The sequence below is a fragment of the Papaver somniferum genome, chromosome 2 (genome assembly GCF_003573695.1).
Source record: "Papaver somniferum cultivar HN1 chromosome 2, ASM357369v1, whole genome shotgun sequence".
In the NCBI taxonomy this organism is placed as follows: domain Eukaryota; kingdom Viridiplantae; phylum Streptophyta; class Magnoliopsida; order Ranunculales; family Papaveraceae; genus Papaver; species Papaver somniferum.
Window position 1 is genome coordinate 121,560,426 of NC_039359.1, and position 58,925 is coordinate 121,619,350.

At 36.1% G+C, this 58,925-nt stretch overlaps 2 protein-coding genes across 2 annotated transcripts; one reads left to right on the forward strand and one right to left on the reverse strand.

The window, feature by feature from the left end:
- Positions 1 to 22,319: 22,319 nt before the first annotated feature.
- LOC113353874 (histone acetyltransferase of the MYST family 1-like) lies at positions 22,320 to 26,457 on the reverse strand. Its single transcript, XM_026597341.1, has 8 exons — positions 25,929 to 26,457; positions 25,485 to 25,682; positions 24,335 to 24,588; positions 24,150 to 24,218; positions 23,901 to 24,062; positions 23,724 to 23,817; positions 23,513 to 23,622; positions 22,320 to 22,787 (listed from the first exon to the last, which is right to left on the reverse strand). The coding sequence occupies exons 3-8, from the start codon at positions 24,542 to 24,544 to the stop codon at positions 22,479 to 22,481; spliced, it is 954 nt and encodes a 317-aa protein (XP_026453126.1). The 5' UTR covers positions 24,545 to 24,588; positions 25,485 to 25,682; positions 25,929 to 26,457; the 3' UTR covers positions 22,320 to 22,478.
- An 18,274-nt stretch (positions 26,458 to 44,731) lies between these two features.
- LOC113353875 (transcription factor MYB8-like) lies at positions 44,732 to 46,146 on the forward strand. Its single transcript, XM_026597342.1, has 3 exons — positions 44,732 to 45,023; positions 45,156 to 45,285; positions 45,439 to 46,146. The coding sequence occupies exons 1-3, from the start codon at positions 44,879 to 44,881 to the stop codon at positions 46,043 to 46,045; spliced, it is 882 nt and encodes a 293-aa protein (XP_026453127.1). The 5' UTR covers positions 44,732 to 44,878; the 3' UTR covers positions 46,046 to 46,146.
- Positions 46,147 to 58,925: the final 12,779 nt, after the last annotated feature.

Sequence of the window (58,925 nt, forward strand, 5' to 3'; positions counted from 1 at the left end):
ATATGTTAAGGCTAACACTCTTGATATTACGGGTTGTAAACGTCCAACCTTTAGGCAAAGGAATCAGTGCTGTAATAATCCTAGATTTTCCTATAAACGTCATACGAAGCCTATTCACAATCATAATGGTTATCAAAAGGATAACTTCGTAAAGACGAAGACAAGATCTGATGCTCCCAATTGGAGAAAGACTAACTTGCAAAAGAATAGTCAATCCAATTTTATTCCAAGAATTCTAGAAGAGAGTGAAGGGAAGAAGGTTCCGACTGTTCCTAAACGCACTTAGAAGTGGATACCGAAGAAAGACAACGATGTTTTGAGTGTGAAAAGGAATGATCTTCCAGAAAACTCCATGACTATGGAAAAGGCAGTATCCATGATGTTGGAACTTAACAAGTTTTTTGGAAAAATGGAATTGGATGTGAAAGGTTCTAAAAGTGATCTTTTTCATGATAATCCAAAGGTCACTTGTGGTGAGAAAGACTTTGTTCACCCCAACGCAACTTGATTGTGTTGTAAGTGCATCCTCACCAAGGAATGCCCTGCTTTGTATACGGTAAGGGAAGCACGAGAATTGGGGCACACATATATGTTCGGTAAGGCGGTAGAATTCGATTGGATTCATCTAAAAAGGTATGTCTATAAACTTGAGCAATATTTGTACTTTTATTTGCTTAGAATACTTATAATAATCTTGCTCATCGTTCATTTCTACCTAACTTGATCTGTGTTTAAGGTTCTTAAAAGTTTAGGTTTGAAATAATAATTCGGGATGTTTGGACTACATGGTACACATACAAATTATGCATAACAACATTCAAAATCAAAATCCATGGGTTTAAGTTCGCAAACCCGTATGCGTACTTGACGTCGATATTCGGTAAACTTGTTTTGGCCGTAACTTCTTCGTCCGAACTCGGATTTACCTCATTATTTTTGAATTCTCTTCCTTATTGAATTCCCTTCAAAATGAAGATGAGAATTTTTGAATTTGGATGAGTTAACATTGATCTTTTTCTTGTTTCTTGTTTTTTAGTGTTTGCTCAGTTTCGTTGCACTTGTTCTATTATCTTGGACTTGGGCACTGGGATTCTTGGAGAAATCGTATTCTAAGATATTTTGTGGTTGTTACAAGAGTGATGTTGGTGAATCACAAAGAAGGAAGTCCGAGAATGGTTAGTAGTTCACATTGCTATATATTCTTGAGTGTTCACAATCATCTCATGTGAACTATGGTGCATAGTCGTCAATGACTTTGTATGTTCTTCTTTGTTAAGAAAATCTTTTTATACGCTTTTGGTAACCACTCTTGGCATAAATCCGTGCGAAAAAGATTGATTCTACCTTCTAAGGGCAAAGATTCTTATTGCAGTATTAATCTTTATGATTTTGCGATATTGCAATTGTTTATGGGATACATATTGTTTGCATCCGTGAACTTGAAGGTACCATATGTTGTCAAAAGTAAAGTCGTTCATGAATTGGTATTCGTATTGATGAAAGGACGAATGGACTTTTGAAAATTACAAAATTTATGCCTATGCAGTCATTTATTTGATGGAAAATAGGATGAAATATTTTGTTTGACAAGGATAAAGTCTATTATATCGTTATGCAAATAGTGATGGAAAATAGAATAGATCCTTGTATGTTATCCACGGTATTGATCTTCATTGATCTATTTTGTTATGTTTTACCGTGAAGGCTCCATTGTGTATCTTATGTTGAGCACCTTACAATTATGTCGATTAATATTGGCCTTGTTGGTTGTTTCATGAGATGCTATCTGTTGAGCATTCTTGAACTAAATTAATCATCTTGATTGGTTATTTATTTATTTTCTCTGAAAGTCTTCTTTTGTCGAGCAAAATCTTTTGACAATTAAATTGATTGCTTCGTTGATTAGTTTGGTTGTATATTCCAATTAGATTAATTATAGGTTCTCCTGTAATTAATCTAGTTGAGTTTTTCATATATTCCACAAGTTCTTGTGTTGAGTATATGAACGACTATACTAATCATGTTCTACTGGTTGATGTTGTCGTATATTCCGTAAGGTTTTCCTTATGTTGAGTATTTGAACAATTAAGGTAGTCATCTCCGTGTGGTTATCTTAGTCGTAGCTCCGTGAGTTTTCTTATGTTGAGCACAATCAATTAAATTAATCACTTTTGTGGTTTGATTTAGTTGCGTATTCCGATTAAATTAACCATGAGTTTATTTGTGATTAATTTGGTTGAGTTTTGGATACAACAAATCATTTCCATGGTTTTTGGTGTCCAATTAAAAAATACTTCTTTTCTTTCGAAATTAAGGTCGCTCTTGTTGTTCTCTCGGGAATGACATCAAATGTGGGAGAGTTCTTTTGAACTTGTTCTTAATGGTAATATCTTACGAGGTGTGCCGATGTGGAATTTTATAGGGTTATCTTGTATCTTAAAACTCCTTGATGAATGCATTTAGCTTCGGATTTATGATTGCATCTAAATTAATTTGCTATGTATTTTTCTTTTAGTCTATGAAATGTCTGTTATGGAAATTTCATTATGATCCCGTTCTTTTACCTTTGCCAATTTTATTGACAAAAAGGGGGAGAAATAATGTAGTTTACACTACAAATACATATGGTTTTCAGATCATTGTGTTAGGGGGAGTGGTTTCCATGATCGAGATGGAGTATTGACTAAGGGGGAGTGATACATATCACCATAGTATTGTTATTAAAGTCGTGATGCAATTGGACTTTGATACTATGACACTGTATAATAATGATCGAGAATCTCGATTTCTCTCATTGTTATAGCTACGGATCTTCAACAACAGTGGTGCTAAACTTACAACCTTTGGGATCATTGGAGTACTTGGAAGGACGAAGATTTCAAGGAACATTGAAGATTAGACTATGGAATATTAGCCACTAAAGTTTATCTTTTTTGTATTCCATATGTATTAATATTTTTGTCACTAAAATTGACAAAGGGGGAGATTGTTAGAGCATAGCTCGGTCGACCTCGCATGCGTTGCTATATCAAGCATGTTTGTCAATGTTAGTGATCAAAACTTATGAGTCTTGATTTCTAGTCTATTATATCTAAGTCTCGGACTAGGATAGAAAAGTGTGGTTTAGCTCAAGGTGTTAGAGCATAGCTCGGTCAACCTCGCATGCGTTTCTATATCAAGCGTGTTTGTCAATGTTAGTGATCAAAACTATAAATTCTTGATTTCTAGCCTATTAGCTAAGTCTCAGACTAGGATAGGAAAAGTGTAGTTGAGATCAAGGACTTCATGGTGATTCAACGACAACGACGAAGATCTACACCAAGGAACCGTGGAACTTCATCAACAAAAAGGTATGTGAAGACTTGAACTTATCTATCACTCGAAAGTCTATCTATTCTTCTCCTACTTCTTATGAGACAAAAGTCCTATGCTATATAGACTAGATCATATACACTTGATATTTCAAGATGAGAATTCATTGCTTATCCTTTACTCGAAATCTTTTGTTGGTAAAGCGTTTCACTTTGATCAGGTTTATCTTCACCTAGTGACGAAAGTCATGAAAGTTTCAATCACTTTGGAAATTGCTCTGACGAGAAAGGTATGTTGTTCTTCACGACTGAATATCGCCCTCTGAGAATGTTTCAATGATTAAAATGAGAGTTTAGATTATATAAACATGTATTCCTTGAACCGAAGTTTTCGAACTTTGTTGATCAAGATAAATCGGTAGGATTGTGGAATTGGCTTGCAAGGTACGTAACCCAGTCCGCATACTCAGTCCGCGAACTGACGGAAGTTCTCGAACAAGAATTTCTGCTGGGATTTCCAAAACTCATCTGTGTGCTAAGTCCGCGAATTGGCGGAAGTTCTCGACCCGAGAATTTCTGTTGAGTTTGGAAAACTCAACCGATTAACTTAAGTCCGTGAACTTGTTTGTGAGATTAAGAGGTTATGATCTAAAGATGTGCTCTGAACATGAAAAATTAATTATTAAGGAATGATTTATGCAAACCGCGGCTATAATGTTCATGAGCCGATTCTAATCGAATCGAATCATCTTTGTTTCAATTGTGTCTTGTGTAGTTACGTAAGATCTCATAGCAATTGGACGACTCTTAACTAGTTCATTTGAGTCAATTGAACTAGTTATGGTGAAGAAGAACATGATTAATATGAGATGATCACATGGTTGACCTTTTTGGTTATCATGTTGAACCAACATACGTGTACTCGTTTGGGCATGGTTTTTCTCAAACCCAGTAAACGTGTACCAAAGTGTGTATGACAAGCTATGTCTTTCGATCTAACAGTTGAGAGATATTGGCTTGAATATAAATCAGGTTTTCATCTAACGGTGAATAGAGTTTGCTTTGTACCTAAGGCAAAACCCTGATTTGAAGGCTATATAAAGGAGACTTCTAGCATTGAGCAAACCTAATCCCCACACGTCTGTGTGCTACTAGTGCTCTCTCTAGAGTCGATCTCCATTAACTCTTGAGTTTCTTCTCTAAACTCGAGTTAACGACTTAAATACTTCATTGGGATTGTGAAGCCAGACCGATACTACTTTTATCGTAGTTGTGTGATCTGATCTTGCATCTTCTATCGTACGAGTACAATCGATCGATTGGCTTGAGATCGTGAGAGTTCTCCGATAGGCAAGATAAAGAAGTCACAAACATCTTCGTCTCACTGTTTGTTATTCCTTGACAATCCGCTTGTGTAGTCAGAAAGGATTGTAGAGAGGTGATTGATTAATCTAGGCTGTTTTTCGGGAATATAAGTCCGGATTATCAAATGGTTCCTGTTACCTTGATTTTATTTCTAAAGACAGAACAAAACCTAGGGTTTATCTGTGGGAAACAGATTTATCCTTTTGATAGACTTTTCTATGTGAGACAGATTCGTTTATTATCAAGTCTGTGATTTTGGGTTGCAGCAACTCTTTATTGTGGGTGAGATCAACAAAGAGAATCAAGTACGCAGTGTCCTACTGGGATTAGAGGCGTAGGAGTACAACTGTACCTTGTATCAATGGGGGATTGGTAGGGGTTCAACTATAAATCAGTCCGAAGTTAGCTTGGAGTAGGCTAGTGTCTGTAGCGGGTTAATACAGTGTGTATTCAATCTAGACTAGGTCCCGGGGTTTTTCTGCATTTGCGGTTTCCTCGTTAACAAAACTTATGGTGTCTGTGTTATTTCTTTTCCGCATTATATTTTATATAATATAAATAATACAGGTTGTGAATTCGTGATCATCAACTTCTCTAATCCAACTTTTGGTTGTTGATTGTAGTTGATTGATCCTTGGACATTGGTCTTTGGTACCGTCCAAGTTATCTCTCTTTGATAAAGACTCTGTATTGATTTTAGCTTGAGTAGAAATCAAATCGAGAGATTGAGATAATAACTCTTTGAGATACTTTTTATCTAGATTGAGTCTGACTATCTAGTTGATTCTCTAGCAAAGTATTTCGGAGTTAGTCCATACAAATTTGTAAGCGAAATATTGGGTGGTGTTGTGAGACCCCCTCTTTTTCAATTGGTATCAGAGCAGGCAAACACGTTAAAGACCTCATCGGTCTGTGTTTGTAGCAATCTGACTTTATGGACAGAAGTGGTATCTCTTTCAACGTACCACCAGTCTTCGATGGCTCAAATTACTTATGGTGGAAAATTTTTATGCGAGCTTTTGTTCAATCGCGTGATTTTCAATCGTGGGTATATGTAGTCAATGGCTATGATGCGCCACTTGTTGCAGCCGGAAACGGAACTGTTCCCAAGGATATTGGTGAATATAATGCTGCCGAGATTCTTGCTGCAAAGCAGAATTCTGAAAGGCTAAATGCTATCGTACATGCCATTGCCCAAAGTCTTCAACACCATGTGTATAATTGAACTAGGTCTAAAGATGTTTGGGATATCTTAGAATCCGTATTTGAAGGAAACTCCAGTGAAAAGGAAGCTACGCTTCAAAACCTTAATTCCGATTGGGAGATCCTTCGTATGGCAGATGGAGAAACATTTGATGAGTTTAATCACAAAGTGTCTGAAATTGTTAATGCATCTTTTGCATTGGGTAAGACTATTCCTGAAAAAGGACATTGTGATGAAAATTCTCAGATCGCTGCCATCCAGATACGAGTCTAAGAAGCATGCCATCGTTGAGGGGAATAACCTTAATAATCTCTCCAGAAACACCTTGATTGGGAAGCTAAAGATCTTTGATCATGAGCATACATCCAAATTCAGTAAGGATGTTGCCTTTAAAGCACAGAAGAGCACTAAATTACTTGCCAAAGGTAAAAGTGTTCATGTCTCGGAGAATGATCAGTCTGAGAATGATTTTTCGGATGAAGACCTTGACAAGTCGGTCTCCTTGATCACAAGACAGTTTAGGGATCTTCTGTTGAAGAGAAGTAAACTGTTTTCAAGAGACAAACCTAGGTCATCAGGAAAACCTCACGGTCGCATACCTCCTCAAAACAGGGATGCTGACGAGGACATTCCTCAGTGCTTTAAGTGTAAGGGGTTTGGCCATTTTGCAAACGAATGCCCTAATCGCAGAAAATACACTGGGAACAATGGTCTAGCTGTAACACTTGATGAAATTTCTGAAACCTATGATTCCGATGAAGATAGGAAATCAAGTGTAGGGCTTCTTGGTGAAAACATCCATTTTGATACTTGTAGCAATACATATATCAACCTTAATGGGTTCAGGGAAGAAGGAAACCCAATCAAACTGGAAGATTCGATTGATTTATCCTATGGAAACTCTGATCGTGATGTTTCGGGATCTACTATGTGTTTAGCCACCGTCGCACCGCGGATACCTGAATATTATCCAAGATTGATGTGCTCGTTCTGTTCGATGAAGGGTCACGAACTATCAAGATGTTACAAATACAAGCATCAAATGAGGCACCTCAACAAACTTCAACGAAGAGCAGATCGATTAGCAAGAAAGTTAGAACTTGCTCAGAAGACCCCCAAGGTATGTAGGATCTTATCTTCTTCAAAGAAGTTGGTTCCCAGGGATATAATTAGACCATTTGAAAAGAACGTATGGTCAAATCGTTTTGATAGACAGAAGCCTGAAGATTCCTCTCTTGAGGAAAGTGGTGGAAAAATTGTTGTTCACCACAGCACAAATTAATTGTATTGTTATGCAAATCTTGTCTCATGTGCCTGATCAAAAGAGACAAGATAGCAAACGTGCAGGCTTGTGGAAAAGCGTTTCTTTAGGATTGTTTTTTTATGTCTATCAAACAAAAGAAAGGGTTATTATCGACAATTCTAGTCTTTATAAGGTTTAGAGTTGGACGACCACGAACCTGTTTTTAGGTTTCAAACCCTACATTCCTTTTTCCTTCTTGATATCCTTTTTTATCTCTAGACCAGATGAGATTGTGAATTCCATCCACAAAAATCAGTTGGTTATAACTGTTGTCAAAGCATCTATGCAGATAAGTGATGTCAACATGATTGTTAAGCCATCAATCAAGGAAAAAGAAAAATCTCCTGTAACTCCGTCCCGAAAAAGAAAAAGGAGGAATACAAGAAAACCAAAGGCAGTGTCTCCTAGCTCTCAGAAGTTTTCCGATATTCTTGATGAGTTGAAGGAAGTAAGAAAGGAGATTCGTGAAATAAAGGCTTTTGTTTCAAAGTCCTTAGAAATTCATAGAGCCCTGGTACGACATAGTCAGCCAAGACAGTTCGTTGATATAAACTCCTATCTTCGTGAACCGTATATTCCAATGGTTGTTGACAACAAGGAGTTTGTGAATGATGATGAATTTCTCAAAGGCATTGTCGCCTAGGATGTATTCTTTTTGGATTAGTTGGAAGAATAACTAGTGCTTTGAATAGCAATGATTGTGACTACACATAGCTATTTTTGTTTCATTCTCTTATGTTATTTTTTAGGTTTATTGGTATTAAAATCTAAAAATATTTGGAGGATGATGATTATTGCAGTATTTTCTTGGTTTGTTATATTGCAATATTTTTATGGGATATGTATTGTTTGCGTCCGTGAACTTGAAGGTCCCATATTGCGGTCAAAAGTAAAGTCGTTCATGAATTGATCTTCGTATTGATGAAAGGACGAATGGACTTTTGACATATACAAAAATTATGCATATGCAATCATGTATTTGATGGAAAATAGGATTAAATATTTTGTATGACAAGGATAAAGTCTATTATGTTGTTATGCATATAATGATGCAAAGATAGAATAGATCCTTGTATGTTATCCACGGTATTGATCTTCATTGATCCATTTTATTATGTTTTACCGTGAAGGCTCCATTATGTGTCTTATATTGAGCACCTTACAACTAAGTCGATTAACCTTGGCTTTGTTGGTTGTTCCATAAGATGTTATATGTTGAGTGTTATGAACTAAATTAATCATCCTTGGTTATTTAGTTTTGTACTCCATAAGTCTTCCTTCTTATGTTGAGTACATGTGCGGTTAAGATGGTCATGTTTCATGATAATCTTAGTCGGGGTTCCATAATCTCTTATGTTGAGCCCAAAATAATTAAATTGATTACCTCGGTGATTAGTTTGGTTATTTGTACTCCGATTAGATTAATTTTAGGTTCTCTTGTAATTAATCTAATTGAGTATTCATATATTACACAAGTTCTTGTGTTGAGTATATGAACGGCTAAACTATCATGTTCACTTGGTTAATGTAGTCACGTATTCCGTAAGGTTTTCCTTATGTTGAGTACTTGAACGGTTAAGTTAGTCACTTCCATATGATTAATTTAATCGTAGCCTGTTGCTCCGTGAGTTTACTTATGTTGAGAACTTTCAATTAAATTGATCACTTTTGTGGTTTTGATTTAATTGCGTATTCCATTTAGAATATTCATGGGTTTACTTGTGAGTATTTTGGTTGAGTTTTGGATATAAAAAATCATTCACATGGTTTTTGGTGTCCAAATAAAAATCCTACTTTTCTTTCGAAATTAAGGTCGCTCTTGTTGTTCCTTTGGGAATGACATCAAATGGAGGAGATTTCTTTTGAACTTGTGCTTAATGGTAATATCTTGCGGGGAGTGCGGCTGTGGAATTTTATAGGGGTTATCTTGTGTCTTAAAACTGCTTGATGAATGTTGTTAGCATCGGCTATATGATTGCATCTAAATTAAGATGATAAGTTGTCTTTCTTTTGGTCATGAAATGTCTCTTGTGGAAATTTCATTATGAACCCGTTCTTGTACCTTTTCCAATTTTATTGACAAAAAGGGGGAGAAATATTGCAGGTCACACTACAAATACATATGGTTTCCAGATCATTGTGTAAGGGGGAGTGGTTTCCATGATCGAGATGGAGTATTGACTAAGGGGGAGTAATACATATCACCATAGTATTATTATTATAGTCGTGATGCAATTGGACTTTAATGTTCATAATAATACTATGACACTGTATAATAATGATCGAGAATCTCGATTTCTCTCATTGTTATAGCTATGGATCTTCAACAACGGTGATACTAAACTTACAACCTTTGGGATCATTGGAGTACTTGGAAGGACGAAGATTTCAAGGAACATTGAAGATTGGACTATGGAATAGAAGCCACTAAAGTTTAGTTTTTTTGTATTCCATATGTATTAATAGTTATGTCACTAAAATTGACAAAGGGGGAAATTGTTAGAGCATAGCTCGGAGATCCTCGCATGAGTTGCTATATCAAGCATGTTTGTCAATGTTAGTGATCAAAACTATAAAGTCTTGATTTCTAGCCTATTAGCTAAGTCTCAGACTAGGATAGGAAAAGTGTAGTTGAGCTCAAGGACTTTATGGTGATTAAACGACAATGACGAAGATCTACACCAAAGAACCGTGGAACTTCATCAACAAAAAGGTATGTGAAGACTTGAACTTATCTATCACTCGAAAGTCTATCTATTCTTCTCATACTTCTTATGAGACAAAAGTCGTATGCTATATAGACTAGATTATATACACTTGATATTTCGAGCTGAGTATTCATTGCTTATCTTTTACTCGAAATCTTGTGTTGGTAAAGCGTTTCGCTTTGATCAGGTTTATCTTCACCTAGTGACGAAAGTCATGAAAGTTTCAATCACTTTGGAAATTTCTCTGACGAGAAAGGTTTGTTTTTCTTCACGACTGAATATCGACCTCTGAGAATGTTTCAATGATTGAAATGAGAGTTTAGATTATATAACCATGTATTCCTTGAACCGAAGTTTTCGAACTTTGTTGATCAAGAGAAATCGGTAGGATTGTGGAATTGGCTTGCCAAGTCCGCTAACCCAGTCCGCAGACTCAGTCCGCGAACTGACGGAAGTTCTCGACCGAGAATTTCTGCTGGGATTTCCAAAACTCATTTGTGTGCTAAGTCCACGAACTGGCGGAAGTTCTCGACCCGAGAATTTCTGCTGAGTTTGGAAAACTCAACCGATTAACTTAAGTCCGCGAACTTGTTTGTGATCTTAAGAGGTTATGATCTAAATACGTGCTCTGAACATGAAACATTAATTATTAAGGAATGATTTATGCAAACCGCGGCTATAATGTTCATGAGCCGATTCTAATCGAATCGAATCATCTTTGTTTCAATTGTGTCTTGTGTAGTTACGTAAGATCTCATAGCAATTGGACGACTCTTAACTAGTTCATTTGAGTCAATTGAACTAGTTATGGTGAAGAAGAACATGATTAATATGAGATGATCATATGGTTGATTTGGGTTATCATGTTGAACCAACATACATGTACTCGTTTGGGCATGGTTTTTCTCAAACCCAGTAAACGTGTACCCAAGTGTGTATGACAAGCTATGTCTTTCGATCTAACGGTTGAGAGATATTAGCTTGAATCTAAATCAGGTTTTCATCTAACGGTGAATAAAGTTTGCTTTGTGCCTAAGGCAAAACCCTGATTTGAAGGCTATATAAAGGAGACTTCTAGCATTGATCAAACCTAATCCCCACACGTCTGTGTGCTACTAGTGCTCTCGCTAGAGTCGATCTCCATTAACTCTTGAGTTTCTTCTCTAAACTCGAGTTAACGACTTAAAGACTTCATTGGGATTGTGAAGCCATACCGATACTACTTTTATCGTAGTTGTATGATCTGATCTTGCATCTTCTATAGTACGAGTACAATATATTGATTGGCTTGAGATCGTGAGAGTTCTCTGATAGGCAAGATAAAGAAGTCACAAACATCTTCTTCTCACTGTTTGTGATTCCTCAACAATCCGCTTGTGTAGTCAGGAAGGATTTTAGAGAGGTGATTGATTAATCTAGGCTGTTCTTCGGGAATATAAGTTCGGATTATTAATTGGTTCCTGTTACCTTGATTTTATATCTAAAGACGTAACAAAACCTAGGGTTTATCTGTGGGAGACAGATTTATCCTTTTGATAGACTTTTCTGTGTAAGACAGATTCATTTATTATCAAGTTTGTGATTTTGGGTTGCAGCAACTCTTTGTTGTGGGTGAGATCAGCAAAGGTAATCAAGTATGCAATGTTCTGCTGGGATCAGAGGCGTAGGAGTACAACTGTACCTTGTATCAGTGGGAGATTGGTAGGGGTTCAACTATAGATCAGTCTGTAGTTAGCTTGGAGTAGGATAGTTTCTGTAGCGGTTTAATACAATGTGTATTCAATCTGTACTAGGTCCCGGGGTTTGTCTGCATTTGCGGTTTCCTCGTTAACAAAACTTCTGGTGTCTGTGTTATTTCTTTTCCGCAAATATAAATAATACAGGTTGTGCGTTCGTGATCATCAACTTCTCTAATCCAACTTTTGGTTGTTGATTGTAGTTTATTGATCCTTGGACATTGGTCTTTGGTACCGTCCAAGTTATCTCTCTTTGATAAAGACTCCCTATTGATTTTAGCTTGAGTAGAAATCAAATCGAGAGATTGAGATAATAACTCTTTGAGATACTTTTTATATCTAGATTGAGTCTGACTGTCTAGTTGATTCTCTAGCAAAGTATTTCAGAGTTAGTCCATACAGATTGTTAAGCGAAATATTGGGTGGTGTTGTTAGACCCCCGCTTTTTCATAAGGACTTCATGGCGATTCATCATACAGCAACGAAGATCTACACAAGGAACCGTGGAACTTCATCAACAAAAAGGTATGTGGAGACTTGAACTTATCTATCACTCAAAAGTCTATCTATTATATCTCCTACTTCTTATGAGACAAAAAGTCGTATGCTATATAGACTGGATCATACACATTTGACATTTCGAGCTGAGTATTCACTACTTATCTTTTTCTCGAAATCGTGTGTTGGTAAAGCGTTTCTCTTTGATCAAGTTTATCTTCACCTAGTGACGAAAGTCATGAAAAGTTTCAATTACTTTGAGAATTGCTCTGACGTGAAACGGACTGTGAATAACGGCTATATAACGTCCTCTGAGAATGTCTCAATGATTGGAATGAGAGTTTAGATTACATAACCATGTATTCCTTAATCCGAAGTTTTCGAACTTTGTTGATTGAGAGAAACCGGAGGAATTGGATTTTCCAAGTCCGCGAACTGACGGAAGTTCTCTTACCGAGAATTTTTGCTGGGATTTTCCAAAAACTCGTTTGCGTGTTTAGTCCGCGAACTGGCGGAAGTCTGTTTGCCGAGATTTTCTGCTGAGTTTGGAAAACTCTGCCGGTTTCCTTAAGTCCGCGAACTTGTTTGTGAGCTTAAGTGGTTATGATCTAAAGATGTGCTCTGAACATGAAACTTAAATTACCAAGGAATGCTTTATGCAAACCGTGGCTATAAAGTTCATGAGCTGATTCATTGAATCGAATCATTTTTGTTTCAATTGTGTCTTGTGTAGTTACATAAGATCTCATAGCAATTGAACAACTCTCTAAGTTCATTTGAGTCAATTGAACTAGTTATGGTGAAGAAGAACTAGGTTGATATGAATTGCTCATATGGTTAACCTTTTGGGTTACTATGTTGAACCAACATACACGTACACGTTTGGGCATGGTTTTCACAAACCCAGTAAACGTCTACCCAACTGTGTGTGACAATCTAAGTTTTCGATCTAACGGTTGTAAAATATTAGCTTGAATCTAAATCAGGTTTTCATCTCACAGTGAATATGGATTGATTTGTAACTAAGGAAAAACCATGATTTGAAGGCTATATAAAGGAGAAATCTAGCATTGTGCAAAACTAATGCCCATACGTCTGTGTGATACTAGTGCGCTCGCTAGAGTCGATTCTCCTTTAACCTTTGGTTTTCTTCTCTAAAACCAGGTTAACGACTTAGAGACTTCATTGGGATTGTGAATCTAGACCGATACTACTTTTATCGTAGTTGTGTTATCTTATCTTGCATCTTCTATCGTACGAGTACAATCTTTGATTGGCTTGAGATCGTGAGAGTTCTCCGATAGGCTAGATAAAGAAGTCACAAACATCTTCGTCTCACTGTTGTGATTCCTCGACAAACCGCTTGTATAGTCAAGAAGGATTGTTGAGAGGTGACTGATTAATCTAGGTTGTTCTTCGGGAATATAAGACCACATTATCAATTGGTTCCTGTTCACCTTGATTTCATATCTTAGGACGGAACAAAAACCTAGGGTTTTTCTGTGGGAGACAGATTTATCCTTTGATAGACTTTTCTGTGTGAGACAGATTTGTTTATTATCAAGTCTGCGATTTTGGGTTGCAACAACTCTTGGTTGTGGGTGAGATCAGTTAAGGGAATCAAGTGCGCAGTATCCTGCTGGGATCAGAGGCGTATGAGTACAACTGTACCTTGAATTAGTGGGAGACTGATTGGGGTTCAACTATAGTCCAGTCCGAAGTTAGCTTGGAGTAGGCTAGTGTCTGTAGCGGATTAATACAGTGCGTATTCAATCTGGACTAGGTCCCGGGGTTTTTATGCATTTGCGGTTTCCTCGTTAACAAAATTTCTGGTGTCTGTGTTATTTCATTTTCCGCATTATATTGTTTATCTTTGTAATTGAAATGATACAGGTTGTGCGTTAAAGTTTAATCGATTAGAGATCCGACCTTGTGGTTGTTGATTTCATTGATTAACACTTGGACATTGGTCTTTGGTACCGTCCAAGTTATTCCTTGTATTTGATAAAGACTCCCTATTGTTTTTAGCTTGAGTAATAATCAAATCAAGAGAGAGATATTAACTCCTTGAGTTACTTTTATCTAGATTGAGTCTGACTGTCTAGTTGATTCTCTAGCAAAGTATTTCGGAGTTAGTCCATACAGATTGCTAAGCGAAATATTGGGTGGTGTTGTTAGACCCCCGCTTTTCAGAAAGAATGTGTAGTTGAGTTTTAGACTTCACTGGTTCATCGATTAAATACGGAGAACTACTAAGGGGAGCATGTAAAACTTCATCAACAAAAGGTGTGGAGACCGAAACTCATCTACCACTCAGAAGTCTAAATCTACTTTATCTTCTATTGAGACAAAAGTCGTATAGCTATATAGACTTCAATTCATACACAATTGATAATTGGAGCTGAGTTTAACTCGCTTACATATTTCTCGAAATATGTGTTGGTAAGCTTTCGCTTTAACCAAGATCATCTTATATTCTTGACGAAACTCAAAAGATGATCATGTGAAAATCTCATGGTAATATCTTATATGATTTGTGTAAGACAGTCATTTGATGTAGATTCAGAATGTTTCGTATTGATCATTCGATCACTTGAAAATTGCTTTAAATCTAATAGTTTGTGTGAGACAGCTATTGTCGTCTTCTAAAAATGTTTCAATGATTGAAATGGGAGTTTATAACGATTAACCATGATTGGATATAAGCACAATATGCTTACTTGCATATGTGTAGTCCAAGACCGGCAATCTAATATGCATACCCCGTATGCGTACTGGCGAAGTCAGTTGAAGCCAGGCAACTTTAGTATGCGTACCCGTACTTGCACTATATTCACCTGAGTTAGGATGTGAACTAAAGTATGCACACCCGTTTGCATACTAGCGAACACAGTCCACGTCCGTCTATTTAAGTATGCGTACCCGTTTGCATACTTGAGTGGGTTATGTTCTATAATCGGTTATGTCATGAACTAATACATTTATATATTAAGGAATGTAATATTTTGCAAACCGTGGCTATAATGTTCATGAATTGATTCGAGTGAATCAAACCGATTTTGCTTCAATTGTGTCTTGTATACTTCTATGAGAATATAAACAATTGAAAAACTATATAACTAGTTTCATTTGAGTCATTTGAACTAGTTGTGATTAAGATGAATAAGGTTGATATGAAAGTGTTCATATGGCTAACTTCTGTTAACTATTGTTGGGACAACTAGGTGTACACGTTTAGGTACAGTTACCCATATCAAAATAAAGGTATATTTCATTTGTGTGTAACAAGCTAAGTTCAATCTAACGGTTGAAAGATATTAGCTTGAATCTAGTCAGGAGTTCATCTAACAATGAATACTGATAGATTTGTTTCAAAGCTATCAAACCCTGATTTGAAGACTATATAAGTGAAAACTCTAGCAACTGGGAAACCTAATCCCCGCACCTCATATGTGATACTAGTTGCGAACAGAGTCGATTCTACTTTAACCTAGGTTTTTCCTAAAACCCTAATAGGTTAATGACTTGAATACTTCATTGGGATTGTGAAGCCAGACCCAACTATTTTCTCTGTAGTTGCGTATTTTGATCTTACTGGATACTATCGTATTGAGTACTATCTTCTCTAAGATTTGATCGAGATTTATCTCCGATAGGTAAGATAAAAATTAGTCACAAACATCTTCGTCTCATCGTTTGTGATTCCACAATATCTTGTTTTGCTTCCATACGATTATGGTTATTGTGAGTTGATTGATATTTCTAGGCTGTTCTTCGGGATTATCAGTCCGGTATATCAATTGGTTCATGTGCACCTTGATTTATCAAAAGAAGGAACAAAACTCGTAGGTATTTCTTTGGGAGACAGATTTATCTATCACAATAGACTTTTCTTCGTGAGACAGATTTGTATATCAAGTCTTCGACTTTGGGTCGTAACAACTCTTAGTGTTGAGTGAGATCAGCTAATGGAATCAAGTGCGTACAATCCTGTTGGGATTCAGAGACGTAAGGATCTCAACTGTACCTTGATCAGTGTGTGATTGGTTAGGGCTCAACTACATTCCAGTCCGAAGTTAACCTGTAGTAGGCTAGTGTCTGTAACTGCTTAATACAATGTGGTGTTCAAAGATGGACTAGGTCCCGAGGTTTTTCTGCATTTGCGTCTTCCTCGTTAACAAAATTCTGGTGTCCGTGTTATTTCTTTTCCGCATTATATTTTCTATATAATTGAAATATCACAAGTTGTGCATAAGTTCAATCAATTCTTGAATCCGACCTTTAGGTTGTTGATTGAATTGATTGATACTTGGATATTGGTTTTTGATACCGTCCAAGTTATATCTTATATTCGATCGGGCTCGCAAATTCTTATTTGTTTGATTGCAGATTGAATTGAGAAATTGAGATATAAACTCTTTAATATACTTTTCTAAAGATTGAGTCTGACTGTCTAGTTGATTCTCTTGAAAGTATATTGGAGTTTGTCATATATATTGCTAAATGAAATATTGGATGAGGTTGTTAGGCCCCGCTTTTTCACATTCGGCTAACCATTGGCGAAGATCAACTGAAGATTTTGGAGAACTTCATCAACAAAAAGTAAGTGAAGACTGAACCACCTATTTCTCAAGTTATATTCACTTTCTATCTTTGAGACGATTATTGCATAACTAATTAGACTAGCTTGCATAAACAAGCGAGTCGAGAACTATTTATTTAGTTCACGAATTTCTCGAAATTATAATGACTAAGTTTAATTAAAAATTTGTTCATACTTGATCAAATTCGGTGGAGAACAATTTATTATTCGGAAGTAAATTATGATTCAAGTTTATCAATAGAAAATAGCCTAGAAAAGTGATATATGTCATTGATGTTATTCATAAATGTTTCAAATTGATTTAGCGAAATATTGAACTACTATAAAAGATATTGTTATCAGTCTTACAAACTGGGGAAACTGTTATATATGTCTGAAGCCATATTACATGTATTCGTACACGTAGAGGAGTTGTTATATATCGACTTTCAGATTTGTGTGATATACATATTCGTATGTACATCATGGGAAAATAAGTTTGTTTCGTGATCCGGATAGGTATGTATTTTATAAAAACCATTTTGGAATTGTAGTAAGGGAGCTGGGTTAAAATAATCAAACCGGTATGCGAGCCAAAATAGTTCAACGTTCTAAAACCATTTTAGTACCCAAACCGGTACACAAACTGAATATTTTTTGTGAACTCCGGAACCGGTGAAGGTCTTAAGTTTGCAAACTGGTACGTGAACTAAAAAAGTTCTATGGACTCCAGAGCTTTGAGTTGCACCAAAGTTTTCAAACAAGTACATGAACTGAAAAATTATGTCGACTCGAGAACTGGTAATTCAAAAAAAAGTTTGCAAGTCGGTTTATGAACTGAATTTTTTTTGTCAACTCCGTAACTCGGTAATTGCTTTTAAGTTTGCAAACCGGCCCGCATACTGTGACTCAGCCAACTCACAAACGATTCAAGTAATTGTACTTTGTGCATTTACAAAAACTGTTGATTTTGGTTCAATTGCGGTTAAATTATTTCTGTGAAGTAATTTGCATTTGATCAATTCTCAAATTAACACTAGACTCATTTTATCACATAATTGTGACTCAATATCAATATCTAAGTGAACATGAAAATGAGAGTTAAGCTTTTAAAGTTCAAATCGGCTGGTGTCGGCTAACCATGTTGAACATAGTATTTATACACGGTTCGATTACGGTTCTACATAACCATATTGTATATCTTGTATATGTGAATAAGATTCAAAGCTTTCATATAATGTTGAATATTGATTGCTTGGTTCCAAAGCTATCTTAGCTTAAACCTAAAGCAACCTAGGCTTTGAAGTCTGTATAAGGGGAACTCTTGGCAACTGGGATCTTTTAATCCAGACACTATTTTCTGGCGTGTCCTAGTTGTATCTAGAGTCATCCTCTCCATAAACCCTTTTATGGTTTAGCGACTATAAAGACTTCACTGGGATTCGTGAAGTCAGGTCCAGTTTATATTTTTATCTTGATAACTCGAGTATCCTGATCTTGATTGTTTGTTGAGTTTGCTCCAGCGATCAAGATTATTAATCAACAAAGTCTCTTCATCTCATACTTTGTTGATTTCACAAGTTTTATACTTGTGAGGTGAGCAATAATCTAGGCTGCACTTCGGGTTGCATAAGTCCTGTTCGGGTTGCATAAGTATTGATTTTGATGATAGGCAGACTTCAATCAAGTTGTTATAAATTTCTATCACCTGGATCTTTCGTTTGATCTGATCATCCATTTAGATCGTAAATCAGGAGATCAATCATAGGCTTAATCTGTGGGAGCAATATTTGGTTTAAAGTCTTCAATTGAGGTTGAAGAAACTCTTAGTCGTAGGTGAGATCATCTAAGGGGAATCAATTGCGCAGAGTCCTGCTGGGATCTAAGAGGCATAAGGAGCGCGACTGTACCTTAATCGGTGGTAACCAAATTTCTGATGTATGTGTTATTTCTTTTTCCGCATTATATTATTTATCTTTATAATTGAAATATCACAGGTTGTGCGTTAATCAATCAAAGTAGATACGTCCGACCTAGTTTGTTGGATAATTCTTGATTGATACTTGAACATTGGTCTTAATTTGGTACCCTTCAAGTACTCTCTGTGTTGATTAGGTTCATTGACTTGTTTCTGTAAACGTTCTAATCTCAAGAGAGGGAGATATAACTTTAGACACTTTTCTTGATTGAGTTTTTACTCACGGAGTTGTGCTGAGTTTGTCCATACATATTGCTTACGAAAAAGTTGGTGGTGTATTTTGGTACCCTTAGTGTTTTCAATTGGTATTAGAGCAGGCAAACACGCCAAGACCTAATAAGTCTATATTTGAAGCAGTCTGACTATATACTCTTCATCGTATAATTTCTTTGTCAGTCAGGTTTTGATTTGATAATAAAGTTGAGAAACCAGATCTAATTAAAATGAAATTACAAAGAAAATCGTAAAATCACAAAGAAACGATGAAACCTAAAATCCTAAATAGATTCTTCCGCTGAAAAAATCCCCATGCCACCTACTCCTTGTTGAGAATCAGTTGTTCCTAAAAAATCAAATGAACAGAAAAGAAAGGAGAATATATACAGAAGGTTATTAAGAAAAAAAAACGAAAACAGTTTGCTTCTAAATATGGGTGTGTGAGAAATTTGCCTACCAAAAATGGTTGCGCGCATGAAGTTTTACGCTAGTGGGTTTGAGGGTGAAAAATGGGTCTCACAACAGTTCTCACTTAAAGTCAAAAAAAAAGAAAGTTTCCGCTAGTCCACTATGTTTTTGCTCGTGAGACCAAGGAGAGCAATGTTGGAAAATTGATACTAAAACAGGGTGAAGAAAAGAATGTTGTCTCTGGGTTCAAGGCTCTAATAATAGATTCTTTTCGATAATTATTCGACCCTTCCCAATTGAATTGGCGAGCACAAATAGGTCAATGAATATTGCCGTCAGGATACTTGAAGCCCTACAACAATGTTGGATTCAAAGATTGTACAACCTTGACCCAACCAAGAACACACAGGTTTTGATTCCGATGATGCTTGTTAGAGAGAAAACAAAGAGAGTTTTTGATATGTTTCGAATGGAAAACAAGGACGCAATTTATAGAGAGTTTATCATCTGTTGAAGACGACTCTTCATCTCCAACATGCATCTTTTCAGTGCGAATAGACATCTCTTCCAACAATGGTGTTTGTTTGGAAAAACGATGTTTTTGTTCAGTTTTTCTAACTGTCATTAGAAACCCTAAAACAAAAAAAAATCCTACGACACGTTGTCTCGTACTCTGTATATCACCTACGGGTTTGTTGAAAATATCCAACAAGCAATTCTAAGCAATTGATAGAAATATTTTAGCTGCAAGGTTTGGATGTTCAAGGGTGAGTGGTTTTGCAGAGATCAGACATTTTATCAAGTAAAGATCGAGTTTTGTCATTCTCAACTTCAATGCGACCAATATAGGGCGATTAGCAGCTTGAGTTTTCTTTCGACTTGTTGTTAACTTCATCATCAACATCAGCAAAGAATGATCAGTAAGTAATTAGGAGTCCGTCATCTAGATTAGCTACAAATATCCTTTAACTAATCTCAAAGAGATGTAAGCTTGCTCAGTTTGTTGTTCTCTACTTGTGATGGAGGATGATTTTTGTTTCACGCTCGATAAATGATTGATCGCTGAGACGATGGAGACGCGATGAAAATATAAAAATGAATAATTCAAAGGTAAAAGTGAAAAGTTCATTAATTTTTATTTTAGTGATAAAACATTATAATTACAAAAGAGAAAAGAAAAAAGCAACAACTAGGCTGGACCAAGTACTGGGCACTATAGCCTGGCCATTGCTTGCAGAGTGCACACTCACACTTTACCAATAACCATGGTATTTATGGCCGCAAAGAAGAACCGAAATCTTTTCTTGGCCCTCATATTCAGCCTGTTGAATAAACAGCAAACATTCACATTATAACTCATGCTCCGATTCTTTCTTTACAGTGTAAAACTCAAAAAAAAAGTTAGGTGTTCAATTTTGAACGTTGTTGCTCTAGAATAAATTGTAACGAATAATCTCAACATATTACCTGACAAATAATGCACATCTCAGTTTCCCCGTTCGTAAACGTTAATTCAATATCGCGTACCGTTTTGTCTTTGAACCAGGCAATTCATTAATTTTCTGGCTCTTTCCAGTACTTTTAATGTTCCTACAATTTCATAATTGTAGTCGTTATTAAGACAAAACTAACGGTACATGCATCAATCAGCCTTCTAGTTTAAAATATACTAGGTTTTAAAGAAGCTCCTCCCAAGGGCATGGCATGAGAAGTTGCTGATGTGTTGACGCTACTTGGTTTCAAAATTCAAATCTTGTTTATTTGTTATGGATCTGGTAGTAATCTTCATATTGCTATGTGGATGACACTACCATTATTAGTGTACTAGAATTTCAAAATGATCTTACCTCTTTTTTCCTCTGTTCAAACTCCATGTGCGCTCTCCTCGTAGCTTGGATACTGGAATCCGTGAGGCTATTCAGCAGAATCCCCATTAGCCTGTCATAAGCTTCCTGCATAACACAATCTTTTTATTGCAGGAGAGAAAAAAGACACGGGAATTAAAAGAAAAGAGAGTATCTGAATAAGTACATCGTCCAAAAGGCTGTTCAGTAGAGCTGATGAGTTGTGCACTCTTTGAGCTCCACGAAGGCCACCTTTATTAACTAGGTTGGACTGCCTAGTACTCGCCATACCCGGGCTTCTTGTCTCCGGATGAGTTGGATTAGATGTATGATCTATGTTTAAAGCATGATGTACATGGTAATTCGGGTTCAATCTCAGCAGAAGAAAACGAAAAAAGTTGACCACCATCTCCCTCATCCGTATAAAAATGTCCTGCATTAATTAGTTAATATTAGCTCAGAGTTTTGTCGATTTGATGGATAGGCAGATTCTTCTTCTTCTCCTGTGTTTTTGTAGCAGAAGGATCGATGCAGAGGAAACTTAATGAGGATCGAAATACCAAGCTGCACAAGAGAAACCCAAACTAGAAACCTTCGCTTTTATCTGATCACTCAATTGACCCTGGATGAATATATTACCCACAGAATCATCAGATAATTGCATAGAAAACATAGAGACATGAAGTGCTCCTTAAATACTAAAACCCTATCCTAGTTGCCAATAGATACTACACCTCCAAGTATTTCTAAACTTGGTATGCGCAGAATTTCTAAACCCATTATAATTAAGACGCTTTTTTCTTCTTCCAAATCCAGTATCTTATCCATAATGCTCTGTACTGTCTCCCAATAGCTGATGTCCTGTATCTTTTTAAGACGAATCCCAATAGCTGGTACTGGGACAATGCCATGATGTATTGCTTTTGGGAGGCTTTTTTGTTCGCACATTTTGAGTTACTGTGATGAATTCTCATATAAGGAATTTGGCTTCAACTACATAAGTTTTGTTTTAACTATTCAATACATACTCTATTGTATGCATCGAGTAGCAGGACTAGCCAGGAACGTTATTACTAGTTTTAGATAATAACTTAGACTATACGAATCACATTTAAACTACACAAATAACACCAAATAACAAGAAAAAGCAAACAGTTACATACATGTTTTGAAAAACCAGAACCAAAAGGTAAATTTTTTTATTATAGTCTGACAAAGCATACATCACTCTATATAAAATTCAGAGAATGCTTTCAGTCAAACAGAAAACTGAGGCATTGCTCTACAGCTCTGTTCTAGTTCTCAAGAGTCATGATATAAAGTTTTTACAAAAAGCGAGGAATAAATGTTACTAAACAGAACGAGAAAGACAGAAACAGTAACAAAAGAGCTTTCGTCCTTCCTTGATGATGAGGCCACATCACCCTATCCACATCAAACTCAGGACATCCATCAACTCCAGTATCGAGGTTCTCGGTATTGCGAAGTTCAATGCCTGTCTGCAAAACATCCTGGTTCCCAGTGAGTAGACTGAAATGATAGGTGAACTTAAGTTGTTCTCTCTCAAGTCTCTTCAGCTCTTGTACTGTGGTTTGATTATCTTCAGATGGTATTTTCATCTGTCTACAGAGGTCCTGCTCAAAAACGATATGCAAAATCAAACCCACTACATAAAACACCACATAAAATGATATGAGAAAAAACATGAGTATAACTCAGTTGGTCAAAGAATGCAACAGATTTTCAAGAGACTATGGAAGCTCCCAATCCTGCCAAGAATCAGGCAATTCTTATGGAAGTATATCGAGAACATTTTACCAACAAGAAATAAACTAGCTGACTTTATTCCTAATCTGGATGCTTCCTGTCCTTTCTGCTCTCAACATCCAGAAACAGCTTCACATGTCATCTTACAGCATAATTTCTCAACAACGGTTTGGAGTGCAACTATTGGTTGGCAGCCATCATGCAGTCTTAATCTTAAAGACTCTATCTGTGGCTGGTTTGATAATCTGAAGTTGAATCTGCTTACTGAAGAGACTCTAATTAAAACAGTCATAGTGGCTTGGTGCATCTGGTCAAGCAGATGTGATACCATCTAACAAATTGTCAAATCACAATCTGTGATCACTCACAATTGCAGGAAGTACATATAACTGACTGTTTCTATTCCTAGGCCAGTAGCTAGACAAAATTGGAATAATATTCATTGCCACCCTCCACCTAGGGGTGCTTTTACTATAAATTATCCTACGTAATTTTGCAGGGACTCACAAAGGATCAAAATGCATCTACCTAACAGAAGCAGACAGTGCTGAGCAAGCTGAGTGCAAAGGGCTAAAAAAAAAGGGATCAATACCTCATAAGATTGTCCAGGGAGGGGTTTCGCTGCTCTCCAGTGAATCCATTTCAAGAACTTGCTATAATATGAAAGTGCACCCGCATCTTCCCCCCTTTTGAGCTCACATGCTAGAATAACAAAATAAATAATAATAATAATTACGAGCCAGATGGAACCAAGAGAGGAACATTGAGGAACCAGACAAACTACCCAAATAACAACACATTACCGAGTCTAACAAGTAAAGTTGCATAACCGCGTCTTTGATGAGGTGGAAGACATAAAAACCTAGAACTACCGTAAGGTTCCATCATTTGTTTTACCTGCATTGATAATGAATGGTGGGGTTTATATCCACATCACGGTAATTATATTTTCATATAAACTGGAGGACTGGAAGATTCACCTCAGAAAAATATGCTATCAGATCGTAGCCTAAATCATCGCGGACAACTAGGACATAGAACATGGAGCTTTCAATTATTTCAGAACTAATCCCAATATCAAGGAACATGCTACCCAGATGGCAAAGATTATCACAGTAACCCTTATTTTCAGCTCCATCTATCTGCAAATGTTTCTATATTATAAGTTCTCAAATGTAATTTAGGTAACATTCAACCCCTACAACTAAAGCAAACGTATCAACACTTGCCTGAAAAACTGATAACCGTCCATCTATATAAATCTCGTGGCCAGGGGGGTCTCTACCTTGACATTCTTTCTGCAAAACCATAGAGTTTCAGAAAGCATAGTTAGGAGTCATCTAATATGGCTTTGTATATTTACATACACAATTTTAATACAGAACATAAACAATTATTTTAAGTGTTAGCTTACCTTATGCGTTTTGAGCTGAGTTTTAGAGTTCGTAAACGCAAGGCAACACTCACAAACATGGAGCTTTATACAATCGTTGAATTCAGACATGACTGGTGAGGGATACCATGTCTTAATCTCATATCCACGCAGCTGTATGAAATCCACTGTTCTTACTCGAGATAGCTCTTCAGGTGTAACATCTTCAACATTTGGCATTAAAGACTCCATGTTTAGTTGTGCAAGCTGAACCCACTCATCGTTCCTCCTATGAGCTGTAACAGACGGTATGCAAAACAGATGCAAATAGACGTCATAGTAAGCAACAATCATAGTTTTTGCTGAAAAGAACAAAAACAGCATAAACGTAGCAAAAGCACATGCATCAGTAAGATTATTTTCTTGGCAAGAACCCTAAAATCACGACTCTTGAATATCATCAAATATGTAGGAAAGAACATGTTCCTTGGTACAAGCATATCATAATCTGGAATGCTCGATATCAAAGTTTGCAGTGTGCGTATCAAGCTTGGGAGAGTCTATTACTACAGAAAATGCAGGCATCACGAACATAGGCTTATACGAAACTGATAACTGGTATGCCTATAATCATATCTCCCCCACATTTTGTTTCTTGTAGGCATTATATTACAACAGAGCAGAAGAAAGCTGATAAAGGAAACAAACTCATAATCGCACCAACTAAAAAGATTTGTTTCCAGATGTATACCATTTTAATTTTACAACCAAACTCAAACAAAAAAACTCCCAATCATACCAGCTAACAGCCTTTCAAGAACCCCCCTAATTCCCAACATCAAAATCCATTTCCTTGAAACCCAACTGTACAACCCTCCCAATCATAAGCTTATACAGAAACTTAACTATAAACACATAAAGAGTGTTTGAAGAGCCCCATCCCAATTATCAATACCCATTAAAATTCTAAAATTCAAGAACCGCATCACAATTATCATTATCCATTAAAACTCTAAAATTCAAGAAGTGGAGAAGGAGTAAATCAACTCAAGAACCCCATCACAATTATCAATACCCATTAAAACTCTACAATTCATGAAGTGGAGAAGAAGTAAATCCTTTCAAGAACCCCATCACAACTATCAATACCCATTAAAATTCTAAAATTCAAGAAGTGGAGAAGGAGTCTTACCATTGGGATTGACGTAAATTACAAAGTACTCAAAAGACCCATCTTCAAGAACAACACTACTTATGATCTTAACTGGTCGAGGAGCTCCATATTTTCTGCAATTTAGCTTACTTCCAGGTTGTAAAGGGGCTTGTAATGGAGGTATGGGCAATGGAGGAGGAGTTTTCTTCTTAGAACTTCTTTTTGATTTCTTCTTTCCTAATAATAATGAAATCATTAAACCCATTTCAGAAGTAACTCTTCAACGAAAAATAGAGAAAGAATGTGAGAGTAGTATTGATCAAGATTCTTGATCACAGACAGAGGAGGAAGGAAGAACAGAACAAACACAGCAGGAGGGAAAAATTTAAGTTTATAAGGGCTGCCCCATAACATAAAAAAAAGTTGATAATAATGCTGACGTAACAAGTTGTCACGTGGACAACTAGCCAGCTGGAATCTTACCTGGACTGAGTCATCCGGGTTAGCTTAACGATCCACCGAGTCATCCCTGACTGCAGCGAACAACCTTGATAATTCCGCCTCACAGATTTGATTTGATAGACGGAAACTGCATCTCAATTTCATTTTCTTTTGTGTTGATCGAAAGTTTTGAGTCTTCAATTGAGTCCACATTAAGGACTGAAACTCGATTCAAAATTTGAGCGCTGGACGAGATATGACCGGAATTAGATTCTGATGCTTGTTGTGATCAGAAAGCATAGAATCATTAATCTCCATTAAATCTTCTTCGTAGTTGAAATTAACCCCATCAGAATCCCCAATTGAAGCAACTGCATCTTCAAGGAACATCTGAATTAGAAGAAGTGAACCTAGAATCATCGTCGTTGATGTCGGTGTTGATGCATCCATCGTCCCTAACCTTGTTGATTTCCTCCTGTGTTTTTGTAGAAGCCGAAATGAACCTTGCTTGGAGAAAACTTAAGGAAAGATCGAACTCGCCAAAGGGAAAAGAGAAAAACCCTTGCTTAGATAAAACAAACGAAACTAAGGGTTTAATGGACGGCTGGCAAAGTTGAGGATAATAACTTTTGGTTAAGTCAACGGGTCAATTAATAGTCAGACTTATATACTTTGGGCTTATTTTTTTCTCCCTTGGAAACTTACCATGAAATTTAGATAACTTATACTCCCTCTTTTACTTTTTAATATGTCAGTTTCTATAAATAAATATTTCGAAAAAATAGGTCAGTTTCCTAACTGGGAAAGTAAAATGTTACTTTAATTTTTTGGGACCACTTTTTTTTTTAACTTCTTTTGATGACAAGTGTTATGTGAACCATTTCACTTATTTCTTTGGCTGACAAGTGTCATGGGGACCATTTCGCTTCACTTCTTTTATTGACAAGTGTTTAGAGGACCACTTTCAATAATTAGTTCCTTTAATTTCCTTAATTTTCTCAAAAAAAAAGAAACTGGTCTATTAAAAAGTAACGGAGGGAGTACTAATTTTGAGGCTGCAAAAACGCAGGTTCAATTTAGAGAAGTATTAATTTATAAGAAACATATTTTGAGGCATACTAGATTTTTTTGAGGCATACTAGATAATGCCAAAATAGGGTCACTAAATGCAAAACAACATCACCCCTCATCCACCATTTTTGATAATGGCATAACTACCCTTATATAATTAGTGTAAATGATTATGATTAGAATTGATTAATTATGAATTTTAAGGATTGATTAAACATTAAATTATTAGTGGTGAATTAGTAGAAAAATAAATTTTATGTGAGAGAGTTGGGATTTTTGAGAGGAAGAAGAAGAAGTGAAGAAAAAAAGCTTGGGTTTTGACTTTTGAGATTTTAGTGATTAGAAGTGACCAAAATGTGTGATTCAAATCAGAGGTAAACTTCTATCGAGGTTTAATTTCCTTTTATAAGTTGAATCTGCCAAAAAATTGAATTTTTAACACCCAGATCTGCTGACCAGATGAACAGCTCGACTGATAACTTTTGAGCCGAACTTCACTCAGAAACTGAATCATCCACTAGGTTCGGCTTGAAAAATTGAGGTTCGGCTGGAAAATTGAGGTTCGGCTGAAAATATTGTAAAGTCGCATTAGCCGGACATAGTGTTTCTCTAAATCATACACTAAGTTCGGCTCAAACTTGATACTGCAAGATCAGCCGAACTGATCTTCCGAAAACCCTAATTTCATCTTTGAAATCATATTCTACCGATCAAACAAAATAAAATCAATCAAAATCAAGATGGGTTTGTTACGCATACATTCTAAAATACATCTAAGAGCAATTGAGATTTGGATTTCGCATTCCAACATCGCTCACTTCGATTCGTGTTTCCTTTGTTTGATTAATTTATTTATTGAATTGGAGTCCTAGATGTTTAAGTTTAAAGTTTATTTTGATTTTTAATTTTAGATTTTTGAGGATAAGGGAACTATGACAAATTGAAATTATTTAGGGATACATAGGTAATTACACTACCTTTATACACCCCTTATAAACCCACCCTAGATAATATAATGGATGAGTATGCCTCAAAAAAAATGAGGATGCCTCAAAATAGGTTTCATTTATAACGCGCGCGTTATATGTAAGAAAACTCCAACAAAACAAATGATGTAAAAAAACCCCAAAATTCCTAAACTGTCTGAAATACCCTTTATTGTTATTCGGCCAACAAAACTAGTCATAAAAACCCAAGGTGACCAAACTTGTGGTACAAAAACCCCACTCAAATGTTGGGTTTCATTAAAACTCCATCTTAAACTAAATTATACAAAAACCCCAAAATTTTAAAAACTTGATACAAAAACCCCAAATTTCAAAATTGGTTTCATCAAATTTTATGATGAAACCAAAAATTGGTTTCGTCAAATTCTACGAGGTTTCATCAAATTTTATGATGAAAATTTTTGTTTTTTGGAGTTTTTGTGTTACTTTTGTTTTGGCGGGTTTTTTGTGAATGGATAGTGACTCCTTTGGGGTTATAACTCGCGGACCGTTCGACCAAAGCTAATAGAGCAAATAAACCCTACTCATTTTTCGATACCGTCATTATCTTCTTCTAACTCTCTTTCCTAGTCTCTGAAACATAAGAAGAAATCAGATCTACTTTATCCGTCGCGAAAATCATCCTCCGATTTTTGATTTTCCCTTCTTCTCTTCTTCAATGGTTACTTACTTCAATGGATGAAACCAATTCTGACCTAAATCAGATCTACGAATTTTTCCTGTCTTCATTCGTAGCGAAAATCATCTTGAGATTTTCGATTTCCCCTTCTTTTGTTCTTCAATGATTACTTACTTCAACCAATGAAATCAATTCTGACCTAATCGTCTCAATTTTCTGACCTAAATCCTCTCAAACAACAAAATAGTGAAGAAGCAAACTAAACAAGAGAAAAGGAGAGATGAAAAGTTAACGAAAACAGTGAAAAAAACTCCAAAGGTAAGAATCGTATAAAATCTATGGTGATGGTGTTAGTTTTTTTTTTGTCTTTTTTGATGAAATCACGTAGCCATTAATTCTGGTAGTTTCGATGAAACCAAAAATGGTTTCATCATTTTTCCCTTGTCGAACTTGGTTCCACCTGAATTGTTGGTGTTTTGATTAATTCTGGTGGTTTTGATGAAACCAAAAATGGTTTCATCATTTTTCTCTTGTCGAACTTGATTCCACCTGAAATTGTTGGTGTGTTGATTAATTCTGGTGGTTTTGATGAAACCAAAAATGGTTTCATCATTTTTCTCTTGTCGAACTTGATTTCACCCGAACTGTTGGTGTGTTGATTAATTCTGGTGGTTTTTATGAAACAAATTTTGGTTCCATTATTTTCACTTTGTAAAATTTGGTTCCACCAACACTCTGTTGGTATGTTGATTAATTCTGGTTGTTTTGATGAAACCAAAAATGGTTTCATCATTGTTCCCCTATCGAATTTGGTTCCACCAATACTGGTTTGGTGTTGTTGGTTAACTCTGGTAGTTTTGATGAAACCAAAAATGGTTTCATCATTCTTCCCCTTTTGGTTCTACCAAAATTGGTTCGGCAGTGTTAGTTTATTCTTGTTTTGGCTACTAAAATCATTTTTGTTTTGCATGGAAAAGACGTGAAGATTCACTGAGAAATTTGTTTTGTAATTTCAGGGTAGATTGTAGCCTTCACGTTTGCTATTACATGAAGAGCCTCTTGAAGGGAAACATGAAGTCTCATGAATATAATATTTTAGAAAAGGTGGAGAACAGGGGAGCAAGGTTGTGTTACAATATCCTGATGGACAAGACACTAAAAGAATTATAAATGAAGACATAAAAATTAGTGTACTGTCAACTAGTTGTAAACTTAAACGCTTATAATAGTTTAGAAAAGGTTTAAATGTTTTATGAATGGTTTCAGGTGGTGTACTGTCAACCAGTTGTAAACAATGTTTGTAATGGTTTCAATTATGTTTAACCCAAACCATATTGTCGCGGAATGTTATGTCTGTTTTTTAATGAAACCAAAAAGGTTTCCAGCATATTTTGATTCCACTGTAGCAGTAAAATGATGAAACCAGAAAGGGTTCCAATATTGCAGGTGAATCACGGCTTGGTTTAAACTCAAAATTTTGATATATTTCAAGGCATGGAACATTTTCATGTTCTAGGGAAGAAATATAATTACAACAAAAAGTATTAGACAATAGAAAGAAACACACCAAGGATCGCTTTTTGGGGATCAACATTCGACACAATGGTTACAAGTCATGGAAATAATTCATAACACCCCCATCAACTGCACCACCCCCATCGCCGCCACAACCACCACTACCATTACCTCCTCAACTAAAACTAGTTTCAACAAAAAACAATCCACCTGTGTCTCGCCATCAAAAATTGGTTTCATAGAGATCAATATTCGACAAAATGAAAAAAATACGATGAAACCTAATTAGGTTTCATCATTTTTCCACATATTTCCATTTCACCAACACAACTTCAATGATGAAACCAATACCGATAACTTCCAAGTTAGGCCAAAATAAACTAGGCAAAAATCAGGTGAAACCAAATTTTGGTTTCATCATAAACTTAATTTTCATCATTAAAATCTTTGGTTTCATGATAGAAAATAGGCAAGTTTATGATGAAACCAAATTTGGTTTCATCATTAGTTTACTGTTTTCACCAACCAAAACTGTCAGAATACGATGAAACCAATTTTGATTTCATCATAAATATGTCATTTCCCCAACATAATATTGATTTCGACGACGAAGATGTAACATTATTTGTTGGTGATGAAACATCGGAAGGTAGTGATGGTGGTGGTGACTGTAGAGGAATGAATGAGGAGACGGAGGTGTTGTTGGTAGCAGATCTGCAAGTACTGGTGTTGATTTTAGATGATAAAATGAGGAGGAGGTGTTGTTGGTGGCCGATTTGAAGGTATTGGTGGTGGTTTTAGATGATAGAAGGAGGAGGCAGAAATAGTGTTGGTGGAGGATCTGACATGTGGTGGTGGGAAAAAACAAAAGTAAGAGGAGCGATGTTGTTGATGAAAAATCATGACGTAGAAAGAGAAGAAGGTGATGATGGTGTTAATGGAGGAGACGGTGGTGATGTTGGTGGCGGATCTGGACATAGCAACTGTTTTAATGGTGGCGAAGCTACTGTTGGTGATAAATCTGAACATACAAGTAGAAAAAAGAATAAGGAGGTGCTCGTGGAAGAGATGGAGGTGTTGTTGGTGACGGATATGGACATAACAACTGGTTTGGTGGTGGCGGAGCTACTGTTGGTGATAGATTTGAACATAAAAGTAGCAGAAAAATAAATGGAGGCTTCATGGAGGAGATGGAGGTGCTGCTGCTGGTGGTGACGGAGGTGTTGCTGTTGGTGTTCATGGGGATCTATCTTTGTTGTTGTTGGTGATGATGGTGGTGGAGATAAGGAGGCGGAAGAAAGAAGAAAGGAGAGAAGAAGAAGAAGAAATAAAGATAAAAAAGGTATGTTTGAGCTTTTGAAAAATAATAAAAACTAAATTTATTCATTATTATTTGATTTAGGGTTTTTGTGCCACTTTTTAATCAAATTGTTTTTATTCATTAAAAATAATATGGATGGATTTTTTGTATCACCAATTTGGTCACCTTGGTTTTTAGAGCTGATTATGATTAATTTATCGATATGCACTTGTTGTACACGTTTAAATCATATTAAAGATGTCATTAGCTACACATCAATTGTAGATAAATATTTTGACATCGTCAATCAATCAGTTTCTCCAAATTTTGATATTTGTTATTGAAAATCCTTTAAATTCTCTCAATTTAGATAGCTCACCAAATGGTAAATGAGGTGATATCCCAAATTCTTCTTTCGATGTGTGAATTAGCTTTTTTATTTCATCTCCACTTCCAAATTCTACTTTTAACATGCTTTTGAAAAACCATTAAAGCTTATAACTATCCAGGAAAAGATTTCATATATCTCTTGATGTTTCACAACGTAAGAAAATATGGTGATTTGATTCAGCTACCTTCTTACAAAATAACCACCCGTTAACTATAAGGGAATTCTTATATGTGTCTAAGGTTTGTGCAGCATTATAACATAAAGGCCATATAAAAAAGATTATTGATAGAGCATCGTTCGGTTAAACTCACATGTTTTGGTATATATCAAGATTGTTGTCAATTTTAGTTGATTAAGCCTATGTTTTTATTTCTAGTTTACTAAAATTTATTTCGAACTAAGAACATGGTAGTTGATTATCAGAATTTATTAATCGACACTGAAGAACGACGACGTCAACGAAAACTTCACCAACAAAGATACGTGGAGACTGACTATCTTATTCGCTCATATTATCTACCATTCTATCTACTGAAACATTTCGTATGACTTTAGTATTATGATGAACATTGCAAAATATAATTCAAGCAATAAGGAGTAGTCAATTTAGTTCTTATATTCACAAACTAACTAACTCAGTTCACGAGCTTGAACTTATAAAAATAAAAACTTAATGAATATATCTCGAATATCTCGAATAACTCGAATACACGAACTGATTTGCTCAGTTCGCAGACTTGTCAATTTTGAGATAGTCTTGGATATTGTTTCTTTCAATAATACACGAACTGATTTATGAAATTCGCGAACTGGTTGATTTTGAATATTTCCTGGATACCTTTTTGTATTCAATTACACAAACTGTTTTGGAAAGTTCACGCAGTTGTCCAATACAAAAGATTTCTGAGTTACGAGGCGACTATTTGTTTCCAGACTGTTTTGGACAGTTCATGAACTGATTTTGGACTTGTAATATTGTGCTCTAATTCAATATTGTCGGTTCCGGAACTACTTAACCATTGTTCCTTGGCAAACTATTTGGTGCATAACGTATACTTATGGTTGCACATATCTTCTTTGTTATTCAAGGCAAACTTATCACATGCTTACATGTACAATCTATGTGGATAAGTTAAGCTTGCTTGGCTATAAATAAATTCGTAAACATAGAGACTAGTTCACGAATATAACTTTGATTGTAAGCTACCAAGCCTTGTTCATCAATATAAATAGAGGACTCTGTGGACATAAGAATCTCAATCCTGGCACTTCCGTATGTTAGTTTCCGAAATAGTCGTCCTGACAAATAAGTCGACACAAGCCGCAAGCGGATGAAGTTTCGTCGCGCAGTGATGGTGCGACCGCCAAAGGCTAGTTTTCCAACAACTACCTCCAGTGACTATTTATTTTTCTCCTTATAAATTAGCGACCATTCTCTTTCATAAAATCACAATTCTCTTTATGTGTATCAATTTTCTCTAGATTTCAGTCAATTTAATTTATTTTCTACCATGATCGATTTGATTCTTATGAAGAGGATGCAAAAATTGATGAAACTCTGTACGAAGAAAAGAAGGAAATGTATTTAAAGATTTGCGTCAATCGGATGAAGTGTCAAATGAGGATAAAAGGCGGCAAAGACTTATGATGCAATTACATTTAGGAATGATACCTAAGCCTTTAGAGTCAAAATAAGTTTTCACTAGAAATATGGACGTGGCGAGAGCGACATATTTACCATGACAAGATGATGCATAACTATTTTAATGACGGATACGTATGTATTCTGATCAAGATTTTCAGTGTTGGATCCTCATGGGTCGTAATTTGACTCAATTGATTATTGTTGAGCTTTGTTAGGTACAACCTTTATTTAGTTATCAGTATATGATACATGACATGTACGAGATTTTAGTCCCGACCAAAGATCATTGCATCCGTTCGAATATTATTTTATGGGGTACCAACAGACTCCACAGACGAGTGCATATGTATGGGAAAAACAACAACATTTAGGTATCTCAATTTTTTTACGACACGGTAGCCGACCATTTTGTTCCAAATTTCCTACGAAAACCTACTCAGATAGATGAAGATAAAATTGTTTCCCAAAACACAACTAGGGGTTTCCGAGGAATGCTAAGTAGTCTTGATTGTATGCATTGGATGTGGCAGATATGTCTTGCTAAATGAGGAAGTCAGTATAAGAGTCATTACCCAAGACCATCGATTATTTTGGAAGCTTCGACTACTTATGATTTTTGGATTTGACATGTTTGTTTTGGACTTCCAGGTTCACAAATGACATCAATACTTTGCATAAATCACCATTTTCTAAAAATCTTAAGTTGGGCTTGTGCCACACTGTAATTCTTCCATCATCGGTCATAACTACACTCAGAGGTATTATCTGTCATATGTGATCTATCCACAATGGTATGCTTTAATTTAAATCTACAATTAGACCGGCTTGGGTCCGGCATCAAAGGATAAGAATTATTTTAAAACACAACAAATGGTTCTGACGAAGGACGTTGAACGCGTTTTTGGAATTTTGAAAAACAGGTTCGCCATCATTTGGGACCGTGTCGTTTTTTCGATATTCAATAAATGAACAAAATTATGTGCACATGCATAATTCTGCAGAACATCTTCATTGAGAAAACCCCGCGTGATCCCACATGGACTAGTTAACCAGATGAAGATTTGAACCTTGCTCTTCAACTGTTCCATGACCATCCTGCAAGAAAATATAGGCATGAAACTGATATAATTCAAAATCTGGACCTCTATAGACAACTCATAGAGGATCTGACTGTGCACCTTTGGTCTAGAAAAAGAGTTGCGCATCCTAGTCAAAACCGAGCCAATTGAATTTTGTTAGACTAGATGTTGTTATGTTTAAAGTATTTCAATGAGTTAATGTAATTTGGAAGAAAATTTATTGAAGTGGGACTACTTAAATGAAGTGATACACTAAAAGCTAATACATTATTTTGCATAAGGATTACATTAAGCTTACCTATTACATTTAAAACGAAAACTAAACTAGTAAATTTTAAATTAAAATAAAATTAGTGTATTCGACTTTATTTAAATTTCAACTAGCTAGTACATTCAGTTTTCAAACTTAAATAGAACGTAACTACTGCATTGAAGCAGAGTCATTTAATCAACATGGTATTCTTCTTTTTCTGATTCTCTAGAGACATCGTCATCCTCATACTAAGAAGTTCGTGAGATTTGTTGTTCATTCAATTGTTCTTTCATCTTGTCCGCTTCCCTTTCCCATGACATATGTTGTCGCGAAATTCATTATTGAAGTGTTCATGAAAAGAATTTTGCTCTTGTTAAAATTCTTGTAATGTAGTTCTCGTGAAAGAAGACTTTTTCGAAATTGCCTTATCACCAAGCCCAGCTTTGCATTTATTCCTGATAGTCATTTTCCATGTACTCAGCATAATCAAACTCAGTTGTTGAACTAAATGCTGCTTTTTGTGTTTTTTTTTTATTTTGCTACTTTTACACTTTTTTGCCTCTTCCTTATTTTTCTTTTGGTATTGTTATAACATGGAGATTAGAATTGTGAAATTCCTGATTACTTAGAGATCCATTATTTGGTGGTGTTGAAGTTGTTTCTGGAGAGGAAAGTGGTATACCATTATGAAATTCCTGCAAAATAGGACCGTATGGGCATCTTGTTGACACTTGATTACCTTATAATATGTATGAGTTAAATTTGTTTAGCACTCTCAGAATGTTGAAAAAGTTCTCGTACTGGAATCCACTTTTTGGGTCCTTTGCCACTCTGCTCGACATTTTCATTCATGCAATTTGGGAAAAGTAATTTAACTAAAAGAGTAAAAAAACTAAAATATTCATCAAAGTGAAATACAAATTTATTCTTAGAACATGTGGTTCATCATCACCACTTCTTTTGCATCAGTGCATTGATCAAAGCTAAATATTCACCAACTTACTTCGCTGATAGAATGAAAGCAACGAGACAACCCGTCCCCATAATGATGAAGGATGTTACCGGTTTCTTCTTTAAATTTGTCAAAAAGTTTCTGATAAAATGTGGCTTGTTGAAAACTATTGATAATATCTTTTGTTAAGTATATATAATTCCTACAAATAAATTCATCTTCATCCACCGGAAACTTCATACCACGATCCCTATTGGATATTTGTTGCGAAGCGCTACCGTTTTACACAATAGTTAGGATTTTAGGAAAGTTTTGGGAGAGATTAGAGAAATTTTGGAAAACTTATGATTTGGATTGGATAAAAAATGAAATATTTATAGGGAATTCAAATACAATCGTTGAATTAGTTCTTGGGCGACCTACCTAGAGTCACCCAAAAATATTATGTCGCCCATGTCTTTACTATGTCTTTACTTCAACCGTGTGCGCAACTTATGTCGCTGTTCGCGTCTTTACTTCAACCGCTCAACACAACTTATGTGCGATTTAAGAATGTGCATCTCTTCTTCTATAGCAAAGTGCAAATTCTTAATCGTTTTTCATATTTGTTGAGTTCATATAGAAGAAAAATTGACGCATAGGAACTTCCCTGGAGGTACAAAAAATTTGTTCGAATACAGGTATGTTAAATGTGAAAACTACAGACAAACCCATTTTTTAGATTTTTTCCACGGTGAAACCCATGCCCAAAATAACTCAGGCACGCACTCATTTTCTGTAAGAAAATTTCTCACACACCCAGAATTTATAGAATTATGTTCCGGCCTTTTTCTTCTTTTGATATTATATTTTTCTCATCTCTTCTTTGTCTCGTTTTCTACTGTTCTTCTTGTCTCTTTGTCGACCTCAATTCAAAGGAATTGAGCTTGATTTTGTGTGAGTAATCTCTAGGAAGTTTAGTAGCTTGATGAATTGAGGGAGAAGGTGATGGTGATGAAGTCGATTGAGCTCTGGAAGAAGAAGAAAAGGGTAAGCTAATTTAGGGTTTCGTTAATGATTGATATTTATGAAATCGATTTAAATCGATCAATTGTCGGTGGGTTTATTTTTAATTGGAGTAAAAATGGTTGTGAGAGGTTTAATTTTGATTTTTTTAGGAAGTTGAATTTCACAGATAGGGTTTCAATGAATGGAAGATGAATATTAGGGTTACATGTGTATCGCCCCTATATCTAACAGAAAGGTCTGTTCAACCTGTTCATACATTCACAAAAAGAACACTTAATTGTGAAGAAAAAACAATACGGAGTACTGAAACTGTATGACTGTGTTTGATAACCTTTTAATTCATTCTTTGGATTGGATATTGCTAACAAAGCAGTTTAATTACAATGTCTAAATTCATCTCTAAAGAAGTCATCAGGGAACAACATCAAGTTGCGTCAAGGAAGAAATGGCAAACCTTAGCTGCAGATTTTCTTACAACTTCATTGTCCTGTTACACCTTCTATGTCTTCATGGAATTCTTGTTTGGTCTATCTATCTCAAGTTGCTTGTGCTTTAGCTGAGAAGGATGGGTTTGCTGATTCCGAGAAGAACCAGAAGTTGTTGCTGCTAGTTGTTGTGATTACAGAGAGGATGCAAGGTCCAGGAAATGAGATTTGGTGACCAGTTATGAGTTTAACGGAATCCGAGATGGTGATTAGTGAATTGAAGAATGGTGGTGATTCTGTAGTGGTCTTGGCTGTGGCAGTAGTGCCAGGGATAGAATCAAGCAGAGGAGTTGTTGTTTCTCTGAGCTGAATGAGGAACAATTGATGGTTTATAGTGGTTATGATGTTGTGCAAGGGAGAGTTGCAGGTGTGAATGCCATGAGGAGGATGATGAGTTAGCTGGAGGTAGATGTGTTTGTTAGTTGTTGTTCTTGGTGGTCAAGAAGAACATGGAGAAATTGGTGCTCAAGATGTGACAGAGAGGACGGTGTTTGATGCAATGATGCTGTTGGAACTGAGTTACAGATGATCATGGTGGTGGTTACAGCTGAGATGCAGGCAGGGAGCAGTAGAATTAGCCATGATGAAAGAATGGTGAATGTACAAATGTCAAGAATTGGTTACAATGATGGGATTGAAGTGGCATTGATATAGGCAGTTGGCTTAAAGGTTGCTGTGTAGTTGCAGACTAGTGGTGGTGGTTGCGAGGAGAGCAATGACTATGATGCAGTTGAATGTATGAAGCAATTGTAGCAACTCATCCATCTATTGTTGGTGGATTGCATGGAAGATTTTCGAGTTGGGTTCGTAATATTCTCCCCAACAGGAAGAAGTAGATCAATGTCATTTTCATATGCCTTATAAGTAGATCAGAGGTCATGCAGACTCGATTGCATAACATGTAATGCAGCTGTGAAAATGGATGCATAGCCTGTTATGCATTTATAAAATTTGTTGGATAACTTGTTATGCACTCCAGAAAACGGTTGGATAACATGTTATGCAACAAATTTTTTGTTATTATTGAAACCAACAAAAACAAAGACTGCATAACTTGTCATGCACCTACAATAATATTTGCATAACATGTTATGCAGTCGTGAAAATAGATGTATAACCTGTTATGCATCCGAAAATATGATTGCATAATGCATTATGCATCGAGAAAATTGTTGCACAATCTTTTATGCATCGAGAAAATAGATGCATAACCTGACATGCATCCGTAAATATGGATGCATAATGCATTATGCATCAATTTTTTATGTACGCACTAAAATCAACCAAAACAATGGCTTATAGATGCATAACTTTTTTATGTAGTCGAGAAAATGGTCGCATAATTCGTTATGCGTCTGTAGAATGTGTTATGCATCTTTTTTGGTGGCTATATAATAGATATGTATCAAGTTTTCGAAATTTTTTCTTAAAATGATTGATCACCTCCGATTTTTTTGTGGAAAACAAAAATTTGATATTCTTGTTTGTACTCATTGCGTAGATCTCTTAATATCCAAGTTGCGTTGTCAATTATACCTCTGATGCATAACCCGTCATGCGGATGCATAATCCGCCATGCAGACATTCTTAATAATTTCATATAATTATGCGTGTCACGGAAATAATTATGGGTGTCACGGTACCTAAAATTAATTGTGGGCCTGACAATAAGAATATTATTTTTTTTTGGCCTGAACGATTTTTTGGGGACTACTCAAAAAAGGTGGGGGACTACTTTGTGATAGAAATGTTCACCCTATACTTATAAGGGGTGTCCTAAAGTGTGGAACCAACCTACCCTTCACCTATATATATAATAACCTCCTCCCATCACCACCTATATATATAACCACCTCCTCCCATCACCACCGCCGCTCAGCACCACCAACCACCACCGACCACCACCGGCCACCACCACCACCACCACCGACCACCTCTATATATAGCTTAGTTTAAATCATTAACAAAATAAAAATCAAAATCAAAATTATAACAAACCCATTACTTTTCATTCGTTTTCCGTTGAAATAATGAGAAGTAATCATCAAAATGAGTTGAAAATGGAAGTTACAGAGAAAAGTTCGGCTAGGAATTATGTGAAACAGTTTTTCGAGCTAGCCGAACTCAGCTTTAATGGAGTTTTTTCTTTCAGAGAAAAGTTCGGTTACCTCGCAAAAAAAAATTTCCAACCGAACTTTACGTCGCAACTTTTTTTCCTTTTTCTCCTAGCCGAACTTTTAGTTCGGTTATGTCGCAATTTTTTTCTCCTAACCGAACTTTTCTCTGAAAACCTATATATTTGAGTTCGGTAACGTCAATTTTTTTCCCCAGCCGAACATTTGGTTCAGTTGCGTCGCCATTTTTTTTCTTTGCCGAACTTTTCTTTGAAAGCAAAAACTCCATTAAAGCTGAGTTCGGCTACATGTGTTTTCAGAACCATTAACCGAACTACACTTGCAGATGAGTTCGGTTACCTGTTCTTCAGATGTCCTAACCGAACTCTATTTCCATGGTCGAAATCAGTTTATAAATTTTTCATTTTTTCGAAAGATTTTGCCAATTCGAGCAACATTAACTAAATTTGAAGTATACCTAAGTACCCAAAACCCTCATTTCAAAATCAATCATATTATAAAAAAAAAAAAAAAACCAAAACCCCCCTTCTTATCACAAAATTATTCTTTTAAAAACACCAACTAATCAACTTAACCCCACTGATTAATCATTATACTAACACTAATCAATCATTACACTAACTAATTTAATTGTCAAGGGCAAATTTGGTATTCAAAAAAACTTAGATAAGAGGTGACTCATTTTTACTTCTAATATCCACCCCAAAAAGTGGAGAATAGTCCCCCACCATTTTTGAGTAGTCCCCAAAAAATGGTTCTTAAATTTGTTATCAGCTCTGTGATTTATAGGCCCAACCAAGCTACAACCTCCATGACTCCATCTAAGGCCTAACATAAGGCTCTATGTTCATTCAACCTCGGCCTCATGGGTGCACGAGAGGTAAGAAAAGTTAAAAAATAGCCTGTCAAGCCACTATGTTTTTGCTAGGGGTGACCGGAGAAAGCAATTCCAAACTCTTGATTGATATACTGTAATCTCGAACCACGCGGCCCAACATATGCTGCACAGCTAATCTTCTGTCACTAGTTAACTATTCCGATAGTGGCAAAACAAGTTTGTTCATGCACGTGGCTCGACAAATTTATTTATTTTTTCATAAAAATTGCCCATACGAGAAATTGTGGTTGTACAAACTTCTTCTGAAGCTGTTGACCATAATAAGGTCGACCAAGTGGTAGAACTTCCTTCTTGATGAATAAAACTTCTGTTCAACAGTTGACTACAGGTCAGTGAAGACTTGAAAACAACACTGATATTCCACATTAAAATGATCCATTGTTATTAACATTCAAATGCATTTGGATAATTAAAGATATGAAAAGGTTTTGTTTAAATACAGGATTTGTAATCAATAATTTTTTTTGCTTGCACGAATCAGCTTTCTGTGACTATTTAGGCCCAACGATACAACCTCTATGACCTTCTAGGACTAACATAAGGCTCTCTGTCTGTTCATTCAACTTAGTCTTCATGGGTGCATCGTGCATGAGAGGTAAAGTTAAAAAGTAGCCAGTCAAGACACTATGTTTTTGCTGGGGTGACCGGAGAAAGTAATTCCAAGCACTTGATTGAAGTACTGTAGTGGCTTGGTTTGAAAGTTTCCTATACAATCAAGTACCATGTACTAGCTATTATCACTCCTACAAATTCAGAGCACTAGGTCTTTGAATTCCAAACATAGTTTGAACGCAATCATTGTTATGAAAACAATCAGGGATCATCTGTTTACATTGCAACTCTTGCAATTATTGCTCAAAAAAGGAATCACTCATCACCGCCGGCAATCTGCATGATTTGCAAGTTAACGAACAAACATAATATACAACAACGACCCATCTTATAAGTGTTTCCTTATGAACTCACTGTGTACTTAACGTCATGATGATGTCTTCCACTCTTTGATAGTATATAATTTCATAATTATAAGAAGGGTTCTTGATATCTGTTCTGTCCAATTTTTATTTGATTGTAAACCAAAAAAAAAATCCACGTTCTGATCGAGAACTGCCATTTAGTAGAATCAGTGATGCTCAAACAAAAGCTAAACACACACTGATCAACATTAGCGATCTCGGCTGGTAACCCACTTGCGTTTTTTTTTTTTTTGTTATTCTGCTAAAAGTAATCGAAATTACAGTCTGGTGGAACTAAGATAAATTCGCACATGTTAATACTGGCTTGGCCCTTTTGGACCTTGTTTGAACTTGTGAACCAACGTTGAACACTCGATGTTAAAGATGATGACTTTCATAATTATGTCGAATCATTTTTAACAAAAAGGGCTAAATTTCTTTGTGAAAGTAGTTTTTCCGAGCAAAAGATTTCTTTGTAATTGTGCATGATCGCTCATATATTTACGCTAACAATCATATATATATTCACTAGTTCGATATTAAGTACAAATTTGGCTAATCTCGTGCATTTCTAACACAAGTAAAAACAATAAAGCCCTTAAACACACTGCACTTTTTGTTTCACCTCGATAACCGCGCTCGATATCATCAGTACGGTGAATCGTTCTTTATCTGAAGCAAAGAACGAATCAGTTGGAATGACAGATAGGGAGTAGTCAATTACTGTCCTAACTTCTTGATCCTTCAAATCATCAATATGCTTTAAGAGACGCACACACTCACACACCCATACCTTGAAGACGGGGACCGGCGACAAGATTTAGTGACGCGTTCTCCACAAAGGACTAAATGATTAGCTACGACTAAGACCCAAAAGTACATCCCGCGGGAGAAAAGAGGTGCCTCTCATCGGATGAACAGAATCCAAAGGTGAGAGCTAGCATGATCGTGCTGCTTTCAAAAAGAGTAGCTTAGTAGCAATTATCATGTTGATTTAGGCGACCATTTTGTAGACCCGTCCCCAAATCTTCAAAGTACAAGTGAAACAAGGGTTAAATTCTATTCACACCACTTTGCTGGTGACATTTCAACTTTTTTCCGCATTCCCTTTCGTTTGGGTTAAACTGTATTCACACCAAGGTAATTCTTCCACCAGCTTGAGATCCTTTTTATTTAGTTGGACTGCGGTTCATGGTAAGCTGAATACAGTTGATAGGCTCTAGGCTTCTAGGTAGATATTTTTTTGTACAATTCTTGCATACACTGTGATGATGAGGAAGGGTTCATTCATCACATCTTATTGCATTGTAAAGTACTAAAGTGGCCAGGAGGGGTATGGCAGACCTTAACTCCTAGGTGGGTTGGTCATGGGTTTTTTCGAAATCCATGCTTGATTTCACGTGTTACTGTAAGTCTAAAGTTTATCAAACTTGGGACGTATGAATTGACCTCTCATTCTCGTAGCTGTTACACCGGTTCTTTTGGGAGAAGGTAACAAACGTACTTCCGAGTTCCGACCAAGAGTATGCTTTTAAGATTTATAGTAACTTGAGCTCTGAGGCAAGATCCATGTTGCTAACTTGGGCAAAGGCAGGCCATTCTTTGCGTATAGACTTATCGTTTTCGGTGTAAGATTGAGATTCCATTTGCCTGTAACCTTTTCCCCCCTTATCTTTACCTCTAGTATATTCAGCAACTCTTGTATATGGGTTCATTTGAGAGAAGGTAACAAACGTACTTCCAACCAAGAGTATGCTTTTAAGACTGATAGTAAGTTGAGCTCTGAGGCAAGATCGGCTAACTTTGGCAAAGGCAGGCCATTCTTTGCGTATAGACTTATCGTTTTCGGTGTAAGATTGAGATTCCATTTGCCTGTAACCTTTTCCCCCCTTGTCTTTACCTCTAGTGTATTCAGTAACTCTTGTATATTCTTATGATGTTCTTTAATATCTTCCTTTCTATGAAAAAAAAATAAGTGAAACAAGGGTTCAGTTTACTGCAACTGTGCTAAAATATGTCGTATGTATGTGGAGGACCACTTTATTTTACAGCGCCAGGTGCTGTCGGATAAAAATAAATAAATATATATATATATAGTTAATTAAATTTTAATTAAGAACAAAATTTGAATCTTAGCATTTCCAATGCAATAGTTACATATCCAAATTGATTGTATACCAAATTACCATCAGGCTTCATTTCTTAATAAAATACGTTTTGGTGGTTAATTCTGTTCGTAGCTATGGAGAAGTGGGAGACCACGTGCACCACTGACGGACCTACAGTTGGGTTAATCCGGACTTTAGCCCAGATAGTCGTCACAGCCCAACAACCTAAAAATTGAAATGCTACACTGGACCAAGGCGATTAGCCCAGACTGAGAAAAAATTAAAACTTTTTGGGTCCATCACCGACGTGCACCGCGTTTTCTTTACGTCATTGCAAAATTTGTTACTTAAGTTGGAGGGTCATTTCGCGCAAATATAAGTACAATGAAGTTTTCACATTTACCCTTAAATTTGAGAAAGGTAAAATGAAAGGCCGGGCAGCCAATAAACACAAATAAACCCCTAGTTAAGTTACAATACACTCTTTGAACGCTGTCTTAGAATTTTTTACATATTTTTTAATTGCAGTCTCCATCTTTTTCTTCTTTTACTGTAAACTCTATGTCTCTCAAAGCTCATTTGCTAGTATTTCCAAGCAATCTCACTTATTTACTTTTCAAGCCAAATTGTTTTTATTTTAATCTTAGTTTTCTAATCAACATTAAAGTCCAAACCTATTGATTTTAATCATTACAAACAAGAAAAGGGAGTAAGATGGAGAGGCGGTTAACAGTAAAGAACCTACGGTAAAACATTTTTGTTGTAATGATAAGTTAATAATCTATAACCATCATTTGGTTTTTATGATCATGAACTAATCCAATTCCGTAGTGTACTTGATTATAATTCACATATTGATGCGAATCCCATCCAATCCTGACCAGTCCTATCCCCCATATGCAATAATTACTAGTTACCAAAAGAGAAACCGATAAGAAAGAAAAGAAGCTAATTTACAACAACAAAAGAAAAGATCAATTTGTTTATTCAAATGGTTAGAAATCACCGCAAGATTTAGGATATGATCATCTCTAGTAAATCAGTCGCCACTAGTAGATAATAAACTAAATTTACTTTTTTCCACATTTTCTTCTGACTATGAAATGAAAATCATCATATGGTCCACTAATTTAAAAAAACATTAAACCCCTAATCTTGCTTTTGTGAATGTGAAAAAGTTGAGACAGATAAAGTGAATTATTAAGATCGTGTGTTGGGGAGGGGTTTTATATTTTTTTCACATTTTTTCTATCACGTCATATATGCATAATTAAGTAAAATTAACCTTTAACAATATTCGTATCTCATGGATCTTTCTTTGCTTATCTCTACTTATAGAGCTTAGCTTTTTTGATAATTTTTCAGCTGTGTAATATTCTTAAAATCTAAAAAGTACTATATATATATATATAGATGTGTCCTCCTTTGTCTTCATCGTAGAAGAACTATCATCATCCTCTTCACTCTAAGTGCTACCTCAATACTTCTTTTTTGAGTGAATTTTATCTTCTCCAAACCAAAAAAATAGAAAATCCTCAAGGAATTAGCTAGTTCTAGATAGTAGAGAGTTATGGAGAAACAAGAAAATATTTACAAGAAAGGAGAGAATGGAATTATCAAGAAAGGTCAGTGGAAACCAGAAGAAGATATGATTCTTAAAAGATACATAGAAACTCATGGAGAAGGCAAATGGACTACTGTTTCTAAAAAATCAGGTATGTATATCACACACCCGACCGGAACATGAATTAATTAGAATTCTATCTATCTATATATGTGTATATTGACAGTTACTTAATTAAATGGTTGTCTCCGATATACTGATTTGATATGTTCTTATTGAGCAGGGTTGATGAGGGGTGCAAAGAGTTGCAGGATGAGATGGAAGAATCATCTTAGACCCAATATCAAGCGAGGCCAGATATCAGAAGATGAAAAAGATCTTATCATCCGTATGCATAAGTTACTTGGCAATAGGTCAGTCACACCTTAATAACCTGCTGGCATGTTTCCTCTTAATCTGAATCTTTTTCTTTTTACATGTGCCCAAAAGTGTGGTACCACTGTTATATATATATAAATATCTTGAAACAAGATACTAAACTTTCTTACTTTGATTGTATGTTGAAGGTGGTCGCTGATAGCAGGCCGACTTCCCGGTCGAACAGACAATGAAGTCAAAAATTACTGGAACACCCATCTCAGTAGAAGAAATCTAAACCAATATCAAGGACATACTGTAATTCCTAGTGCTATTAACTGTTCGAAGAGTAGGGGACTAATACAAATGGAAGATCCAGAGAAACCATTAAGGGGAATTACAAGCACCCACGAAAACTGTATTATGGACGGAATATTAGATGATCAAGGGAGATTGGATGCTGAGGCTGATGTACAAAGTGACAATACAACGACGACGACGATCGAGACCCAACCATCATCTTCTGAGCAAAGATCTGATGATAACAATGGAAGTACGATACTTAGTGATCAGTCACTGGTATCAGGTGAAAGTGATGATACAGAAGGTTCTACTTTCCCAGACTTTCCGATGGTGGATTATAATATGATAAGTGAAGATGAAAACTTTTCACTGTGGTTATCAAACGAGACCATATTTTATGATGTCCCTCTGTTGCCATCTTACGATTACTACTTCCCGGTTTCGTATGAGCCATTCGAACATAATTCAGATGACGACTACTGTGCTTGGGACAAAAACCTAAGCTGGCTCTGATCAGGATCAGTAATTTGGCGGCAACGTGCCATATGTAATATGTTAATATCTATAGTGTAATTGCTTAATTATTATTATTTTTTTAATTATCCTATTGTTAACTATTAATCAAGTTATTTACAATAATTTTATGACAAGATTCCGACGAGGTCATTTTCACTAATGAATTGTGACAATATTATGGGAACTGATTAAGATTTTTCTCGTACATGCTCATTATATCAATAATTTCCCTCTTAGATGATTCTGATAGGAATCACGTGGAGCTATATATGCACTAATAACAATCCTCGGTTTTCTCGGTTTCTTTCTTTCTTGTTTTGTCCTTGCTAGATTTTCACTCTATTAGTGACAAAATTAGAACATTTAGTGACAAAATTAGAACATTTTGTTGGTATCCGGTGAGAAAAGTCGGTTACCAACTATTGACTATCCCTATTTGTCCCTGTTCTTTTTTTACTAATTGATCAAATTTACCACATCTATCCCTAAATCTTTGCAGTGTTATTTTTGTTTCTTTTTCATCATCATCAATTCATCATCTTTAACCAGACCTAAACTTTAGATATTGATTTAGTCCAGAAATGATTATTTCTTTAATTTTGGTAAAAGAAAAAAGAAAGTAAATATGTGAACCAAAGGTGAAAGGTCCATGTCAAGCCTTAGGCTCAAACAGAACCCAGAGGAGCATAATTAATCATGACAAAATCCAGGATGACCTCTCGATTTAATTAATTTTGTTCATGAGTGAATGCATCCGCTACCTGGTTGCACAGTAAGAAAATTTACTTGATTTTTACACTAAAGAGAAACTGTCCCTTCTAAAATTAAAAAATTTCATGCCATGCCGTAGAAGTAAAACTCCCTTTCAAAGAGTTCATATAACTGCCAAGCTACTCCACTCTAGCTCCACCTTCTGTAGTTTTAATTCTTCTACCCACTTTATTGTTGCAGCTTTACTTTCTACTTCGTTTGGGTTCAAAGCTATTTCCATGACCGATCTTGAACCCCTGCAAGTACCAGAGAGTACCTGAGTAGTGACCCAACTTCTGCATGTTTAGTATCATTGTGAAAATCCGGCCCCAACAAAGTTTACTTTGAGTTGATGAACCCTTTCCCCACGGTGAGTGGAGTCCTTGTTGTAGTTTGGTTTAACACGTGAGGTCAATTCCTTGTATCGAGAACGAGTGAAAGAAACATATGTTTATTTCAGCGATTTTTTATTTTTATTTTTCATCTTTAAAGAATTCAGGACATCATCTTTTGTCGGAGATTTGTTAAAATATTGTTCATGTTTATCTATGAAATACTGGGGGGTTCCATTATAATAACTAATACGTAGTTGAGTATGGCGTACAAGACACAAATGTAAATCCGCTCATATGTACATGCTCATTGTTTGTGGTATCTATTGTCAGTTAAAATCCAGAATCTACCTTAACTAATGTGTATATATTATTTTTACTTTCTTAAAATGAAAGCTTTCATATAAGATATTTTTTATTACCAGGCAGGTGATGTGTTTTCAAAGTTGTTGTAAATAGTGATAAAAGGATTGTTTTAAGACTTGTGAAAGCAATGAATTTTAAACTTAATAAAAATAAAGCAAATTAATTTTCAAAGAGTGATGTCAAGATTTAAAATGGACTAAGGCTCCGGATTCACTAATACTTCAAGTTGATTGGTTACAAAAATATTTCATAATTATTATCTAGCTCTTTTTCCATTAAATCACTTATTAATCTATAAGGTGTCCAAATATTAAATTGTAATCCTTAAGCATGATTTATCAAAGAATTAATTCTAAGCATAAAACATCAAACTGATTCACAACTAATTAAGAAAACCATTTTTATCTCTTTTTTTTATTGATCCAAGTGAATTAAATAAAATAAATAATTAAGAAATTATAAAAAGAATTTACCAATCAAACATGAGTGAATAGCTCCTCCGTCACCTCAGTCACCAGGTATTTTAGCCACTCATCATGTTGAAAAACCTCTCAAAATATTTCATTGATGCTCACAAGTGTTTTACAAATGATAAAAAGGAAAATAATTGAGTAAATCGGGTGTTTGCAACACTTATAATTGTTGCAGAACACTGTTACAGAAACAATAGAAATAAACTCCTGCTGACGTTAATTATAAGACCCTCACCTGTTAGTCGTTATCACTGTTGAAGAACGACTGCCCTGGTCTGTCCGTTCTTCGTGTTCTTCAATGGCAGCAGCACCAGCAGAAACTTTCCTGTAACTTGATTTTCTCGCTCTGTTAATGCTCTATACTTCTCCCAAACTCTCCATCCCCTCTATGCTAACCCAAGAATTATATTTATACACCTTTGGACTAAGAATAACTTCTCATTAATCCAAAAAATCTTCCCATTACTCGGCAATGAATGAAAATATTCCCAAGAAATTTTCTTTCCATGCACGCGTCTGCTGGCTTGTTTTAACCTCTCCAAAATCTTCATAGGATGTACCCAAATCAAACACAATATCTTCTTACCCATCTGGTCACGTAACTTCCATAATTGGAACCAAACAGGACCCGAAATAACTCATGGCTCTGTTTTGCCGAGAACAAACTATCCAGCCCAATCTGCTTCGTGAAATCACTTGCACTAGCCATGTTTAACTTAATCACGTTCAGCCCAGCTGTTTCTAGCGATTGAATCTCTTCAAATCTGCTCCAAAATTCGAGTCCAAAATTATCCAGTGAATATGCATGAAATAACCAGTTTTCCGCCCAAAATTCTGTTTTGAATTTGGTAAGAAAACTGACCTCCCCCTAATCCAGTTATGGTGTCCCTTTAGCACATGCCCCTCATGGGGTGCCCCTTATCCAAAGTGAGAGTCCGAATAACACTTGTCCTCCTGGGAGCTTTTACCAACTTTTCGAGCCGAATTTTCAAAAAAATGTTTATTTTCCAAAGGTGCCTACAAACAAATAAAACACCAAAATTAGTACAAACTCGAGTGCCAACAATATACAGTATTGAGATCAAATTAGACACAAAAATGTGTCTATCAAATACCCCCAAACTTATTATTTGCTAGTCCTCGAGCAAATCTAACCTAGAAAGTAAAATGACTACACTTAACACGTGCAACAAGCCGTTAAACCACTAGGTGGCCCTAGTGGCGGAGTGTTGTCTCCGGAGGGTTTACCAGAGGTGTATCCACAAAACCTTTACTCCAGACCCTAGCTATCTACAACGAACCTTGGAAGCCACTAAAGAATCTCCTTGGTTGGCATACAATCATTGACTATAGGAGGAAGTACCCTGATGCGAAATTCCAATTGTTGTACACGAGTTTGCACTCAAGCATAATAAAATTCATATAAAGTGACAGAGCTCTACTCAGATAGTTGCACTATGGACATCATATTCGGAGTCAAACTAATCATATGGATAGAAAAAAGGAGATGGAAATAGAAAAATGTAGATGGTTTTGATGTTAACCAAATGATCGATGTTTCACATATCTGTCTGAAGGCCACTGCCAGAATGAACCTATCCTAATGGACTGAGATACCGGTCTGACTAATATCAACACAACTGGCATATACAAGGGAACTAGTGGTCAATAACTTAAATCTAGATCAACAAACTGGAAAATATAAGGGAACCAACAGTTGACTACACAGAACAATAACCTTTTTTTTTAGCTTAACGGCATGAATAGATCTTTTTGATCTTGTCAGCTGATTACACGATAGTTCCCACGGGTCTTGCATTCCACGCTTACTTAGGCGACGGAAACAGGGAGAACATACGCATATTGCTATCCAAGTGTTAATACTTATTCCGATTGGTCTAACTGGTCCGGTCTTTATTTTTTTATTTTTTTTATTTTTAGTAACTCAGTCACTCTAATTCACCCTAGTAGTGGTAACAACTTGAATCATGTGCCCCACCTAATCACTTAGAGAAACATAGTTTAAAATGAAAAAAGAAAATAAAAAAAGAAATGAAAAGGACTCAACGAGATATGGTGCAACTATCATGTTATTTCTAACACCTGAGCTCTGTGCTTTTATGAATAGACTCTATAGATGTTTCCATCTAATCAGATTGGTTCCTCAACTCCTACAACCAAGATGCTTCCATCCACTTAGATTAGTTAGTGCTATCCTGAATACGCATAAATTTCTAGGCTCTGGAGTTTATTTATTGCAACTAAAAGCTAACAAAAAGTTTCTTCCCCACCCCAGACTTAAATCTAACATTGTCCTCAATATTTCTAATTAAAGAGCAGTACCAAAAGTAAAATAACACGAGGAGAAGTTGGAAAGATAGTACATGGGTGAAGAAAATCAAAAACTAATATACAACATACAACTGCCTCGATGATCAATCAAGGGTAAACATGGTCCTCCAGAGGAACCTCTGATAGACGCATTTATGTGTCTAATTTGTCCCAATTGTATATATTGTTAGTGCTCGATTTTGTACTTATTTGGTTATTTTATGTCTTTGTAGGTGTTTTTGGAGAAATAAGCTTTTGCGGCGAAATTGGCTAAAATATGGCGTTTGGAGCTCCGTTGACAGTATACCGGAAGTACCCCAGAAATACCCCGGAGGAAGCCCAAAAAAGTCCGGAAAACATCCCAGAAAAATTACTAAAGGCACCCAAGATTTGGTTATTTCCACCCCAGGAATTATATTTCAGCCCAACTTACTATTCGTACCCCTGAACTGGATAGGGGGAGGTCTTCTTCAAATTTCAAATAATGGTTTTTGGCGGGAAAAATGCATGCAGACACTGTTGATTTTGGATTGAAGATTTGAACGAGTTTCATGGAGATTCAATAGCTAAATTTGGTTGGGCTTGTCTTCTTAAAGCTTAACAGGGTTTATGGGATTGTTTAGATCCAACCAATTGGGCTGGACAAGTCGGAGGAAGCAATCAAAGTCCAAACAGAGTGCGTCCTCTTTCTGTTCATGTTCAAATATTTTGTGAGATTTTTTTGGAGAGTCTCACGCTGGATAGACGTCTATCTAGTATGGTTCAAGTCCTGGGAGAGTTTGGTGACAAGAAAATAGCTAGAAGACGCGTACAAAAATCAACATGAGAGATTTTCTCTCAAACTGCAGGGAAGTTACGTAACTTGGCAGCAAGGAAAAAGAGAGAAGATTTTGCGGCATTTCTTGGGGTTGTGAAGTATATAAGAGGTGTCTAGAATTGAGATAAGGTTTATCAAGTGTTTGGGGTCGAGCAGGGACCAGAGAGAGACCGGAGGAGCGAAGAACAGGAGTTGCATGAAAAGTTTCCTGCTGTTGCTGCTGCTCGAGGAGGAAGAAGAAGACGAAGAACGGACCCTCCAGGGCCGTCGTTCTTCAACAGTGCTAGCAGCAGCAGACTTGCGTCGTTATTCAACAGCAGCGCTAAAGTATCGTTCTTCTCTGGACGCTTAAAGAGGGTCGTAGTTTCACTGTATTATATTTTTCACTCTTTTAATCATATTTTGAGCATCAAGTATGTATTTTGAGAACATGATTATTATGAGTAGCTAAACCCCAATACTGTATGATGTAGGAAACCATTCTTTATGCATGAGTAATTCTATTTAATTCTTTTATGACTATTTGCACTATTATAAGTTGATTTTTGATTTTTCTTGATAATTTGTGATTTTATCTGATGATGTATGCTTAGTCTAGGAACTCTTGATGCATCATGCTTATGATTTACATCTAATACTTTATAAAATCTATTTTTCGCAAAGAAAAGAGTCGATATTTGTTATCATTATAAGCTATAATTGTCTAGAATTAATAGTTGTTTCGCATGAGTATAAGAATTGGTGGAATCCTGAGACCTAGTATCTCTTGATCCTGTGACAAATTTTGTATATATTTTTGTTTTAAAAATCTTTTCAAGTCCGAGCAACGAATCCTTATTTACCGCAATCGAAATACTACAACAAAATGGCGCCGCCGACGCGGACTTATATATAGATTTGTTTTTGGGTTTAATTTTTATTTTATTTATTATTATTTGTTCCTTTTTACGTTTCTTTTTGTGTCTTTGATTTACAGGTTCGAAGTGGAATAGTAAGGACTTGGGAACAAAAAGCTTAAAGCTAAAAGCTAAAAGCTAAAAGAGAAGAAAGAAAAAAGACATAATTTTTTTTTTTAGGATTTAATTTTTATTATTTTTTTTTTTTGTATATAGCTTTTATTTATTTATTTTTTAGAATTTGTAAATAGGCTTTATTTGTCATAATTTTTGTAAATTTTGGACTTTTTATTTGGACTTTATTCTGGACTTTGGACAATTTATTTTAATTTTAAACCCTACGGAAGGGTTATATAAAATTTTTTTTAAATATAAACTGTTTGCAGGGAAGGACGACGATTACAATATCGTCTCGTCCCCTCGGGTTCGTACATGACATAGGAGTCTTGGCACGAGTCGACTTCAACGATTCATCCCCCGTCTGGTACGGGAGGTAAGTCCATCGAAACACTCGCGAATCCCCTGTCAGCGGGTTTACTGTATTCCTTAAGGTGATTCATTTATTGAGGACGAATTTGGACTGTTTTTAAATTCCTAGTAAAGGGCAAGGCCTGGCCAATACAAGATAAGGGTTCGGATTTCATCACCGTCCCCTTCTTGCCCGCCTTAGGTAAACGAAACCTAACGCGAACCCAAGCTTAAAATTTGATTAGAACGAGACCGATAGGGTAACGAGCTTGGTAGGAAAATCTTTCGAAAAATATTGGTTACTCTTTTAGCATACTTCGAAGTTCATGATGGTTTCTGTGAGTTGAATGCGTGACTGCGCCGCCTTGTGATAGCGGTGAGGCCTTGGGTATCAAAGCTCCACTGAGCTTCCCTCGCCTCGATTCAACTTACATTAGCTCGGATTGATTCCAGAAGGGTGTGCTCAAATTGTAACGAATTCCTTTTCGAAGGAATAGAAGCTGGTCTAGAAAAGAATCTAAGTGGAGCCATCATGCTTTTTGTTTTCTAGATTCTGTAGGTTTGATTTGGTCGAGTCATCCTTGTTTGTGATTGTGTAGAATTCCCTTGCAATTAAGAATGTCGAACTGGTATGACAGAAGCCAATACAATGAGTATCGATCTGAATTTGAATACGGACATCATCATTTTTATGACCATGTTGGGAATAGTGGTTGGGAACGCCATCCTTTGGAAGGATATGGGTCATACCCTGGTGAGCCCAATTACTATCCACACATGCATCAGTCTTACGAGAAAGAAGATTATAGTACTAGTTCTTCGTCTCTAGAAGATACAATCAAACTATTGAAAAGTAGTCCTTTTTATGATCCTTCTGATAATTCCTCTTTACTAGAGTCAACACGTAAGTTAGCTGAGTCGACGCGTAAGTTAGCTGAGTCGACGCATAAGTTAGCTGAGATGAATAATATAATTATAGACGAAAGAACAACAATAATGAGTGAACCTTCTTTAGAAGACCACCTCAAGCGGATAGCTGAGACGAACGAAAGAATTGCTCGAAATTACTTGAATTGCCAATATAGTGTATCCAATAATATCCTTGAGAATGAAGATAGCTATTTACATAATCAAGATAACAAGGTTAGAATTGGTAGCACTACTTGTTTTGATGAGGTTCGATCTTTTTCATGTTATTATGATGAGGATAGTGTTGATGGAGAATCATACTTATGTAGGAATAGTGATCAGGAAATGGATACTCCAATTGAGCTTTAAAATGATAATATTATTTCTATTTCAAATCCAAATAATTTTAATAATTATTCACCTATTCAAAAGGACGAGGATTTGACTAGAGATACCCTCGTTTTATACGATGTAGTATTTCCTGTCTACGAAGTCGATGATAGTTTTGAGGAACGAGTTTATTCGGAGAATATTGTTTTAGAGTCTAGAAATTTAGAAACATTAGACTTAGAAAAAGAAAATGAACTCGTAGAAATGAGTGAGGATGAACCCGACTTAGAAGAATCAATTGACCATTTTCAGGAATCCGATGACCTAGAAATTAGGGAAGTTGTGACTAGTCTTTCTAGAGACACAGAAAACTCTAAGTTTGGGGGTGATTATCAGTCTCCGGGTTCTTTAACTCTTAGAAAGTTCCCCCGTGTAGGACTTGACATTTGTGCCTCAACCATCTTACAAGATTATCTTCGTACACTTTTACCTGAACCTAATGATGTCCAGAGAGAAGCTCAGTTGTTAGAAACCCATCCTCTGGTTGATGTGGTTAACCCAGGCTATGATACCCAGATTGACTTTGTTTTCCCACCAAATAGTTTTCTTCCAACTGTGGGAACGTTTCAAATGAGTCGAATATTAAGTTCTGAGACTAAACCTAAATGCTTTAGGAAGTTAGAATCGACACATTTGCTTAAGAATGACCACTACTCTCATTTTGGTCAATTATGTAAGTCAAATCTTATTGACTTAGAGGATCCTCAGTTATTTAGGTTATTATTGTGCGCTTCTAAGATCATATTTGAGTTTTTCCAGACTTTAGGACCTAATGATTCGGATCCCACCTATGAAGAAACGCAACCAATGAAAAATTTCTATTTAGACCCTTTCATAGAACCTGAACCACAATTAGATATAAATTTCTTAATCAGGAAACTAAGTAAGGGCATGCTAGTCTTGTTCACTTTCTTGGTTCATTGCAGTTTCCTTTGGTCAGATCTATTTAGTTTTGAAGATCCACAGTTATTTCGATTGTTATTTTATGGTTCAAGTTGACTAATCCTTTCCTAAGTCTGGCTGAAGACTTTAAACTTAGCACTTCTTGGGAGGTATCCCATGCTCCTGCAACACGGTAATATCTTTCCTTATCTCTTTTGCTTCATTGGTAACAGTTTCTCCTTGTTCATGATTTTAATTTCATCTTTAGAACATTGAGGACAATGTTAGATTTAAGTTTGGGGGTATGGGAGAAACTTTTTAGTTGCAGTATGAATAAATAAACTCCAGAGCCTAGAAATTTATGCGTATTTAGGATGGCACTAACCAATCTAAGTGGATGGAAGCATTTTGGTTGTAGGAGTTGAGGAACCAATCTGAATAGATGGAAACATCTAAAGAGTCTATTCATAAAAACACAGAGCTCAGGTGTTAGAAATAACATGATAGTTTCGCCATATCTCGTTGAGTCATTTTCACTTCTATTTTTATTTTATTGTATTTTGTGTTTTAAACCATGTTTCTCTAAGTGATAGGTGGGGCCCACGATTCAAGTTGTTACCAATGCTAGGATGAATTAAAGTGATTGAGTTACAAAAAAAAAATTGAGACCAGACCATTCGACCAAAAGGAATAAATTCAATAAAGTCGACCACTGGTACCCTTGTATATGCCAGTTGTGTTGACCTAGAGTTAGGTTATCGACCACTGGTACCCTTGTATATGCCAGTGTGTTGATATTAGTCAGACTAGTATCTCAATCCATTAAGATAGGATCATTTTGGCGGAGGCCTTCAGACAGATATGGGAAACGCCTTTCACTTAGTAAACATCAAAACCATCTATGTTTTTCTATATCCATCTCTTAATCTATCCATGTGATTAGTTTTGACTCCGGATATTGATGTCCATAGTGCGACTATCTGAGTAGAGCTCTGTCACTTTATATGAATTTTAGTATGCTTGAGTGCAAACTCGTGTACATCAATTGGAATTTCGCATCAGGGTACTTCCTCTTGTAGTCAATAAGTATGCCAACCAAGGAGATTCTTTAGTGCCTTCCAAAGTTCGTTGTAGATAGCTAGGGTCTGGAGTATTAAGGTTTTGTGGGTATATCTCTAGTAAGCCCTCCCGAGACTATAACTCGGCCACTAGGGACACCTAGGGGTTTAAAGGCTTATTGCATACGCTAAATGCAAACGACGATGCCTGCGACAGTGAGTTAGGATTTTATTTTGTAGTTTTGATTTGCTCGGGACTAGCAAATAATAAGTTTGGGGGTATTTGATAGACACATTTATGTGTCTAATTTGTCCCAATTGTATATATTGTTAGTGCTCGATTTTGTACTTATTTGGTTATTTTATGTCTTTGTAGGTGTTTTTGGAGAAATAAGCTTTTGCGGCGAAATTGGCTAAAATATGACGTTTGGAGCTCCGTTGATAGTATACCGGAAGTACCCCAGAAATACCCCGGAGGAAGCCCGAAAAAGTCCGGAAAACATCCCATAAAAATTACTAAAGGCACCCAAGATTTGGTTATTTCCACCCCAGGAATTATATTTCAGCCCAACTTACTCTTCGTACCCCTGAACTGGATAGGGGGAGGTCTTCTTCAAATTTCAAATAATGGTTTTTGGCGGGAAAAATGCATGCAGACACTGTTGATTTTGGATTGAAGATTTGAACGAGTTTCATGGAGATTCAATAGCTAAATTTGGTTGGGCTTGTCTTCTTAGAGCTTAACAGGGTCTATGGGATTGTTTAGATCCAACCAATTGGGCTGGACAAGTCGGAGGAAGCAATCAAAGTCCAAACAGAGTACGTCCTCTTTTTGTTCATGTTCAAATATTTTGTGAGATTTTTTGGGAGAGTCTCACGCTGGATAGACGTCTATCTGGAATGGTTCAAGTCCTGGGAGAGTTTGGTGACAAGAAAATAGCTAGAAGACGCGTACAAAAATCAACAGGAGAGATTTTCTCTCAAACTGCAGGGAAGTTACGTAACTTGGTAGCAAGGAAAAAAAGAGAAGATTTTGCGGGATTTCTTGAGGTTGTGAAGTATATAAGAGGTGTTGAGAATTGAGATAAGGTTTATCAAGTGTTTGGGGTCGAGCAGGGACTAGAGAGAGACCGGAGGAGCGAAGAACAGGAGTTGCAGGAAAAGTTTCATGCTGTTGCTGCTGCTGCTCGAGGAGGAAGAAGAAGACGAAGAACGGACCCTCCAGGGCCGTCGTTCTTCAACAGTGCTAGCAGCAGCAGACTTGCGTCGTTATTCAACAGCAGCGCTAAAGTATCGTTCTTCTCTGGACGCTTAAAGAGGGTCGTAGTTTCACTGTATTATATTTTTCACTCTTTTAATCATATTTTGAGCATCAAGTATGTATTTTGAGAACATGATTATTATGAGTAGCTAAACCCCAATACTGGTATGATGGAGGAAACCATTCTTTATGCATGAGTAATTCTATTTAATTCTTTTATGATTATTTGCACTATTATAAGTTGATTTTTGATTTATCTTGATAATTTGTGATTTTATCTGATGATGTATGCTTAGTATAGGAACTCTTGATGCATCATGCTTATGATTTACATCTAATACTTTATAAAATCTATTTTTCGCAAAGAAAAGAGTCGATATTTGTTATCATTATAAGCTATAATTGTCTAGAATTAATAGTTGTTTCTCATGAGTATAAGAATTGGTGGAATCCTGAGTCCTAGTATCTCTTGATCCTGTGACAAATTTTGTATATATTTTTGTTTTAAAAATCTTTTCAAGTCCGAGCAACGAATCCTTATTTTCCGCAATCAAAATACTACAACAAAATGGCGCCGCCGACGCGGACTTGTATATAGATTTGTTTTTGGGTTTAATTTTTTATTTATTTATTATTATTTGTTCCTTTTTACGTTTCTTTTTGTGTCTTTGATTTACAGGTTCGAAGTGGAATAGTAAGGACTTGGGAACAAAAAGCTTAAAGCTAAAAGCTAAAAGAGAAGAAAAAAAAAGACATAATTTTTTTTTAGGATTTAATTTTTATTATTTTTTTTTTGTATATATATTTTATTTATTTATTTTTTAGAATTTGTAAATAGGCTTTATTTGTCATAATTTTTGTAATTTTTGGACTTTTTATTTGGACTTTATTCTGGACTTTGGACAATTTATTTTAATTTTAAACCCTACGGAAGGGTTATATAAAAAAAATTAAAATTAAATATAAACTGTTTGCAGGGAAGGACGACGATTACAATATCGTCTCGGTCCCTCGGGTTCGTACATGACATAGGAGTCGTGGCCCGAGTCGACTTCAACGGTTCATCCCCCGTCTGGTACGGGTGGTAAGTCCATCGAAACACTCGCGAATCCCCTGTCAGCGGGTTTACTGTATTCCTTAAGGTGATTCATTTATTGAGGACGAATTTGGACTGTTTTTAAATTCCTAGTAAAGGGCAAGGCCTGGCCAATACAAGATAAGGGTTCGGATTTCATCACCGTTCCCTTCTTGCCCGCCTTAGGTAAACGAAACCTAATGCGAACCCAAGCTTAAAATTTGATTAGAACGAGACCGATAGGGTAACGAGCTTGGTAGGAAAATCTTTCGAAAAATATTGGTTACTCTTTTAGCATACTTCGAAGTTCATGATGGTTTCTGTGAGTTGAATGCGTGACTGCGCCGCCTTGTGATAGCGGTGAGGCCTTGGGTATCAAAGCTCCACTGAGCTTCCCTCGCCTCGATTCAACTTACATTAGCTCGGATTGATTCCAGAGGGGTGTGCTCAAATTGTAACGAATTCCTTTTCGAAGGAATAGAAGCTGGTCTAGAAAACAACCTAAGTGGAGCCATCATGCTTTTTGTTTTCTAGATTCTGTAGGTTTGATTTGGTCGAGTCATCCTTGTTTGTGATTGTGTAGAATTCCCTTGCAATTAAGAATGTCGAACTGGTATGACAGAAGCCAATACAATGAGTATCGATCTGAATTTGAATATGGACACCATCATTTTTATGACCATGTTGGGAATAGTGGTTGGGAACGCCATCCTTTGGAAGGATATGGGTCATACCCTGGTGAGCCCAATTACTATCCACACATGCATCAGTCTTACGAGCAAGAAGATTATAGTACTAGTTCTTCGTCTCTAGAGGATACAATCAAACTATTGAAAAGTAGTCCTTTTTATGATCCTTCCGATAATTCC

Coding starts and splice junctions, on each gene's coding strand:
- LOC113353874 (XM_026597341.1), bottom strand. CDS start 24,544: ATGGAGTCTTTAATGCCAAATGTTGAAGATGTTACACCTGAAGAGCTA. Junction 24,219..24,334: donor CTCAGCTCAAAACGCATAAG/GTAAGCTAACAC, acceptor ATGGTTTTGCAG/AAAGAATGTCAAGGTAGAGA. Junction 24,063..24,149: donor GACGGTTATCAGTTTTTCAG/GCAAGTGTTGAT, acceptor AAACATTTGCAG/ATAGATGGAGCTGAAAATAA.
- LOC113353875 (XM_026597342.1), top strand. CDS start 44,879: ATGGAGAAACAAGAAAATATTTACAAGAAAGGAGAGAATGGAATTATC. Junction 45,024..45,155: donor TACTGTTTCTAAAAAATCAG/GTATGTATATCA, acceptor CTTATTGAGCAG/GGTTGATGAGGGGTGCAAAG. Junction 45,286..45,438: donor CATAAGTTACTTGGCAATAG/GTCAGTCACACC, acceptor TGTATGTTGAAG/GTGGTCGCTGATAGCAGGCC.